Raw genomic sequence first — 60948 nt, 5'->3', positions numbered from 1 at the left:
ATGATGTGCCTTATCTGCTCTTGTGTGTGAATGCAGGAAGATAACTCCACCTCAGAGGCACAGCTTATAGAACCGCTGCCTCAAAAGCTCCAGTGATCCTGGTTCGATCCTGACCTCTGGTGCTGTCTGTATGGAGTTTGCACGTTTCCCCTGTGACCACGTGGGTTTCCCCCGGGTGCTGCGGCTTCCTCCCACGTCCCAACGATGTGCGGGGGTTGGTGGGTTAATTGGCCGCTGTGAATTGCCGGTTTGTGTGAGAGAGTGCTAGAATCTGTGGGGGGGTTAGTTGATAGGAGAGTGGAGAGAATAAAATATTATTATAAATGGGTGCTTGATGGTCAGTAAGGTGGGCTGAAGGGCCTCTTTCTATGCTCTAAAGAAATATTTCTGAAAAGGATTTTCTTATTGCTGTCTGTGGGAGCTTTCTGCCCACAACCTGGCTGTCTTGCTTTTGGCAATCGAACAGCAGAAACTCAGCACGAAAGCAGTTGGAGACACTTTGAGAAGGACAGTGTAGATCTGGGTCCTTTTCTCCCTCCGTTTTAGCTACAGAATTTGAAAGGGAGAATTCCATTCACTCACAGGGACAGGGGTTCTCAGTTACACTGGCTGCATTCACCGGAGTAGTTTCTTTCTTCCCTATTGAGACGCACAAATGAAGAGCTCTCTTGTACTGAAAGGGTTACAGATCAGATACAGTATGGGGATTTCCAAAGGAAATCAATTTTTTTTGCACGCCTTGTTGGAAAGGGCCAATTAAGAAAGGGTACTTTCCACAGCAACAAGCAGAAACTGAACAGTCGTGAGACAGAGCACCTTTGAGCGCAGCTTAACTAAGCTGTGTTCTAACTGAGCCCAGTCAATTGTGCTTGAATGGAGTTCTCCTGGATGGGATGTGCATTGACCTGGGTCACAAATGGTTTTTAGCCTGACTGTGGAGACCACTCTGGTAATGGTTCAAAGGAGTTGCTTAAGGTGAGTGTGTCCTAACTGGGATTAGTTTCAACGTCCGTCTATTGTAAGGAGAAAGACTTAGTTTACTCCTTTGGACAGGACTGTGAGTCTCATTCAGAACACTCTGTGTGCCTGAGCTTTGGGTTCAGTTGGATGCTGAGGGCACTCTGATCATTACTGACCTGCCTTTTATATCTTTCTCTGCTTTAGTGTTTTAGTGTCAAAGCTTATTGGTTAATGCTCCTATGAAGCTACTTAGGGCATTTTACCACGTTAAAGGAGCAATATAAATGCAGGTTGTTGCTTTGCATGCTTCATACATTGGTAATATCCTGTTGGTGGGGTTCTGGTGATTTCTATTGTGTCACAATGGTTGGCGACCCTTATGGATAGGTTATTAATTGTTGCTGCTGGTGGTAGTTTTATGGAAAAAGAAGACAAGACTTACTAGTAAAGATGGGCTGAATGGCCTCTTCCTGAATTATTAAGTATGAGAGTCCAAATTGGGGATTGTTTCGCTAGATAGAAAGACTTACATTCGTATAGTGCCTTTGACAACCACAAGGCAACTCAGCACACCGAGTCCTTGTAATAATGCAGGACACATGTTAGCTGATCAGTACAGCCAATGAACATAAGAAATCGAACCAGAACTAAGCCATTTATCCCCTCATGCTGCTCTGCCATTCAGCAAGATCATGCTGATTATTTCTCCCATTGCACTAACCCACATCCATTCAATCCCTTGATATCCAAGTCTATCAATCATTATCTTGAACAAACTCAATGACTGAACTTCCAAAGCTCTCTTGAGCAGAGAATTTCAAAGATTTGTCATCCTCTGACCAAAATAATTTCTTCTCATCTCTATCTGAATGATTGACCCATTGCTGAGACTCTTGATCCCAGCCAGGGGAAAAATCTAATCTGTATCCTGAAGTGTCCTGAAGAAGGGTCCTGACCCAAAACGTTGACCGCCTACTTTTCTCCACAGATGCTGCCTGGCCTGCTGAGTTCCTCCAGCACCATCGTGTTTTTCATCTCGATTCCAGCATCTAGAACACAGAACACTACAGCACAGTACAGGCCCTTCGGTCCACAATGTTGTGCCGACATCTTATCCTGCTCTAAGATCTATCTAACCCTTCCCTCCCACATAGCCCCCTATTTTTCGATCATTCACGTGTCTATCTAAGAGTCTCTTAAATGTCCCGAATGTATCTGCCCCCACAACCTCTGCAGGCAGTGCATTCCACGCACCCACCACTCTCTGTGTAAAAAACTTACCCCTGACATCCCCCTTATACCTTCCTCCAATCACCTTAAAATTATGTCCCCACGTGTTAGCCATTGTCGCACTGGGAAAAAGTCTCTGACTGTCCACTCGATCTATGCCTCTTATCATCTTGTAGACCTCTATCAAGTCTCCTCTCATCCTCCTTCTCTCCAAAGAGAAAAGCCCTGGCTCACTCAACCTACAGTCCTGCAGTCCTTTGTTTCTCTAGTCTGTATCTTTCCTTTTGTACCTTTCAATGAGATTGTCTCTCAATCTTTTAAACTGAAGAGTGTTTAGGCCCATTCTGCTTAATCTCTCCTCAGATGACAAGACTACTATCCCAGAAATCTGGTGAATCTTCATTCCACTCTTGTCTACCTTCTTAGATATGGAAACCAGATCTGTACACAACGACCAGAGAACTTCATTTTACACCAGTGTTGGTTGAGGGATTTGTGTTGGCCAGGGCATCATACCCTTTCTTGGAATAGTGACTGCTTCACCCCCCTGAGAAGATAGAGACACAAGAGACTGCAGATGCTGGAATCTGGAGCAACACACAAAAAGCTGGAGGAACTCAGCGGGTCAGGCAGCATCTGTGGAGGGGAAAGGACAGTTGACATTTGACAGATGACATCTGGACTGATGGAGGGCCTTGACCTGAAATGTTGACTGTCCATTTCCCTCCATAGATGCTGCCTGACCTGCTGAGTTCCTCCAGCATCTTTTGTGTTGTACCTGAGGAGACAGATTGGTTGAAAGGTGGCACCTCTCTGAGGGCGGGCCTATCTGAGCTGGGGGCAAGTGTGTGGCTAGCTCTGATACTCAGACGTGCATTTTACACATTCTGACCGCATTTTATTAGACAGGACTTGAACGGAGACATTAAAGTAACAAAATAATGCGTCACAGTTAAGTTAATTTCTGTAGGTTGTTGGCTCTCCTTGCTAGCTTTATTTGTCACAACCCTGGACTCATTTGGAGCTTTGGGTTTCACGACTGCAAAAGATCTCAGGAACTAGCCTCCTGCAACAGGTGTATATCCAGTGAACATTTGGATCAGTAAGATCCTCAGGAAAGCTCCCTGGTTGGTTCCTCAGTACTGTGGAAGAGGGAGTGGGGGGGGGAGAGAGTTGGGGGATAAGGTGCTCTCTATGGAGAGTATTTATGACTTTCCATTGCTTGATATTAATTTATGAATATCATTTCGAGACAGTTCCTTAACCACCAACAACTTACCTAAAACTTCAATGAGGCAATGCGCTTGATCCACACTGTGTGAGATCGAGGAGTTCAAGGTGGGCTCTGAGCTGTTTTAAATAATGTTTTAAATATTGATAAAGATGCAGTTAATCCCCCAAAAAAGAACTGTTAGACCGTGAGATACAGGAGCAGAATTAGGCCATTCGGCCCATCGAGTCTGCTCTACCATTCAATCATGGCTGATTTTTTTTCAACCCCATTCTCCTGCCTTCTCCCCATAACCCTTAATCAATCAAGAACCTATCAATCTCGAAATACACCCAATGACTTGGCCTCCACAGCCCTCTGTGGCAACGAATTCCACAGATTCACCACCCTCTGGCTGAAGAAATTCCTCCTCATCTCAGTTTTAAAGGGATGTCCCTTTATTCTGAGGCTGTGCCCTCAGATCCTAGACTCTCCCACTACTGGAAACATCCTCTCCACGTCCACTCTATCCAGGCCTTTCAGTATCCAGTAGGTTTCAATGAGATCCCCCCCTCATCCTTCTGAATTCCATCGAATACAGGTCCAGAGACATCAAACGCTCCTCATATGTTAACTGTTGGGAGAGGGAGGGGTAAACAGGGAGATATCATAGATGGGTTGAGTGACTGGCTGCTTGAGATACCAGAGTCTGCAAACTCAAGGAATTGCTGGGGCTTATGTCGATGTGAATAAACTTACAAGGACAGAAAAAAGTTGTCTAGTCTAGTGTGAATTTATTGGAGATCTGGTAGATGGGGTAGGGGAGAATTTGGAGTCAGAGACATCAAATGAAACCATTAGGCATGCATCCAATCTGTTGGCAACTCCACCAGATGTATCAATCCAGCTGTCAGGTGTGGCGTTATCTTGCTGATCACCATTTTAAAAATAGTTATAATGCACAGGAAAAGCTCAACGTGTGAGCTCAGGGCTGCCTGAGGCCATTCGGCCCATCAAGCCTGCTCTGTCATTTAATGAGACCATGGTTTATCTGACTGTAACCTCAGCTTCACATTCTAGCTTAACCTTGGTAAACTTTCACCCCCGCCCCCCTTGCTTATCAAGACTATGAACTTCTTCTGTAAAAATATTCAGACTGTTTCCGCTGCCCTTAAGAAAGAACGTTCTGAAGACTCGCTGAATTCTAAGGAAAAATCTTATCTCTATTTTAAATGGATGACCTCTTATTTTTAAACAGTGACTCCCTGTTCCAGATTCTCCCAGAAGAGGAGACATCCTCTCCACAAAGAATCACACAGCACGGAAACAGGCCCTTCGGCCCAACTCGTCCATGCCGACTGTGTTGCCCAGCGAGCTAGTCCCATCTGCCCGTGTTTGGCCCACAGCCCTCTAAACTTCTCCTATCCATGGACTTATTGAGATGGCTTTTAAATGTTGCTAATTTGCCTGCCTCAACCACTATTTCTGGCAGCTCATTCCACCTTTTGTGTTAAGAAGCTGCCCCGATGTCCCTTTTAAATCTCTCCCCTTTGATCTAAAACCTATGCCCTCTTGTTTTTAACACCCCCTCCCTGGGAAAAAGACTGTGTGCTTTCACCCTGTCTATGCCCCTCGATCTTATATACCCCTGTCAGGTCACCCCTCAATCTCCTGCGTTGCAGGCAATAAAGCCCTAGTCTCTGCAACCTCCCCTTGTAACTCAGGCCCCCAAGTCCAGGCAACATCCTGGTAAATCTTTTGTGCACCCTTTCTATTTTAATAACATCTTTCCTGTAAAAGAGCAACCACACTGTACACGATACTCCAAGTGTGGCCTCACTAACATCCCATATAACTGTAGTGTAAGTTCCCAACTCCTATATTCAATGCCCTGATTGATGAAGGCCAGTGTGTCAAACACCTTCTTCACCACCCTGTCTACATGTGACACCGCCTTCAGTGAACTATACACCTGCTCTCCTAGATCCTTCTGTTTCTTAACACTTCCCAGGGCCCTACCATTCACTGTATAAGTTCTACCCTAGTTTGATCTTCCAAAATGCAATACCTCACATTTATCTGGATTCAAAGCCATTTGCCAATCCTCAGACACATACCCAGCTGATCAACATCTCCTTGTAACTTTTCATAACCTTCTGCAACACCACTTATTTTGGTATCATCCGCAAACTTACTAACCATTCCCTGTACATCCACCCTGTCCAGACCTCTCAGAATCTATTTTCAGTCAAATCCCCTCTCACTCTTCTAAGCTTCAACGGATATGTCTATCTCTTCCTCACAAGACAAACCTCCTCAAAGACCAGGAGTAGGTCCAGTGAACCTTCTCTGAACTGTTCCCAACACATTAACATTCTTCCTTAAATAAGGAGGTCACTACTGTAAATGAGGTCCCACCAATGGTGTGAACTCCCTCCTCTCACTTTAATGGTTTTACGAAATAGAGTAGATGCAAAAGGTTAGAAAATAACATCTAGTGCTGTGGTATGTGACTGCACCACTGTGTCACCCTGTACGTTTCCTCCCACATCTCAAAGAAGTGCAGGTCGATAGGTTAATTGGCCGCTGTATCTTGCCCCCAGTGTGAGGGTGTCAGAAGAATCAGTGGAGGGTTGATGGGTGTGTGGGAGAGAACAGGTTACAGAGAACTAAGTGGAGGGAACAGGATCGCTCTGAGAGCTGGCATAGAGTCGATGGGCTGAATGTCCTAAATTTGAGAAACTATGAGGTAAAAATGGGACACTTTATGTGACAGGTGCTGTGTTTGGAAGGAAAGAAGTGAATTTTGAATCTACAGTTCACAAAGCTCTCCGTCACTGTGGGGTGTGGTTGCTTCTTGCTAGTTTTGTCCTAGATAAAGTGATAGTTGAAGTTAAGGTCGTTACAGTCAAGTTTATTGTCACATACACAAGTACACGTGCACAGGTGCAATGAAAAACTTATTTGCAGCAGCATCACAGGCACATAGCATCAGATATGCAACAGTCACAAGGAAAAGATAACTTAAATTATACAACATACACAAGGAAGAACACAATTAGAACAAAAAAAAGTCTATTGTAGAGCAACATGGTCAAAGTGGTCGTAGTGTTGCTATACTGAGGTAGTGATTAGGGTTGTGCAGGTTGGTTCAAGAACCGAATGGTTGAAGGGAAGTAGCTGTTCCTGAACCTGGTGGTGTGGGACTTCAGGCTTCTGTACCTCCTGCCCGATGGTAGCTGCGAGAAGATGGCACGGCCCGGATGGTGGGGATCCTTGATGATAGATGTTGCCTTCTTGAGGCAGCGCCTCCTGTAGATACTACCAATGGTGGGGAGGGATGTGCCCGTGATGGATTGGGCTGAGTCCATTACTCTCGGCAGCTTCTTACGTTCCTGTGCATTCGAATTGCCGTACCAGACCGTGATGCAACCAGTCAGGACACTTTCAACAGCACATCTGTAGAAGTTTTTCAGAGTGTTCGCTGGTCGGAATTGGTTGCCACAATTAGATAATGACTCCATTATCCACCATTGTACTAAAGGATGGTGGGAAACTCACAATCGCCTGGGTCGCTATCAACATACACAAGGCCCACTTGTCTGTTGAGCTGAGTTTCTGAAACCTATTGACCTAGTCTCTGGGCCCCTGTGCTCATGGATTCATGTCCCCGGTAGAGGTTAATTCACGAAAGGAAATGACTTGCATTTCTGTAAAGAACTGCAGCAGAAGGCAACGAGGCCCCTTGATTCACTCTGCCAATCAGCAAGATCACGGCTCATCTGATTTTGGCCTCAGCTCCATTTCCTGCCCGTTCCCCTGTAACCCTTGACACTCCCCCGTGGTGCAAACATCGGTCTCCCTCAGCCGTGGAGGTTTCTGTGATACCAGATCTCCTGTGCCTCACAGCCAATGCACCACGTTTGTCTGAGGTGCTGTCGATCTGTTAATGTATGAAGCTTAAGTTATGCAAAGCAAGATCCCACAGGGCAGTGAGGCTGCTGTGGTTCTGAGCGCTGGCTCTCGGTTCTGCCCCTTATCCCCATTGATGGTGCCTTGTTGTCCAGCACATGGTTTCCATGCACTACTATTTGCCTAATGACACACACCTGAGTTCCATCAGGAGACTAGTATAAGAACCCTGGTTTCACAAACACTTGTTGCCAGATTATTGGTCTATCTCTGGGTATACTTTGTCTCCTGGGTGCTTAGAGCTGGTAACTCTAGAGCAGTCCTGGTTTTGCAGTTTCTCCTAGAACACCCTGTTTCCATGTTGGGACTCAGAGTCCCAAGGCAAGACTCCTTCTGTTTGCATTCAGTACAGAGGAAGCATCCTGACTCCAGTCTCGTTCTGGTGTTCTGAATTTGGGTTCTCCACGACTTTGCTCTTCGTGTGACATTGTGACAGAGGCAATGATTTCTGATTGCCGTCACATTGATTGCTTTGGACAGGAGGGGGGAATAACTCTGCCACTGATCCTTAAAATGGTGTCCTGGGATTTTACATCTGGAAGTCAATGCCCCAATAGTCCAGTGCCCCTTCAACACTGCCCTGGGAAAGTTGGGCCCAAATTTGGTGCTTGAGTCTCTGGTGTGGCACTGGATACAGATGTGGTTTCTCTCTCAATCCCTCCCTCCCCCTCACACTGCCCTTCCTTTCATCTCTCCCTGGCTCCCTCTGTCACACTCATCCTTCCCTTCCACCCCCACACCCTCCCTGCCCCAGTGCACCCTCAGCCTTCTTGCTCCTCCCTATCTTTGGCTTTCACTCCCTCTATCCCATCTTCTCCCTGTCTCCTGCACTCCCTCCTGCCTCTCCCCTGTCCCTCAGCAGAGAGACAACCATCATCTGCCAGATGTGAGGAGAGAGCCGGCATCCTCCAGATGCGGAGAGCCACCCAGATATGAGGAGAGAGCAAGCGTCTGCCAGATGTGAGGGTGAGCCACCATCTGCCAGATGTGTGGAGAGACCACACCTGGCAGATGTTGAGAGAGCCAGCACTTGATGGTGAACCACCACCTGCCAGATGTGGGAAGAGATCCCACATCTGTAGATGTGGGGGTGAACTACCAGATGTGGAGAGGGAGCCCATGCCCGCGGGAAAGGAAGGGTGAAGCCTTTATTCTGTTGGCTTCACTTCAGCCCCTCTTTGACCCCTCTCAGGTCAGCCAAACTACATGAAGACCAAGTCTCTCACTGTGGTCCTGAGACTAACGTCTCTCTAAGAAATTTATGTCCTCCTCCAACTGAGAGAATACTGTAGAACTTATAGTGCAGAACCAGGCCATTCAGTCCCTCTACTCCATGCTGTGGTTTCTGCCTCACACGAGCCACTTTCCTCCCTCCTCTCTTCACTGCCTTCTACTCCTTCACCATCTTCTGCACCTTGTGCCTTGTTCAGTGTGACCTTAAATCCTACCCTCTGATTCATCTCAACTACTTCCTGTGGGCACAGAATCATGGTTTGGTAGACTGCAGATATTTGGCCCGTTGTGGCTGTACTAGCCCCTTAGGAGAGCTCCTCAGTCAATCCCACTTCTCTTCCCTGTCCCCATAGTAACACCTTTTCCTTCTAGAATTTATCCAGTTCCCCTTTGGAAGTTCCTGTTGAGTCTGTCCTTTCAACAGCGTGTCCCAGACCAGGACTCACTGTGAAACAAAACTTCCTCTCCTCTCCCGCCAACTCTACACCTCATGGTTTTTCAATCTGTCCCCTGTGGTTGTTGACTCACCCTCTCATGGGAGACACTTCATTCCCTTTCAAACTTAATTTTTTAACAGTAAAGTCCTTTTAAAATTAGTTTTACAAGCAACTTTAGCATGGAATTCGATTAGAATCCTTTAGAAAGAATTTTCAAAGAGAAGAGTTAGGAAAACATAAAGAGGCCTGGATGGAGGTGGTGTGTGTGCAAGTACAAGATGGCTCAATACTTGGACAATCCATAACTCTCAAAGAGCCATTCTGCACAGAATCAGGCCTTTCGGCCTACCATGTTGTCTACCTGAGCTAGTTCTGTGTTTGGCCCATATTCCTCTAAACCTCTCTCATCCACGTACCTGTCTAAATGCCTTTAAATTGTCGTAATCATACCCACCTCTATCTCTTCCTCTGGCAGCTCGTTCCGCATACCCACCACCCTCTGTGTGAAAAATTTGACCCTCAGGTCAAATCTTACCTTAAACCTATGCCTTCCAGTTTTAGACTCCCCTACCCTGGAAAATAATGACTGTGACCATTCACCTTATCTATGCCCCTCGTGGTTTGTAAACCTCTCTAGGGTTATTCACTTAGTCTCCTATGCTCCAGGGAAAACAGCCCCAACCTATACTGTCCCTAATTATAACTTGACCCCTTCAGTCCCGGTAACATCCTTGTAAATCTTTTCTGTACCCTTTCCAGCTCAATGATACCCTTCTGTAGCTGGGTGACCAGAACCGCACACGATACTCCCGGGTGTGTCTCACCAATGACTTGTACAGTTGTAGCGTGACATTGTAACAGGATAATCCATAATTTTCATACAGTCATACAGCACAAAAACAGGCCCTTCATCGACCACCCAGTTACACTGATCCCATTTTATTCTCCCCACATTCCCATCAACTCTCCCCAGGTTCTACCACTTACCTTCACACTAGGGGCAATATACAGTGGCCAATTAAACTACCAGCCCGCATGTCTTTGGGAAGGTGGAGCATCCTGGGGAAACGCACACCATCAGAGGGAGAATGTGCAAGCTCCACACAGACAGCACCGGAGGTCGGCATCGAACTCATGTCGCTGTGAGGCAGTGGCCTTGCTCCCTGCACCACCGTGCCTCTCTGAATATGCCAATGATGAGATTAAGGGTTGGAAGGGAGTGGAGAGGGACCCTTGCCCGTGAGAGTGATGGGGGGGGGGTGGGGGGTGGTCTGGAACTCTGTCTGAAAAGGCAGTAGACTGATAGACGCCTGTTGTATATAAATTGTACTTGGGTGTGCAGTTGGGAAATGAGATCAGGTTGAAATTCTTTTTAGTAATCCCCACCCCCCCCTTCCCCACAACCACCCCCCCACCATATGCTTCTTCTCTTCTTCCCTTTCCTAGCCTCTCTCTTCTCTTTCCTTTCTCTCCTTACCTGTGACCCATCCCCCAGTGGATCTGCTCTCCCCTCCTCCCCCACACCTGCCCATCACTATCTCTTACCTGCATCTACCTATCACCACCCTGTGCCCACCCCGCCTCCCCTCTTTTGTCCACCCATCACTGCTCTGCTCTTTCCCTCCTATATATTGGGCTTCCCCTTTTCCTATCTTAGTTCCTGAAGAAGGGTCCTGACCCTGAAACGTTGACCGCCTGCTTTTCTCCACGGGTGCTGCCTGGCCTGCTGAGTTCCTCCAGCATCATCGTGTTTTTCTGGTTGAACAGTGGGCTTGAGATACAGGATTGACCAAGGTCTCTCTGAATGGGAGGACAGGATCAAGCAGACTCATATCCTACATCTGCCTGTGTTTTCTTTATTGTGGGTGTGTAACCCTCAAGGCTATAAAATGAGATACTTAATTTGCCGACAACTGATTTCATTTGCTGGGACTCCTCCCAATTTATTTTACTGCACCCGATCTTCCCAATGCTGCCTCCTCATGCACAGGGGAAGCCAAAAGCAGTAAAAGAAAATCAAAAGAGTTGCAGGTGCAGCTGTAATAAAAACAGGAAAGTGAATCAGAACTGCAATGTAAATCAACAGAAAAAAACTGCAGATGCTGGAAATCTAAGGTCAAAACAGAAAAAGCTGGAAGTGCTCAGCGGGTCAGGCTACATGTGTGGGAAGACAAACAGAATATTTCAGATCTTTCGTCAGAACAAGGAAGGAGACCAGAGAAATTTGTTTTGGAGAGAAGTTCCCAGCAGCTTTGTCATCAGTTTTAACCATTGAGTAATTATTAAGGTGCACTGATTGAATTAATAGATCACTGGGGGCAACATTAGGGGGAACTTCTTCACTCAGAGAGTGGTGGGAGTGTGGAATGAGCCGCCATCTGATGTGGAAAGATACATGGATGGGAGCGGTCTGGAGGGTTATGGACTGGGCGCAGGTTGAAGGGTGCAGGAAAATGGGACTAGCAGAATAAAGTTTCACACGGTCTAGAAGGCCTGTTTTCTGTGCTGTAGTGTCCTATGGTTCTATGAATGTTACACATTAGAATGCAATAGAATAAGAACGTAAGAAAATAGGAGCAGGAGTAGGCTGCTCAGCTCCTCAAGTCTGCACCGCCATTCTGTATAATCCTACCTGATCTGCCCCAGGCCTCATCTCCTCTTCTCCTCCTCTGTTCCAGTTCCCCATCCCTTTATCCCCTGATCATTCAATATTTGTCTCCCTCCACTTTAGCTACCGCCCCCCCCCCCCCTCCCCGGGTGATCCAGCCTCCACACACTCCGGGGTAGAGAATTCTAGAGATTCACCACACTCTGCAAAAGGCTTTTTGACATTAAACCTAATCTCGCGTGACCCAGTTACAACTGAATCACTTTTTGGAATGTTTGATGAAGTACGTATGAAATGACCACATCTGCTTTGTAAAAGAACTGCTGCTGTTGCAGTCCTGGGTCCCAGTGCTGTAGAAGTAGATTTAAGTTGAGCCATGTCTGACTTTATAAATGTTTGGCTGGAACGTGTTACAGGGCACCTGACACCTCAGGACTGCTTGCTGCCTGTGTTTTATTAGTGTGCGGGATGGTGTTGTACCCAGAGAATATTAAACACCTTGGACACATCAACCAGCAGGCAGGTTTAGACTGGATCACTGCCCAGTCATATTGAGTAAACCAGTTAGTTGCTGGATTTTAGAAGGCTTAAAAGCAGTGTTTAACTCATTAGATACGGGAGAATACAGGCTGCATGGTAATTTTGTTTATCTTAGTTTATTTTGTCATGTAAGTTATGTACAATTTATGTTAATTTAAGTCTATGTTAACATGTTGTCATGGCTGTAATGTTCTGGACTGTTTTTTGCAGAAAGCTAATTTTCCTGGCATTCATACCCTGGGTATGTATGCCCTGTGACAACAGATAAATTTGGTTTATAGATGTGATGTCATATTCTGGATAGCTCAGCAGGGAGCTCAGGTCTATAATTAAACCATAATGACAAAGGGCTGCTTCACTCCTGGGTTCAACCCTTGAGATGAAAGAGAAAGTCAGAGAGGGTGAAGCAGTTGTTCCTTTCCATCTCCAGCGTCCACCCTTCATTTCCAGTGTCCACCCTTCATTTCCAGCGTAACCCTTCATTTCCAGCGTCCACCCTTCATTTCCAGCGTAACCCTTCATTTCCAGCGTAACCCTCCATTTCCAGCGTCCACCCTTCATTTCCAGCGTCCACCCTTCATTTCCAGCGTAACCCTTCATTTCCAGCGTAACCCTCCATTTCCAGTGTCCACCCTTCATTTCCAGCGTCCACCCTTCATTTCCAGCGTAACCATTTCCAGCGTAACCCTTCATTTCCAGTGTCCACCCTTCATTTCCAGCGTAACCCTTCATTTCCAGCGTCCACCCTTCATTTCCAGCGTAACCCTTCATTTCCAGCGTAACCCTTCATTTCTGCATTTTGTTCCTTTTTATTTCCTTTTCTTACTCTCTTCTTTCTTCACTTGTTTTTCTTTCCTTGTTTCATTCTTTCCCCCTTTTTCTTTATTTTCTTCTACACTTTCCTTTTCTCTCTTGTTCACTTTATCCCTGCCTTTATTGTGACCTAATATCTGACCAATAGTTAGAATTAACTTATAAGATCAACGTGGTTTCTTCCTTCAACATAAAAGACCGTGTTTGTCCCAGTGTAGAGTACAATCAGCATAGATAGGCTTGGTGTTGGTTGATGTTCTGTTTGAACCTTTGCAAAATGCTACTCATTTGATCTCCGAGTGAAGCTGGTTTAATCCTCTGCCAGGGAGCTGAGTCTGTTGCCTGTGGGGTTTATTTTGGAACCAAGAAGCTACTGTTAAAGCACAGGCAGGGTAGACCACAAGCTATTAGAGCCAGTCCTGTGGTGTCTTGTTCTTCATGAATGGAAGCATTGAAAACAAAGGCAGAGAGGTTATGCTGTAGCTTTATAAAGTGGTTGGGCCACAGATGGCGTATCGCACGCAGTCCTGGTCACCAAACTTTAGGAAGGATATGAAGCTCCTTGAGAGGGTACCGGGGAAGGTGGGGGGTGGGGTGGTGTTTGTGGGGAAGGGTGGGGGAGGAAGGGGAGGGGAAGGAATTACCAAAACAATTCCAATGATGAAGGATCGTCAACCCAAGCTTAAGTTGGAGAAACTGGGAATGTTCTCCTCAGAACAAAGGAGATTTGATTGAGATTATGACTGTCATAGAGTCATAGTGTGGAAACGGGCCCTTCGGCCCACAGAATCCGTGCCAACCATCGACTAACTTCATTTACACTAATACCAGATTAATCCCTTTCCTCTTACTTTCCCCGCTCCCCCGGATTCTGCCACCCACCCACACATCAGGGACAACTTACAGCGGCCAATTAACCCATCGACCCGCACATCTTTGGGATGTGGGAGGAAACTGGAGCACCTGGGGGAAACCCACACCGTCACAGGGAGAAAGTGCAAACTCCACACAGACAGTGCCGGAGGTCAGGATTGAACCCAGGACTTTGGTGCCATGAGGCAGCGGCTCTGCCAACTGTACCACTGTGTTTAGCTAAGATAGACTTCTGCTTTTGGCCAAGGGATGTGGGGAGGTAATGTGAAGAACAGTTTCACACAGCAAGTGGTGATGACTCAGAACTCACTGCCAATGAGGGTGGTGACAGCAGAGACATGCAGAGTTATGGAGGAATTAACATTCTCCAGAGAGCAAACATGGGACTCAATGGGCCAAATCTGTAACAAATCTATGACCCATTTACATAACCTCAATCGTAGCATCATAGTGTAATACAGCACGGAAACATGCCCTTCGGCCCAACTGATCCATTCCAACCAAGATGCCCATCTAAGCTGGTCCCATTTGCCTGTGTTTGGCCCATATCCCTCCAAACCTTTCCTTATCCATAGTCAATGGTTTACTCCTATCTCCCCACCAGCCCAGCCCCCGGCATCCTCACGCCACCTGACCGTCTGGGTGAGACAAGAAGATGGAACAACTACTGACAATTTGGGGAGTAGTCTGGGGGGGGGGGGGTCTCCTCTCTTCTTTTGGCTCTTTTTAGTTTTCTTTTTAGCTCGCTCTTAACACATTGTTCCCCCTCGGGTGGATGTCAAAATTCCCAGACCATTATAATGAAGGAAGAGAGTGAGGGTTCTCTCATTGTGGGGGGAGGAGTCAATAGTTATCACCCAACCAGCAAACCATCTGGTCACTCATTTGTGTATGTGGGATCTTGCAGTGCGCACTTTTGTTCCATCAGTGACTGCTGTCCAAAGGTATGTTGAGGAATGCTTAGGGACCTCCTAGGGGCAGTGAGAGGTGAAATGTGAGACTTTCTTTCTGCCACTCCCGTCCCTGGACATCTCCATCCTTCCCCCTCTCATTTTAAATGCATGTCCACTAGTATTAGATACTTCGACCCTGGGAAGAAGATACTGGCTGTCTACTCTATCTATGCCTTTCATAATTTTAGAAACGATAGAACATCTCCTCAGCCTCCGACGCTCCAGAGAAAACAAGCCTCGTTTGTCCAACCTCTCATTGTAGCTCATGGCCTCTAATCCAGGCAGCATCCTGGTGAACCTCTTCTGCACCCTCTCCAAAGCCTCCACATCCTTCCTGTAATGAGGTGACAGGAATTGCACACAATACTCCAGATACGGCCTAATGAGAGTTTTATAAAGCTGCAACATGTCTTCCTGACTTCCTGTACACTCCTCCATCCTGCTTTTACCCAGGTCTTCCACATCTTGATGATCCGCGTCCTTCCCTCGATTGATCACTTCAGAGCAGGCCTTAGACTCAATGGTTGGAAGGCCCAGGTTTCAAGCCCCACCCCGAGCTCCGCCTTGGAATTCCAGTCAGATCCAATGGGAAATCTGTGATGAGAAAAGGTTACAGGAAAAATTAGTGGGGATTGGGAAAGCTCTGATGTGTTGTCTAAATGCTTAAGAGGCATTTAAGTAAACACATGAAGAGACATAGAACATAGAACACAGAACACTACAGCACAGGAACAGGCCCTTCGGCCCACAATGTCGTGCTGAACTAATTAAGCTAATGATGCTTAATTACTCTAATCCCTTCTGCCTGAACATGGTCCATATCCTTCCATTCTCTGCACATTCATATGCCTAGCTAAGAGCCTCTTAAATGCCTCTATTGTATCTGCCTCCACCACCACCCCTGGCAGCACATTCCAGGCACCCACCACTCTCTGTGTAAAAAACTTTCCCCCTCTCACCTTAAACGCATGTCCTCTAGTATTTGACATTTTGACGCTGGGAGAAAGATTCTGACTGTCTACCCTATCTATGCCTCTCATAATTTTATAAACTTCTATCAGGTCTCCCCTCAGCCTCTGATGCTCCAGAGAAAACAACCCAAGTTTGTCCAACCTCTCCTTATAGCTCATGCCCTCTAATCCAGGCAGCATCCTGGTGAACATCTTCTGCACCCTCTCCAAAGCCTCCACATCCTCCTGTAATGAGGTGATCAGAAATGAATGCAGATGCAACCTAACCAGAGTTTTATAAAGCTGCAACATAATTTGCTGACTCTTGAACTCAATGCCTTGACTAATAAAGGTAATAAAAGAGAAATGGCCCATGCACAGGCAGATGGAATTAGTTGGATTGACATAATGGTCAACATAGACAAGGTGGGCCGAAGGGCCTGTTCCTGTGCTGTATAGTTCTATGTTCTTTGTGATACAGCATAAACTCGATGGGCCAAATCTCCTCCTGTGTTGTAAAGAGATACAGAAGCTGCATTAATTCTATTTCCCAACTCATGAGCAATGGCTTCAGAGACCAAAGCTTACTCTGTTCATCAATAAAATGCAAAGGTTACTGCCTCCAGCACCCTTTCAGGCAGTGAGTTCCCCACCACTCATTGAGTGAAATAATTTTCTTCAATTTCCCTTTAAAGCTTTAAAAAATATCTAAGCTCCCTAATTACTAATCTCTTTCCTAAAGGAGAAAGGCCCTTTGTCTGAGCCAGTCATGATTTATACACATTTAATTTCCTCTCATTCTCCTTTTTTCCAAAGAAAACAGCCCGTCCTCATAACTGAAATGCTCCATCCTTGATCCTTGCAAGCATCCCCTGCATTCTTTCTATCCCTTGGGCTCGAAGGGTCTTGGTCTGAAGGGTTATCTGTCTACTCTCTCTGCCCACCCAATCGGAATCAAGATCTACTGTGAGGTCTCCCAGCAACCTGTCTGACAACCCTGCCTGAGCTACAGTAATATCCGGTGAACCATTCACCAATCGCCATTTCCACCATTCGCCGTAAAATAGTTGCCACATTTGCTTGTGTTACAGCAGTCACTGAACATGGGAACAGAGGAGCAGAAGGCCAATTCTCCATTCTACTGAACTGAGGCTGATCTCTGCTCCCTTAACCCACAACACCTCTAACCCCACCCCAACCACTGCCCCCATTCTGAGCTGAAATGTCTCCCTCCACAACTGCCAACTGCCCTTTTGAGTACTTCTAGCAGGTTATATTAGAAACCCATAGGAACAAAAATATGTACATCGGACATTTGAATTTAATACTATGGGAGTTTGTGGGTGTCCGTACATTGTGCATTGTTAACCTGGGGACAATCTATAAAGAACATTGATCCTCAACCCCTTTCAAAAGCCATTTTGAATCAAAACTATGCTTTGCAGACTAATGGACCTTAGCTCTATTTGGCTTGTGGGTAGCCTTTGGTTTATTTTGCAAGAATGAAACTGGGTTGATAAATGTCACATTCATACAGCTGCTAAACAAGCAAAAGTGAAATAATAGGGTTTGACATTAAGTTCTCTGATTCCCAAAATAAATTGCAGTTTGAATTGTTCCTTAAAAAGGACACGTTTGCAAAAGATCCTTTTTCTATTTTCTGCTTGCTATTCTTTGAAGGATGACTCAGGAAAGACTCATTTCAGCGTGAATTTGTGAAAATAAGATGCAAGTGAAAATCACATTCAGCTCTTGCAGGACAAGGAAGTTGTAAAAGATTCACAAGCTCATCAACAATAATAAAGCTGGTGTTATTATACTATCACAGCTATCCTTTGCAGACCATTGGGTGGGATTGGAGGTCAATTGGCTCCAACAGCAGCTCCCGAACCAGAGACCCCTACTGCCAAGGAGGTCAAAGCATTTCAGGTACATGGGAATACCCTCTGTCTTGAACAATTCTGACTTGGAAATATGTCAGCATTCCTGCAACGGTACTGGGCCTCAGTCCTGGAATTCCCATCTCAACAGCGCTGTGGGAACACCTTCACCACTGGTTCAAGAAGGTGGACCACCAAACTTTCTCAAGGAGGGGATAGGCAATAAATTCTGGCCTTGTCAGCAACACCCAGGTCATGAAACGTGGAATAAATAAAACCCGTGGTCATAATCATTTCTTGCGTGGCCTCAAGCAACCTTCTATCAGAATGGAGCACAAAGCAAACTGTTGGAGGAACTCAGCGGGTCAGGCAGCATCTGCGGAGGGAGGTGGACAGTCGATGTTTCAGGTGGAGACCATCTGCAGTCTCTTGTGTCTCCAGTCTCTCAGAACGGGTTCAGCAATATATGGCAGGAAGTTTCCTGGATGCATGGGGCGAGGGAGTCGCCATGAGGCAGCAGCTCTGCTGGCCACACCATACAAGGTCCATAGCATGGACACGATGGGGCGAATAGCCTTCAACGCTATAGACTTCCATGATTCAACGATGCCACTGAATCCATGGAGATAGGAGTTGGACTCAAACAGCTACTCTCCCTCCTGGGGAAGTGGGAATCCTGACAGAAGAAATTTTCCTCTAATAGGGAAGCCAGTCACGGGTATAAACATCAGGGCTTGTCAGGTTTAGCTGAGGAACTTCTGGAGCAGGGAGGTGAACCGAGGATCACGCTCAGAGACTTAACCTGATAATAACATCAACCTGCATTTAAGTAGTGCCTTTAACATAGCAAAATATCACAAGGTTCTTCACAGACCGAACTTCAGGCCAAAGTACTGAAGATGACAGAAAGGTAGATGGCAGAGCACTTTAAGGAACATATTAAAGTGGGAAAGAGAGCACCAGAGAAAGCACGAGAAGCTGAGTGGTTTTGGGAGAGAATTCAGATCCGATGGGAGCTGTGAAGATGGGAGGTCAGAAAGTGAGGAGCCCAGAATTCTCAGAAGGTTGTTGGGCTTGGAAGTGATTGGGGAGGTTGGGAGAAGGTCAAAGTCAAGTTTATTGTCCCGTGTACAAGTCCATGTGTGCACAGGTGCAATGAAAAACTTGCTTGCAGCAGCATCACAGGCACAAGGCATCATATCAGCAACATTCAGAAGAAAAACATAAACATAAATTATGTACAATTTTACAAGAAAACACAATTAGAACAAAAAAACAAGGTCCATTTTAGTTCCACTAGCTGCAGCATGCATGGATTTTAAGAGGTGAAATTTTAAATATTTTAGTATCTGGAATGTCACACATCTGGCGTGAGCACAGCTGGAGATGGACAGTCAGATGCAGGGATGATGTAGCTGGTGAGCAGGTTCAAGACCTCTCGCCACTACCACATGGGTCCCTCCCGGTGTAAGACGTTGGAAGACTAACTCTTGTCTCTCTCTCTCTCTCTCTCTCTCTCTCTCTTCTTTCAGTGTGAGTGCAAAGTGCCAATGGCGACAGGTTGTCCGTCAGACAGGTTAAAACCGTGCTTATACCAGTCTCCAAAAGAATCTCCTCCCAACAGTGTCTGTCGGCCCCCTGGGCTGGAGGTTGAGGTGCCGGAAGGGGGTTACACCGAGGAGTTTGTGGAGCCAGTTGACAACAAGTACAGGTGTGAGCAATGCCGTCGGGTACTGTGCAATGCCAAACAGACTGAGTGCGGACACCGGTTCTGTGAGAGCTGCATCACTGCTCTGCTCAGGTAAGAACAGTGTTCACCAGCATGGTACTGAGAGAGTGTGCCAGTGTGCCAAAGTGTGCCAGAGTGTGCCAGGGTGTGCCAGAATGTGCCAGAGTGTGCCAGGGTGTGCCAGAGTGTGCCAGGGTGTGCCAGAATGTGCCAGAGTGTGCCAGTGTGTGGCAGAGTGTGCCAGTGTGTGCCAGAATGTGCCAGAGTGTGCCAGGGTGTGGCAGAGTGTGCCAGAGTGTGCCAGGGTGTGCCAGAATGTGCCAGAGTGTGCCAGGGTGTGGCAGAGTGTGCCAGAGTGTGCCAGAATGTGCCAGAGTGTGCCAGGGTGTGGCAGAGTGTGCCAGTGTGTGGCAGAGTGTGCCAGTGTGTGCCAGAATGTGCCAGAGTGTGCCAGTGTGTGGCAGAGTGTGCCAGAGTGTGCCAGAATGTGCCAGAGTGTGCCAGGGTGTGCCAGAGTGTGCCAGAGTGTGCCAGAGTGTGCCAGTGTGCCAGAGTGTGCCAGAGCTGCATCAGTGCTCTGCTCAGGTAAGCACAATGTTGGTCAGCACGGTGCTGTGCCGGTTTTTGCTTAAGTTTGTAGACATTGTATCTCACATTTCCAATATTCACAAATTCCAGGCAATGACTGTCTCTAACAAGAGAGGGCCTAACCCAACAAGAGAGCAGACTCGACAGGCCAAATGGTCTAATTCTGCTCTTATACCTTATGGTCTATGGGTATTCAATCTTATTACCAGGATACCCACCATCTAGATGGATATGAGTTATAGGGGGAAGTTGGACAGGCTAGGAATTTATTCCTTGGAGTGTAGGAGACTGAGGGGTAACCTTACAGAGGTGTATAACATCATAAGGGGCATAGGGTGAATGCACACTTTCTTTTTCCCAGGGAAAGGGAGTCAAAAACCAGAGAGCAGAGGTTTATGATGAGGGGGGAAAGATTTAAAAGAGACCTGAGGGGCAACTTCTTCACGCAGATGGTGGTGCGTGGATGGAAAGAGCTGTTAGAGGAAGTATTTGAGGCAGGTACAAGAATGATATTTACGAGACATTTGGGTAAGTAAGGTAAGATACCTTTTATTAGTCACGTACATCGAAACACACAGTGAAATGCATCTTTTGCGTAGAGTGTTCTGGGGGCGGCCCACAAATGTCGCCATGCTTCTAGTGTCAACATAGCATGCCCACAACTTCCTAACTCGTATGTTTTTGGAATGTGAGAGGAAACCGGAGCACCTGGAGGAAACCCACACAGACACAGGGAGAACGTACAAACTCCTTATAGACAGTGGCTGGAATTGAACCTGGGTCGATGGCGCTGTAATAGTGTTACACTAACCGCCACACTACCGTGCCTAAGTATATGGATAGGAAAGGTTCGAGGGATGCAGATCAAACGCAGGAAAATAAGACTAGATTAGGTGGGGACCTTGGTCAGTATGGGCAAGTTGGGCTGAAGGACCTGTTTCTGTGCTGTGTTTCTCTATGGCTCTATTGACATCCTAAAGGTTGCCCTTGGCCAGAAACTCTGTTGGACCAACCACATAAATACAAACACAAAATGCTGAAAACATTCAGCAGGTCAGTCAGCATCTGTGGAGAGAGAAACAAGAGTAGACAGCCAGCGCCTCTTTCCTAGGGCACCAATGCTCAATACAAGAGGGCATGGCCTTAAAGTACTGGGTGGGAAGTTCAAGGGAGATATCAGAGGAAGGTTTTTTACCCAGAGAGTGGTTGGGGCATGGAATGTGCTGCCTGGGGCGGTGGTGGAGGCAGGTACATTGGTCAAATTCAAGAGATTGCTAGATAAGCATATGGAGGAATTTAAAATCGAGGGATATGTGGGAGGAAGGGGTTAGATAGTTTTAGGGGAGGTTTAAAGGTCGGCACAACATTGTGGGCCGAAGGGCCTGTATTGTGCCGTACTGTTCTGTGCTTCTATGATTAACATTTCAGGTCAGTGACTCAGTACTGGAATAGAAAGAATTGGAATTGGTTTATTATTGTCACATGTACAGTGAAAAACTTAGTTTGGCAAGCCATCCATACAGATCATTTCAAAACATAAGAAAATTGAGGAAAGCACTACAGACACAGTTACAGAGAAAGTGCAATGCAGGTAGACAATAAGGTGCAAGGGCCCCGACGAGGTAGATTGGGAGAGCAAGAGTTCATCTTTTAGCAGTGCCAGGTCATCAGAATACCTGGGATGAATTTTCTGGCAAATGTGTCCTTGACCTGAGAAAGGCACCAAACCTATCTGACTCCTGTATGTAAATTCTCCATTTCCACACAACTTTTCCTGGCTTCCAAGAGGGAGACTTCCAGCTGGGAGTAACCACATGCAATGGACTCAGTACCCTCTCTAAATAAATCTACACACCAGTATTTCAAGCTGGCAAAAGATTGGCTTCTTGAACCATCAATGAACGCAGGAATTCAGCAGATGGGAGAAGGTGATCCATTGTGCTTCAACCATCGTCTTAGGTGGTGGTATTGGTATATGATTGTCACATGTATGGCAGCACATGGTAGTGTAGTGTTTATTACAGCACCAGTGACCCGGGTTCAATTCCCACCGCTGTCTGTAAGGAGTTTGTACGTTCTCCCCGTGTCTGCGTGGATTCCTCCGGGTGCTCCGGTTTCCTCCCACATTCCAAAGATGTACAGGTCAGGAAGTTGTGGGCATGCTATGTTGACAATAGAAGTGCGGCGACACTTGCGGGCTGCCCCCAGAACACTCTACGCAAAAGGTGCATTTCACTGTGTTTTGATGTACATGTGACTAATAAACGAATCTTATCTTATCAAGGTACAGTGAAAAGCTTTTGTTTTTCATGCCCTCCAGACAGATTGTGCCGTACATAAGTACAGTGCATTGATGTAGTACAGGTAAAAACAATAACTTTACTCTGTACTGTTATTGTTTATACCTGTACTACCTCAAAGCGCTCTGTACTAACTCAATGTAACTGCACTGTGTAATGAATTGACCTGTACGATTGGTATGCAGGACAAGTTTTTCACTGTACCTCGGTACAAGTGACAAGGATAAACCAATACCAATACCAATACAGCAAGGTAGTAAACAGAATGCAGACCTGCAACATCCAACCCTCTAAATGTTTATTGTTTCTACTACTGTCACCCAGTAGCTGCAGTGGATACCATCCACAGAATGCACGAAAGTTACTCGCCCTGTCTACTCCGATATCACCTCCCAAACTCGCCATCTCTACCACCGAGTTGCACTCTGTGGCGTTTGCTGTAACTGGACGCTGGAGTAAATACAGATGTCGCTGGAAGCATTTGGCCGAGTAGGATAACTGTTAGACAGCACAATCACACACCATCCTGATTTGCGCGTATAGCACCAAGCTTTGAAACAAGTGTGAGTACAGCTTCTTAATTCCTGTTACTCATTTGTAACATGGTTTATTTTCAGGAATCCAGGTCAGGTTTGCCCAGCTGATCAGGAGCTCCTGTATGGCACCGAGGTAATGGATGAATCAATCTTTGGTCTTTTCCCTCCTCTGTGTGGCCTCTGCCCAGTGTTGACTCTAAGTTGGCACCAGCAGTGCCCATGTTCCGCTCCCTTCATTCTCCTGCCCTCCGCACCTACCCACACCCACTCTTTGTACCCAAATGCAGACTTAAACCCTTCCAAGGTCTTTGTTCTCCGTCATTTTGAGGTCCTGGAGGACTGCTGTGTAGCTAATGTTGTTCCGTTGTTCAAGAAGAGAAATAGGGATAATCCTGGAGACTGTAGATTGGTGAATCTCACATCTGTGGTAGGGAAGCTCTTATGGATGAGGGTTATGAGCACATGGAAAACCATGTCATAGTTAGGGACAGTCACTTGGTGATCCCTGAATTTAATCCCTCCAGCATTGGCAGATGTGCCTTCAGCTGAATGGGGCCCAATCTCTAGAATTCTCCTTCCCGATCTCCTCCATCTCTTCCTCCTCCCCAAGACATTCCTACACAATCTATCTCTTTGCCCAAGCTTTTAATCATGGGACATAGGAGCAGGAGTTGCCAATGTAATCGTTAAGGCTGCTTTACCATTCAATGAGAATGGCCCCATTCATCCAATTTATTTTCCAAAGTTACTATTGAAGCTGCTTTAACCATCGCCTCAGGCAGTGTGTTTCAGACCAGCACCATACACAACCTTATTGCTTCTACCACCGGTGCCCAGTAGCTACTGTGTGTCCCATCTACAGAATGCACCATAGTTACTCACCCAGACTACTCCAATAGCACCTCCCAAACCCACCACCTCTACCACCAAGGGCAGCAAGGACAGGGGAACACTACCTCCCACAGGTTCCCCTTCCAAGTTGTATTCCATCCTGATTTGGAAAAATATCACTGGCCCTTCATCCTTGCTAGATCTAAATCCTGGAACTCCCTCCCTGACAGCATCGTGTGAGCATACTTCACCACACAGACTGCAGTGGTTCAAGAAGGTGGCTCACTAACACCTTCTCAAGTGCAATTAGTTATGGACAGTAAAGGTTGGGCCTTGTCCAGATTCTGAAAAATGATTCTAAACATTTATCATCATCTCTCTGTGACTGGCACTGAGAGGGGTTTCTTCTCTGCATTCTTCTTCACCAAGCCCAGACATGTGAAGTGGGAGGAGTTTTCCCTTGTTACCGAAGCCTCTGGTGATGACGTGACTCAGCTCAGCTGTAACGCCAAGCAGACTTGCTTTCAGACAATCCAGTTGTTAAGACAATCTCATTGTCTTTCTCCAGGTGTTCAATGACAATTGTTGCAGGAAGGAAATATTGGGGCTGATGGTCTATTGCAGGAACCATAAAACTGGCTGCAAGGAGCAGATACCACTGGGTGCGTTGGAGGTGAGTAATGGCTTACATTTACAAAACTGGACTTAAAGGGTTAAAGTTACTGGTGAACCAACATGGACTGGACTAGAATGAGCCCACATTCATTGGAGTTTAGAAGAAAAGAAGTAGATTTTGTGGAAAGATATAACATTTTTCGCAGGCTTGACAGGGTGCAGTAAATATCTTTTAACATGGCATGAACATAGAACAGTACAGCACAGGAACAGGCCCTTTGGCCCACAATGTCTGTGCTGACCATGATGCCAAATTAAACTAAATCCATCTATTTGCACATGGTCTCTGCCTCTCCATTCTCTGCATGTTCATGTGCCTGTCTAACAGCCTCTTAAATGTCACTATCACCTCTGCTCCCACTATCACCCCTGTCAGCACCACCACTCTCTGCGGAACAAACGTGCCCCGCACATCTCCTTTAAACTTTCCCCCTCTCACCTTAAATGCACAATATTTCCACCCTGGGAGAAAGACTCTGACTTTTCATTTCTGGTTGCCTCATTATAGGAAGGATGTGGAAGCTTTAGAAAGGGTGCAGAGGAGATTTACCAGGATGTTGCCTGGATTGGAGAGCATGTCTTACGAGGATAGGTTGAGCGAGCTAGGGCTTTTCTCTTTGGAGCGACGGAGGATGAGAGGTGACTTGATAGAGGTTTCATGTGTCCCTCCATTCTCTTGTTTTTAGCACCCCCTCCCTGGGAAAAAGACGATGCGCTTTCACCCTGTCTACGTCCCTCATGATCTTACACACCTCTATCAGGTCACCCCTCAATCTCCTACGTTCCAGGGAATAAAGTCCTAGTCTATGAATGTGAATTGGGCCTTGGCATGAACAGTGATTTTACTGAATGAGCAAGCTCAATTGGCCATGTGACCTACTCCTGACCCGTGATGTATTCATACATAACGGGGTTTTAAGTGATTGAATGCACCAAAAATCTCTCGTGTCTCAACGGATCAAGTTTACGTGCCCAGGGTTAGTGTCTTCCTCTGGAGGGCTGCTAAATCTCAGAGAATATATGAGGTTGGCCCACTGCCATTGGTCTTCGAGCTGCTGCCTTCCAGGGACCCAGGTTCGATCCTGACCCTTGATTCTATTTGTGTGGAGATTGCATGTTATCCCTGTGACCACATCCCAAAGACGTGTGGGTTGATGGATTCCTCGCCATTGTAAATTGCCCTACTTAGAAAGAGTTGTGGGGAGAATAAAATTGTAGGATTAATGAATAAAATTAGTGTAAATGGGTACTCAAATGGACGGTGTGGATTTAGGGGGCCTGTTTCCATGCTGTGTGATTCAATGAGAAGATGTCAGAATGTTAGGTCTAAAATGTAAGGTTAACAGAGTTTTAGAAGATGCTTTTCAGAAAGGATGTTTATTTGAAGGGTACAAGAGATATGTTCCTGGTGACAAGATTGGGGAAGGGGCTTTGGGTTGTGAACTACTGATCGATGAAGCCCGTGAGCTCGATGGACTCATGGACTATTCTTTCCAAGGGATTTGTCAGCACATGCTTCTTATTTACACAAACCACACAACACAATCCTGGCACAAGGGGACATAATATTAAGGTGATTGGAGGAAGGTATAAGGGGGATGTCAGAGGTAAGTTTTTTACACAGAGAGTGGTGGGTGTGTGGAACGCAGTGCCAGCAGAGGTTGTGGGGGCAGATACATTATGGGCATTTAAGAGACTCTTAGATAGACACATGAATGATAGAGAAATGGGTGGCTATGTGGGAGGGAAGGGTTAGATAGATCTTAGAGCAGGATAAAATGTCGGCACAACATTGTGGGCTGAAGGGCCTGTACTGTGCTGTAATATTCTATGTCCTATGTAAGTCCAACCTTTACTGGCCTTCCCTCACTGCCCCCTGAACTAAGAGGCCTATTCTGTTCTGTTCTACTCAGGGTCCCTGGTCATTTGTTATTATTTGCCAGGGGTTCTCTGCTAAATTAAGATTGATCTAAGTTTCTCACTTTCCCTTACCAGTCAGGGTTCCACTAATGCATTTTCTCTCAATTTTCTAGCCTCAAATGCATGATGTCGCTCTCTACATATCACACACACACACATACACACACTACAAAACTTTTACATTCTTCCAATTTGTCTCTTTTTCTTCTTTTTCTTGCCTACACTATCCTCCTGCACTGTAGCTCTCGCACAGTTAGTGAAGAGTAAAATATATTGAAGAAAAACTATGCAGAGTTAAATTTTTATTGTTCTTCACTGATGTGACCCAGGGATGAGAACTAAGATTAATCACTGTGCCTATCAAATAGTACCTGATGTTTGTCATTCTCCTGAAGGCTTATGAATTAATTAAGATTGTACTTTAACGAATAATCTACATTGAGTTTGGTCAATGTTTTGGCTTGGAATTGATTTAGTCAACTTTGTATTTATGTTAGTGTCTTGGATTTGGAATTTACTTTGGTTGGGTTGGGGTCAGTGTGGTGGGTGGGGTTGGGGTCAGTGTGGTGGGTGGGGTTGAGGGTCTGTGCGGTGGGTGGGGTTGGGATCTGTGCGGTGGGAGGGGTTGGGGTCATTTGGGTCAGGTTGGGGTCAGTTGGTGGATAGGGTTGGGGGTCAGTGGGGTTGAGGGTCTGTGGTGGGTGGGGTTGGGGTCTGTGTGGTGGGAGGGGTTGGGGTCAGAGTGGTGGGTGGGGTTGGGTTCAGTGTGGAGGGGTTTGGTGGGGTCAGTGTGGAGGGGTTTGGTGGATTCACTGTATTGTGATTGGGGTCAGTGTGGTGGGTGGGGTTGGGGTCAGTGTGGTGGGAGGGATTGGGGTCAGAGTGGTGGGTGGGGTTGGGTTCAGTGTGGAGGGGTTTGGTGGGGTCAGTGTGGAGGGGTTTGGTGGATTCACTGTATTGTGATTGGGGTCAGTGTGGTGGGTGGGGTTGGGGTCAGTGTGGTGGGAGGGGTTGGGGTCAGAGTGGTGGGTGGGGTTGGGTTCAGTGTGGAGGGGTTTGGTGGGGTCAGTGTGGAGGGGTTTGGTGGATTCACTGTATTGTGATTGGGGTCAGTGTGGTGGGTGGGGTTGGGGTCAGTGTGGTGGGTGGGGTTGGGGTCCATATGGTGGGAGGGGTTGTGTTGGCGTCCATTTCCTGGACCGGCCTTGGTTTCCCTGATGCTGGTTGTGTTGGGATGGACTGGTTGGGATTGAATGACCTCTGGTTATTAGACACTCACCATGTTTTATGCCTTCATTTCCTCCCCAGGGCCATTTGAAGACTTGTTCCTTCCAGAGAGTGCCGTGCTCACGGCCAGGTTGTTCTGAGCTGGTTCTGCAGCAAGATCTGAGGGAACATCTGATGTTCAAATGTAAACAGCGGGAAGTGAAGTGTGAACACTGCCAAAAGGAAACAACTGTGGCTGAGTTGAAGGTAAAAAGCTAAAGCACAATTCCGAGGTCCTGATCCCGGACACAATAACACTCCCTGATGTAAATCAACATGGCCTTTTTATCGTCCACCTTGTCTGTGTGGATTTAAGGTGATAACAAGGCATCATCTCCATCTTCTTACGGCAAGTAAAATAAATATAAGGTGAGGCTATTCGGCCCTGTGAGCCTATCCTATCACTCATGGCTAATCTGTATCTTTCCTCTTGTTTTCCCTTGGTTCTGCCTCATTTAACAAAGCTCCCTCAGTCCTGGTTAGATTGAGGAACTTTAGCTCTGAGATTGTAGCATTTGACCTAGAAAATGGTCTATAAATTGGATCTATTTTCCACTTTGATGTCCACTCCACAGATGCTGCCTGACCTGCTAAGCAGTTTGGCAAAGTTGTTTTTATTTTAAATGCTCCAGCAAAGAGCAGTGATGGTGTTGACCGAGGTATTTCACTGGGTGGAATTGTCAGGAAACTGGCCGCAACACTTCTGTGGGCAGAGAAGCTACAAAAGCTTGAAAGCATCAGACTCACAGACAGCTTCTATCCTGCTGCTGTCAGTCTCTTAAATGGGCTAATCATGACAGTTTTGCAACACGATGACCACTTTGATCACTTTGCACTAAAATCGACTTTTTTGTTCTAATTGTGTTCTTTCTTGTAAAACGTGTATAACTTATGTTTAATTTATGTTTTTCTTGTGAATGCTGCTTATCTGATGCTATGTGCCTGTGATGCTGCTGCAAGTAAATTTTTCATTGCACCTGCGCATATGTGTACTTGCGCATATGACAACAGACTTTGACTTTGACCTCATACACTAAAAGATAGTCTCTTGATCTCCCAACCTACCTCGTCGTGGCCCTTTCACTTTATTTGTCTACCCACACTGCACTTTCTCGGTGACTGTAACACTATGTTCTATATTCGATTTTCGTTTACTACTTCAATGTAGTTATCTGTTGGGATAGCACACAAGCAAGTTTTTCACTGTATTTCAGTACATGTGACAATAACAAACCAATACTTGTAATCTGTTCATAAACCGCTATCTCCATCCATATATTTAATTCCCTTGTAAAAAGTGAGAAACAGATGTTTGCAAGTGTTAATGGGAGGGATTAATAATCAAACCTTCATACACGCTAACACTGGGTTTGTGGTAAATAGTGACACCATCAGCACTAGAGTCATGTAAATTCTCATTGTGCCTTGCAGGTCAACTAACCAATTAGTGAGGTTCATTGTGTGTGAGCTGTGTGGGTCAACTCCCCACAAATTAACACTTGCTTTCGTGAAATCAGGTGTGGTATCACACTTGCCAGTGGGTTGTGGGTTCAAGACCTTTCTCCGAGTGTCAGGCTGACACCCCATCTGAGGAAGAACCACACTGTCGAAGGTGTTGTCTTTCAAACGTTAAAGGAATGAACTTCTCCTCATGGAGAGTTTGGAATCTTAGGAATTCAGAATCAGAATCAGGTTTATTATCACTGACATATGCCGTGAAATTTGTTGTTTTGTGGCAGCAGTACAGTGCAAGACATAAAGACATAAAATTTATTATTAATTACAAAAATAAATAAATAGTGCAAAAGAGAAATAACAAGACAGTGTTCATGGGTTAATGGACCATTCAGAAATCTGATGTCGGAGGGGAAGAAGCTGTTCCTGAATCATTGTGTGTGGGACTTCAGGCTCCTGTACCTCCTCCCCAATGGCAGTAACATGAAGCAGGCATGTTCTAGGTGGTGAAGGTCCTTAATGATGGATGCCGCCTTCTTGAGGCACCACCTCTTGAAGATGTCCTCGATGGCGGGAAGGGTTGTGCCCGTGATGGAGCTGGCTGAGTCTACAACCCTCTGCAGCCTCTTGCAATCCTGCACATTGAAGCCTCCATACCAGGCAGTGGTGCAACCAGTCAGAATGCTCTCCGCCGCACATCTGTAGAAATTTGCAATAGTCTTTGGTGACATACCAAATCTCCTCAAACTCCTAATGAAACAGAGCCGCTGGCGTGCCTTCTTCGTGATTGCATCAACATGCTAGGCCCAGGATAGATCCTCCTGCGATGTTCTCTACCCAAGAGTGGGGTCATTGAATATACTCAAGGCCCAAGAGTTTTAGTCCATAGGAGAATCGAGGGTTATGAGGGGTAGGCAAGAAAATGGAGCGGATCAGCCTTGATGAAAACAGAAAAAGCTGGAAACACTCATCAGGTCAGGCAGCATCTTCAATGGCACAGTGATGCGTCTAGTGGAGGTGCTGCCTCATAACTTCAACGACCCCGGTTCGATCCCGGCCTCCGGCGCTGTCTGTGTGGAGTTTGCACGTTCTCCCTGTGACCACGTGGGTTCCCTCCGGGTGCTCCGGTTTCCTCCCACATCCCAAAGATGTGCGGGTTGGTAAGTTAATTGGACACTGCAAATTGCCCCTCGTGTACTCATGAGGGGTCAAAACTGGGGGAGCTGACGGGAATGTGGGGAGAATAAAATCGTTCAGGGTAGGATTAGTGTAAGTGGATGATTGATGGCTGGCACAGATTTGATGGGCCGAAGGGCCTGTTTCTGTGATGTATGTTTTTAAGAAAAACAGTGTTATTGTTTCTGGCATTTTCTGTTTTTATTTCAGATTTCCTGCACTTTTTTTTATCAGACCGCCTCTGATCTTATTGCTTGAGAGGCCAAGTGGCTGACTCCTGCCCCTATCTCTCATGCCTTTTATTGGAGGGCAATTGATAACTGGAGCTGTGTTCCCTGCAGAAACCTCCCACTACCTTTCTATCTCCGAATGATTAGTCTTTCGTACTTGGAATTAAAGTGAAAACACTTTCACATCTGCCTTCTGTTTCAGACACATGAAACCAGTGAATGTCCATCGTCTCTGATCAGTTGTCCGAAATACTGCGGGGCACAGATTCATCGAACTGAGGTACGTCTGAGGAGTTGGGGTGGGGTGTGGTTCGAAATTTGGTCTCACCCAGAGGAGGTGGGTTAAAGTTAGTGTCTTCTTTGGGGGAAGGAAAACAAGCTGTTTGAACGTCACAGGTAGGTTGAGCAGAGGAAGTTCACTTTCTCAGGATGGCTAATGTGACATGTGAACCAAGATACTCTTGGTCGAAACCGGAGATGAGATTATTTTCATTAATAATAACTCCTACGCATTGTTTCAAAAAAGCAATCCTGTTTTGGATGGAATGTAGAACATAGAACAGCACAGCACAGGAATAGGCCCTTCGGCCCACAATGTGGTGCCAAACTAATTTCGCTAATGACACCTAATTACACTAAACCCTCTGCCTGCACATGATCCATAATCCCTCTATTCTCTGTATATTCATGTGCCTATCTAAGAGCCCCTTAAACCTCTTTATTTGTATCTGCCTCCACCACCACACCTGGCAGCACATTCCAGGCACCTGCCACTCTCTGTGTAAAAAAACTTACCCTGCACATCTTCTTTGAACTTTCCCCCTCTCACTTTAAATCATGTCCTCTTGTATTGGACATTTCAAAAAAGATACCGGCTGTCTACTCTACACCACTCATCATCTTATAAACTTCTATCAGGTCTCCCCTCAGCTTCCGCTGCTCCAGAGAAAACAACCCTGGATGTGAAGAACTTAGTTATTTTTCTCATTTCCTTACGCCATAGGTTCAGCCCACTGAGTCCATGCTGACTCACAGAGCAACCCCGTCAATCCCATTCCCACCAATGCATTCTCTTTCAAATGCTCTTTGACTTCACCAATTCTCCTACCTCTCACCAGGGGCAATTCACAGCAGTCAGTTAACCTACCAACCCACACGTCTTTGGGATTTAGATTTGGATTTAGATTTAATTTACAGCGTGGTAACAGGCCCTTCCGGCCCAACGAGTCCACGTCGCCCATTTTAAACCCAAATTAACCTACCCGTACGTCTTTGCAATGTGGGAGGAAACTGGAGCACCCGGAGGAAACCCACGCAGACATGGGAGAACGTACAAACTCCTTATAGACGGCGACGGGAATCAAAACCTGATCGCTGGCTCTGTAATAGCGTCGTGCTAACCGCTACGCTACCGTGTGGGCGGAAACCGGAGCACCCGGAGGAAACCCATACGGTCACAGGGAGAACGTGCAAACTCCGCAGAGAGAGAGCGCCAGACGTCAGGATCGCACCTGGGTCGCTGGCACTGTGAGACAGTGGCTCTACTAACTGTGCCACTGTGGATTATAGGATGTGGATGTTCCGGATAAAGTCAATCCCTTGAGAAAGTGGTGGTGAGTGGTCAGTGTTGAACCATCATATTAATTCCCATTAAAACCACTCTGACCATGGTACAAAGGTGTGGGCTGTTTTCCATTATTGACTTGTCATAAGATTAGGAGGAACTCATTCAGGCTCTCGGGGTTGTCAGTGAGATCAAGGATGACCTGTATCTTAAATCATTTACCCACCTTGGATCCACATAAGGACATGGGACGTAGTAGCAGGTGTTTGCCTCCTCATGCCTTTAATAAGCTGAACGTCTGCCTGAGTACCATATCCTGTACTGTCCCCATGTCCCTTGATTCCCCTAATATCCAAAAATCTATCAGTCTCTACCCATGACCAAGAGCTGTCAACCTCCACTTGGAAATAGAACATAGAACAGGCCCTTCAGCCCACAATGTTGTGCCGACATAGCTAATCCCTCCCACCTACAGAATGCCCATATCTCTCTATTTTCCTCTCATTCATGTGCCCATCCAAGCCCCTCTTAAAAGCCCCCAGTGAATTTGCCTCCACCATCCTATCAGGCAACACATTCCAGGCATCCACCACTCTCTCAGTAAAAAACCTACCCCTCACATCTGTTCTGAACCTACCCTCTTTCACCTTAAATACATGCCTTAAATCTTTAATTTATTCCCCTCTCGCTCCATTCCAAATAGCTGGGGGACAAAACTCCAGAGCTCCATTATCCCTCGTTATCACTTGAACAAACTTCTACAGACGTACTGTTGAAAGTATCCTGACTGGTTGCATCATGATTTGGTATGGCAACTTGAAGCTGCAGAGAGTAGTGGACTCAGCCCAATACATCACGGGCACATCCCTCCCCACCATCGGTAGTATCTACAGGAGGCGCTGCCTCAAGGAGGCAACATCCATCATCAAAGATCCCCACCATCCGGGCCATGCCATCTTCTCGCAGCTACCATCAGGCAGAAGGTACAGAAGCCTGAAGTCCCACACCACCAGGTACAGGAACAGCTACTTCCCTTCAACCATTCGGTTCTTGAACCAACCGGCACAACCCTGATCACTACAGTATAGCAACACTATGACCACTTTGATCACTTTGCACCAAAATGAGCTTTTTTTGTTCTAATTGTGGGTAATTGTGTTCTATCTTATAAAAATTGTGTACAGTTTATGCTTAATTTATGTTTTTTTTTGTGAATGCTGCTTATCTGATGCTGTGTGCCTGTGATGCTGCTGCAAGTAAGATTTTCATTGCACCTGTGCACACATGTACTTGTGCATGTGACAATAAACTTCACCTTGATGTTAGCTGACACCTGAGATTAATCTCTCTCTGGGCCATCTGGGAAATTCAGAGGGATCTGCTGTATTAATCACAAAAAGTTAGCAGGCAGGTCCAACAAGTAGCTAAGAAGGCAAATGGCATGTTGGCTTTTATTGGGAAGGAGTTGGGAGTTTAAGAACAGGGAGGTTTTGTTGCAATTGTGCAGCATGTTGGTGAGGCCTTACCTGGAATACTGTGTACAACCTTGGTCCCTTTACCCAATAAAAAGATGTAGTAACATTGGAGGCTGTACCAAAGAGATTCTCCAGGATAATTCCAGGGAGGAGAGGGTTGTTCTACCAAGAGAGACTAAATAGTTGGGTCTGTATCCCTTGGAGTTTAGAAGAATGAGGGATGACCTTATTCAGACATATAAGATCCTAAAGAGGCTTGACAGGGTTGTTGTTGGGATGTTTTCAGCAGTGGGAGGGTCATGAACAAGGGGACATAACCACAAGACAAGGAGCTGGTTATTTAAAACTGAGGTGCCTGGAAATTCCTTCTCTCAGAGAGTGGTGAACCTCTGGAATTCCCTGTCCCCAGTGTGGTGGAAGCTGGATCACTTAAAGTGGAGGTGGATAAACATTTGATAGATCGGGGAATAGAGGGGTGTGGAGGAATGGCACAGAAGAGGTCAGCATGGATCAGCCATGATCGTATTAAATGGCAGAGCAGGCTTGAGGGGCTGAGTGGCCTCCTCTTGCTCCTACTTTCTTGTGTCCTTTCTGGAGCTCCCATGCACACTTTCCTTTGATCTTTGGCTCTCCTTCTTACGTTTACTTCAGTTGACCTGTTGTTACCCTTTGCATTTCTTTAATTCGTTTAGTGTGAGTGAACGTGGTTGGCAATGCCAGCATTTACAGTTCTTCTCTCATAGTTGACCAGTATAGAGTCAACCGCACTGGTGGGTCTGGTGTCACATGTAGACCAGACTGGATAAGGACAACTGAACTTTGAATTCTCCCACTTTAAGTAATCCCCACCCCCTTCCCCATAACACCACCCCCCCCCCCCCCACCACGCTTCTTCTCTTCTTCCCTTTCCTAGCCTCCTTTTTACTACCTTTTTCCATCTCTCTCCTTACCTTTGACCCATCCCCTGGTGAGGGGCAGGTCGTGCCTCACGAGCCTGATTGAATTCTTTGAGGATGTGACAAAGCACATTGATGAAGGTAGAGCAGTGGATGCAGTGTACGTGGATTTTAGTAAGGCATTTGATAAGGTTCCTCATTGGAAGGCTCATTCAGAAAGTCAGGAGACATAGGATCCAGGGAAGCTCGACTGTTTGGGTTCAGAATTGGCTCGCCCATAGAAGACAGAGGGTGGTGGTAGATGGAGAGTATTCTGCCTGGAGGTCGGTGACCAGTGGTGTTCCGCAGGGATCTGTTCTGGGATACCTGCCATCTCCCCGTTGCCAGTCACTTTAACTCCCCCTCCCACACCATCACTGATATGACAGTCCTCGGCCTCCTCTACTGCCAAGAGAATTCCAAGCACAAACTGGAGGAACAGCACCTCATTTTCCATCTTGGAACCTTGCAGCCTAACAGCATGAACATTGAATTCTCCCACTTTAGGTAATCCCCACCCCCCTTCCCCACAACACCCGCCCCCCCCCCCCCAACCACGCTTCTTCTCTTCTTCCCTTTCCCAGCCTCTAATTTTTCCTTTCTCTCCTTACCTTTGACCCATCCCCCGGTGGATCTGCTCTCCCCTCCTCCCCTGCACCTGCCTATCACCATCTCTTACCTGCATCTACCTATCACCACCCTGTGCCCACCCCACCTCCCCTCTTTTGTCCACCTATCACGGCTCTGCTTTGCTCTCCTATATATTGGGCTTCCCCTTTTCCTATCTTCAGTCTTGAAGAAGGGTCCTGACCCAAAACATTGACCGTCTGCTTTTCTCCACGGATGCTGCCTGGCTTGCTGAGTTCCTCCAGCATCATTGTGTTTTTCAGCAGATTTCCTTCTCTGAAGGACAGATAGATTTTATGATAGTACTTTAGTGTATTGGTCACTGTGACTCAGAGTGGCTTTGATGCCAGATTTAGTTAATGAATTAAAATTCCTCAGATGCTGTGGCGGGATTTGAACCTCTTGTGTCTGGATCAATGGTCCGGTATCAATGGCCCAATATAGTTGACAAAACACTGGTTCGGCTTCTGTTGAAGTGTTGTACGTGGTTCTAGTCACAACACCAAAGGAAGGATGTGGTTGTGCTGGAGAGAGTGCGGAGGAGATTCACCAAGACGTTGCCTGGATTGGAAGACTTTCATCGGGGGAGAGATTGGACAGGCTGGGCTTGTTTTCCCTGGAGTGAAGGATGCCGAGGGGTGACCTGATTGAGGTACATAAGATTATGAGAGGGTATTTTTAATGCCACGGTAGAGGGCATAGTTTAAGGTGAGAGAAAGTAGTTTTAAAGGAGATCTGAGGGGTAAGTTTTTTTACACAGAGAGTGGTTGATATCTGGAACGTGCAGCCAAAGGACGTGGAGTCAGATACAATTAAGAGGCACTTAGACAGGAACTTAAAGAGGCAAGGCCTGGCAGGATATGGACCTAATGCAGGCAAATGGGATTGGTGGAGATGGGTAAAAAGGTCAGGATGGATGAGATGGGCCGAATATGACCTTCTGTCTCCATGGATCTACTCTGACTGATGGTCCCGTAAGTTAATCACCACACTGCCATACCCAACACATTGGTGCATTCAAAAGGCCAATGAGCATAACTGAGAGGTGTGTGAGAGGTGGGTTGTTGGAGGATTCCCTGCAGCATCGAACAACCTGCGGGAGGATTGGTCCCACTTCCTGCATCCAGGCAGAACTCACGATTTTCATTGCCGTCGTCACTAACTTTCACTCTGCTTGTGTGGAGTCCTCTGGCAGATTGTTTGTTGCTCCAGGTTCCAGTGTCTGCAGCCTCCTGCATCTCTGAGGTTCCCCGCAAACTGGTAACTGTTTGCAAACCTCCATTCCATCCTTATATTTCTGGCGTGAAGTGAGAAACAGATGTTTGCAAGTGTTAGTACCGGTGAGAGGGATTAATAATCAAACCTTTATACAAACTAACACTTGGTTTGTGGCATGTGGTGATATTCTTGTCACTGTCCCTACCATTGTTATATCATTTCTTTTTGTATCTTTCAAGCTAACCAACCAATTGCTTAGGTTCATTGTGAATGAGCAATGTTACTTGACTCCCACAAATTTCATGATGTCAGGGATGGGTCGGTTGTTATCGCACTTGTCGGTCAGTTATGGCTTCACGACTGAGGGGGTGGTGGAGGCAGATACTTTCACAACACTTGAGAAGTATCAGGACCAGCACTTGAATCACCAAGGCATAGAAGACCAGAGACCAAGAGGTGGGAAGTGGGATTAATATGGATACCTGATGGTGGATGTGGTGGGCTTGCTTCTATCTTGTTTGATTCTATGACCCCTCCCCCTCCAGAGTCTTACGCTGACACTGAGGGTGTGCCACAATGTCGACATTTCTGTCCTTCAGACATTGAACTGAGGCCCTGTCTGTTCTCTTCGGATCTTTAATGTCTCATAGAAGAGCAGGGAAATAACATTGACTGATATCTATCCCTCAACCCCATCAAGGTGATTGGACAACCTTCCAAAGCACACTACTCTTTGTGGGACCTTGTTGCACACAAGTTATCATAACTCCCACGTTACAGCACTTTAAAAGTATTTAGCTGGACAAAAGCATGTTGGGGCATCTTAAGATGGTAAAATGTGCTGAAGAAATGTGAGATCTTTATTTCAAGGGCTGTTGCAAGTGGAGGCAATGAGAGGGTCCCTTTTAAGACGGGTCCTAACTCGAACCTGTTGTTCAGAACCAAGTAAAAACTGCACATTTGTGGAAACTCTTACAGCTTTTTTCTCATTTCTCACTTTCGAATTCAACTTGGTACATTTTACACATTCTAGTTATTGACATTTCTACAGGGATTTCCCCTCGTTGAGATCTTTATACCATCTGAATAAAAGCATACTCGTCAGTGCCCAAGAGACAAACTTGTTTTAAGAACACATGCACAAGGAGCAGGTGTAGACCACTCGGCCCCTCGATCCTGCCCCACCATTCAGTCAGGTTGTTGTTCCTCTGATCTTGGCCTGTTTTCCTGCCTCTTCCCTATAACCCTTGATACCCCTGTGGACCAAAAATCTGCCTATCTCGGCCTATATAAATGCAATGATTCAGTCTCAAGATCTCTTAGGTACAGAATTCCTAAGAACAACCCTCAAAGAAGAAATTCCTCCTCATTTCCATCTTATTCCATCAATTCCTCCTCATTCTAAAGCGAGTTCTGGTTCCCCATAAGGGAAAACATTCTCTCAGTATCCAATCTGCCAACCCCCTCAGAATCTGTTCAGTAAGATCTTTACACAGAGATATTTTACACAGAGAGCGGTATGTGCCTGGAATGGGCTGCCAGGAGTAGTGGTGGAGACAGATACGATAGTGGCATTGAAGAGGCTGTTAGGTAGACCCATGAATACGCAGGGACTGGAGAGATATGGATCATGTGCAGGCAGAAGAGATTTCACTTAATTCAGCATTGTGTTCGGTTCAGACATTGTGGACCGAAGGGCCTGTTCCTGTGCTGTACTGTTGTGTGTTCTATTTCCTCTCATTATTCTAGACTCCCACGAGCATAGGCTCAAACCTTCCTCATAAGGCAACCTCTCCTTCCTAGGAATCAACCCAACGAACCTTCTCTGCACTGCCTCCAATGTGAGTATATCCCTCCTCAAATAAGGAGACCAAAACTGTACACAGTACTCCTGGTGCAGTCTCACCAACATTCTGTAAAATTGGAGTAAGATTTCTCTACTAATATCTTTGCAATAAGGACCAACGTTACATTTACTTTCCTCATTACTTGCTGCACCTATATGCTAATTTTTTTGTGTCTGAGGACTCTCCAATCCCTCTTACTCAATATTCCGAAGACCCTTTCCATTTAGTTAGTGTTCCGCTTTCCCTGTCAAAGTGGACCACCTCACATTATAACCCATCTGCCTAATTCTTGCCCAATCACTTATCCTATCCATATCCCTTTACTGGCTTTTTACATCCTCCTCACAACTTACATGAATGATAGAGAAATGGAGGGCTATGTGGGAGGGAAGAGTTAGATAGATCTTAGAGCAGGATAAAATGTCGACACAACATTGTGGGCTGATAGGCCTGTACTGTGCTGTAGTGTGGTTACAGGGAGAACGTGCAAACTCCACACAGACAGTACTGGGTGTCAGGTTCGGACTCAGATCCCTGGAATTATGAGGCAGCGGCTCTACTGGTTCTGCCACCATCCTTTCACAGTCTTGTCTAATAATTTGGAAGCAAATGTCAGACGTTTTCAATCGTTGCCCCTACCTGCAACCCTCTGAGTGAACAAGTGGCTCCCACCATCTTTCTTAATTGACCTAACCCTAACTTTAAGATTAAGTCTCCTTCAAGTGATCGTCACTGAGAGTTCAAAGAAGGTGAACTAATTATTTTCTTTTCATTTACAGCTCAAAGACCACATATCCGAGTGTCCTAAGGCTGAGAGGTGTTGTAATTTTAGTAGCTATGGATGCACTTTCAAGGTGAGTGTGGGTTCTGGAGTCCCGGCAGTGAGTGGCACTTTGGACTGATGTTGTCTGGATGTGTCGGGGTGCTGAGCAATTCCAAAATTACCAATGGGGTAGGCAGGGAGAAAGGTTTTCCTCTCTTGGTAATTGGTAATTGGTCTAGAACTGTCACATGTACCGAGGCACAGCGAAAAACTTAATTGACGTGCCATCCAGACAGATCACTCCAAACATAAGTACATTGAGGTAGTACAAAGGGAAAAGCAATAACAGAATGCAGAATATAGTGTTCCTGTTACAGGGAATGTGCAGTGCATGTAGATAAATAAAGTGCAAGGGCCATGATGAGGTAGATTGTGAGGTCAAGAGTTTATCTTTAACCTGCAAGAGGTCCTTTCAAGAGTCTTATAACAGCAGGATAGAAGCTGTCCTTGAGCTTGGTGGTACGTGCTTTCAGGTTTTTGTATCCTCTGCCAGATGGGAGGGAGGAGAAGAGAGAATGTTCGGGAATCCAAACCTCGAGGGACAATAATACAAGATGTCCAAAGTCCAGCTGTCCAAACACAGGACACTTCTGGAAGTTTGGTTGGTTCTTTGACTTCACCACTCCTTCTGCAGTCAGTTGTTAGTCTCACTCCAGGGCTCAGAGTCAACCCGATCTGGTCCAAAGCTCCCTGCCAGTACTTGGAAGACGATAACAGGAAGAGTAATATGTCCGAAAACAAAATAGCAGGAATCAAGTTTGATAAAAGAAAGCTTGTCCAAAATCCAGGAAAATGCAAAATCCAGCAAGGTCTCAATCCCAAAGAAGTTGGGTTTTGCACATCAGACGTTGGAACTGAGGAAGAATCTCTTGACTCAGATACCGAGGGATAAGGGACTTTGGTTGTCTGAATAGAACAGAAAAATCTCATGTTGTTCTTCTTGAGGTAGATGTAGTTGAGAGGGGATCTGATACAGGTTATTAAGAACACACAATAGAAACAGGAGGAGGACATTCTGTCCCTCTAGTTTACTCGACTATCAATAAGGGTGTGGCTGATCTCATCTTGGTCTCAGCTCCACTTCCTCTCTTTCCCACATAAACTCTGACTCCTCTCTAATCTGAAAGCCTGTCCAACCTGAATCTACCTGGAAAATTAGTTTATTATTGTCACATGTATTGAGGTACAGCAAAAAGTTTTGTTTTGCATGCCATCCATACAGATCATTTCATCACCAGTACATCAATGTACCACCATACAAGGGAAAAGCAATAACAGAGTGCAGAATATGGTGTTACAGTTACAGAGAAAGTGCGGTGCAGACAGACAATAAGGTGCAAGGCCATGACGAGGTAGATTGTGAGGTCATGAGTCCATCTTATCATACAAGAGGTCTTATACCAGCGGGATAGACGCTGTCTTTGAGCCTGGTGGTACGTGCTTTCAGGCTTTTGTATCTTCTGCCCCATGGGAGGGGGGAGAAGAGGGAATGTCCAGGTGTCCTTGTACAACTCAACCTAAATTCCCTACAGTGCTACAAAAGCAAAGTTTCCAAGGAAACAACACCATCTCACCAATGCTTAAATCAAATCCACGGTCCAAGGGTTGGGGTGGGAGAAGTCTTTGATTATGTTGGCTGCTTTACCAAGGCTTATCTTATGCTCATGGCATTTATACCCTGGGTATGTATGCCCATGACAACATTAAACTTGAACTTGACTTGATTCGGTCTGTGCTGCTGTTTATACAGAGTTTCCAGAGGTCAAACAGGTTGGGAGCCCTGACCTGCAAAGACACTGAGGTGTTCCAGTTGGGGAGGATGAGGTTATGATGTGGGCACGTTCCCACAAACTGTGGGCACCAGGGAACAGCGAAGTGGGCAGGGGCAATACATCTCCAAAGATTTGGGACAATATCGACGGAAGGAGATGTCCAAACTTTGAATCTGTTGCAAATATTCACCCAAAACACGTAAACGGAATCCCATTTAAGACTGCCATTTCTTCAGGAGGTTTTGGATTGGGAATTCTTGGCTCAAAGGCCTGTGGATGCTCAGTTGTTGACTCATAGAGGCCCTTCAGCCCACCATATCCATGCTGGCCATCAAACACCCACCTATACTAATTCCATTTATAGTTAGTCCGTAACCTTCTATTCAAGTGCTTATCGAAATAATTGTCAGATGCTGTGAGAGTCTCTGTCTCCATCACCCCCTCAGGCAGTGTGGTCCAGATTGCAACCACCCTCTGGGTCAATAACTTCCTCCTCAGACCTCCCCTCCATTGCCTGTCCCATAATCCAAACCTCTAGCCTTAGACATCTCTGCTGTGGGGAAAAGTTCCTTGCTATCTTTTTCTGGACCTGAATTATTCGCTGTTTGTCTCTCTCCACAGATGCTGCCTGACCTGCTGAGCATTTCCAACAGTTTCTGTCTTGATTTCAGATTTCCAGCATCTACAGTTTTTTTAAATTTTCTTGCTATCAACCCTATTTATGACCCTCATAATATAGTCTACCTCCATCAGAGATAGCTCTGCAGACACCGTGGGAACTATGAGACATGAGGATCAGTTGACAGAGGGAATGCACTGCAGTGTTGTCCAGGATATTTACCCTCTGGCCAGAGAGGGGCTTTTGTGAACGTTCCTGCTTCTATTTCAAATGATATGCTCTTGCTACAAGTACCAAAGCCAAGTCTCACATAACCCACATGATAGGATTAGCATCGACTGATGTTTGCCATCATGTCGTGGGCTGAAGAGCCTTTATCCATCCTTCATGACTCTATGGTTCCATGAGTCAGTGACTGAGAATCCACAGGCCTTTGAGCCAAGAACTCCCTATCCATAACCTTCTGACAAAATGTCAGTCTTAAATGGGATTCTGTTTGTGCGCTTTGGTGAATATTTGTAACAGATTTGGACATCTCTTTCCATCAATATTCTCCGAACTTTTTGACAATCTGTTGACCTTATCCATCCTACCCTTCCCTGGTGACGACAGTTGGTGTGAACATGTCCACAACGTAACCTGATCTCTCCATTTGGAGCAAGGCACTTTGACCTCTTGACACTTTGTAAACATTACGGAATCACACAGAATACAGAAGCCAGCTTAACAACAGGGAAACCTGCCAGTCCCCAACATTAAAATGTGTTTTTTACTTCCACAGGGAACCAATCCTCGATTAAAAGAGCATGAGGCACAGTCCACCCATCAACATTTGTTGCTGGTGCTGTTAAAAAACAAGGCACTGGAGGAGAAGGTAAAGGATCCGGACTGAGGGATGTGCAGTGAGGTATCTCTGGTTTAGCACTGGTGTGAGCCTTCCTACTTATAAATTAAGGGATTTTCAGGTCACCGTAGCTGGTAAACTTCCTGGCAGCTGCTAAACTGCCAACTGTGAGTTGGAAAATATCTGGAATTTTCATTGGAACTTTACGTTGTACAAGTACCTTGCATGTAACCTTATTACCTTGGAAAAGGAAGAATAAGAGAGAGTTGGAGGGAGAGTGGATGAAAGGGGAAGGGACACTGAGGGCTAGAGGGAGGAGAGGAAAGCAGAGTAAGGGTCCAGAGAGAGTTCTATCCATGGACATTATTGATGAGGTTTCCCTGTACTAAAACAAACTTCCGAGGTCCTGGAGATAGTTTGAGGAATAAAGTTTAACAGCTGAGGTGCAAACCAGTTGTAGGACAAGAAGTGTATCTGGAAAATTCCCGTAACGCTGTTTTCATGGAGGAGAGGGACAAGGGGCGAGTACGTTGTATTTCCGCCGTGGTGGCCAGAGGATGGTGTGAAGTGAACAGTCCAAGGGTTGAAAGGATAGAGGTTGTATTGTCCGTATCAGTGGAATTACCGGTTCCCACCAACCCTTCAACATTCCCAGGTTCCTCCATCTCAGCCCCATTCCCAGGTCCCTCCATCTCTGCCCCATTCCTAGATCCCACCAATCCTTCAACACTCCTGGATTCCACCGATCCTTCACCATTCCCAAATCCCATCATCACAGCCCCATTCCCAGATCCCACCGACGCTTCAACATTCCCAGGTTCCACCAACCTTTCACAGATCTTACTGATCCTTCTCCATTCCCAGGTCTCACCAACCCTCCTCCATTCCTAGATCCCATCATCCCAGCCCCATTCCCAGATCCCACCAGCTTCTCCTCCCCAAAATCAATAATTGCCAGATTTCTGAATTTTATACAATGCAGCAAGGTGAAGGACTTGCCTACCACCTGAACTCACCTCTCCCCTGCCTGCGTGTGCCTCTCCCCCTCCCCCCCACCTTTTTATTCTGGCTTCTGCCCTCTTCCCAGTCCTGATGAAGGGTCTCAGCCCAAAACGTTGACTGTTTATTCCCCTCCATGGATGCTGCCTGACCTGCTGAGTTCCTCCAGCACTTTTTGTGTATTGCTCCAGATTCCAGCATCTGCAGAATCTCTTGTGTCTCTATAATAAGAAGGGAAACGAGAATGTAAAACTCAACAATGGTTCACAATTTGCATCTCTACTAGAAGGCAACCTAAATTTGATTGATTTAATTTGAAATAGGTCAAAATCAAAACCTCAGTATGGTTCATGAAAATGTAAAAAAATAACTGCAGACGCTGGAAATCTGAAATATAAATAGAAAATGCTGGAAACACTCAGCAGGTCAGGCAGCATCTGTAGGAAGAGAAAGGTACAGATAACGTTTCAGTTCAACAGTTTGACCTGAAACATTTTCTCTATAACTCTTTCCACAGATGCTGCCTGACCCACTGTGAATATCCAGCATTTCCTGCTTTTATTTTAACTCTGATTTGATCAATTTGGTTAGAACCAATGTCTTTCCATACTGAACCATATCCGGGTGTTAATATTCCATCCTCCAAAGCTTTTCCAATTAGGAAAATCGTCACTCTGGGCAGGTGGCTATGGGTCACTGCATCTGTTCCAAGGTGTGATTTAACTTTGTGAAAATGTCTGAGAATCCTCCAAAGATTGGAATTCTTAAACAATTGCATTGTTTTATCTCCCAGGTCTCGGAGCTTGAGAGTGAGATAGCAAAAAAGCAAACGGTCTTACAAAGGTTGTCAAGTAAAATTCAGAAAATGGAGAAGGAAATATCTTCAAGAAGCCAATCGGTCAACAAAAGTGACGTCGACATGAACTCATTACAGGTCAGTTCTGTAAAAATTGGGTTCAATTCGACCAATCAAAGGTCAATTCTAAGAAGCATATTTAACCAACCAGAGGTTAACTCTACGTAGTAAAGTTAGCTCATTGGAAGCACAATGTCACATGGAAATCCTGACCAATTGTGAGTCAGCTTTACTGAACAACCTTTGCAAATTCAACCAAGCACAGGTCAGCCACTGATTGCAAATTGAACTAATCACAGGTCGGTGCTCCGGAGCAAACCAAACCAATTGTGGGAAGGGGCTGCTCTGCTAATTCAGCCAATCGTAAGAAGGGTCTTTGGAGCAAGGTCAACCAATCACTGTTCAACCTGCATGGCAAACTCAACCAATCATAGGTCAGATGGTCATTGTGAACCAACCAGTCAGAAGTCATTTACACCAAACCAATTGAAACTATTGTAGGATCAGACCATGTAGTTCAGTTGGACACACAAGAGATTCTGTAGATGCTGGAATCTGAAGAAACATACAAAGTGCTGGAGGAACTCAGCAGGTCAGGCAGCCTCTGTGGAGGGGAACGGACAGCCGATGTTTCGGGCTGACCACTTCACCTGGACTCTAGATGAGTCCAAATGAAGGGTCTTGACCTGAAACATCAGCTGTCCGTTTCCCTCCACAGATGCTGCCTAACCCGCTGATTTCCTCCGACACGTTGTGTGTTGAATGTCGATCAGATGGTGTCTGCAAACTCAACAAAAATGGTACATGTTCTGAGCTCAACCAATCACAGGCCAGTTTTCCACACTGCCAATTTGGCCAAATTAGCAAACGTAACCAATCAGAAGCACTATCTTTGTCTGGTCACCACCACGGCAATTAAAAAAAGGGCAAAATCTATTGTTCTCTTGCAGAAGATATTGGCCGCAAATGCTGAGAAACTGCGTAAAGTTGAGAGTGACCTGCTGGAGAGGCACAATTTGGATGACATTTTAAAGCAGGACATCCTGTGGATTAAATATAAGACAGAAAACTTGAGCAGCAGAGTTTCAAATATCGAAAACAGCCAAATCTCACCCTGCCTGTACAGAGGCAGCAGTATGCCAGGTGAGTGCAATGCTATTTAAGGAGCAAACGAAGAAATGCTTTGATTTGTAGGCAATTTCAGTTATCTTGACTGAAACTGTATTTCTTACCCGGTCCAGTTTATTGAGGGTTCACATTTTGTGCTGGATTTTGTGCGTTGCCATTGATTGCAGTGTTTCAAGGCTGGCCCCTTGCCAGAAATCTTTTGTTAACCCTGGCCATTCCGGGGCCCAGTTCTAAAGCGTCTCTCCCAAGCATTCCCCATAGGGATGTAGGATGTCAATGCTCCTGTAAATTAAAGAGTTCAGAATGGATGTGGGAAGATGCTGCTTGGTATGTTAATTGGCTGCCAGAGATCACCCCTAGTGTATGTGGGTGGCAGGAATCAGAGTGGAGCGATGGGTGTGTGGGAGAGAATGACATACAGGAATATTGAGGGGAATAGGTTATAGGGAAATCAATGGGATTGATCGGAAAGCCAGCACAGACTCAGTTGGCCTCCTATGTTGTGAGACTAACAATGTTGAGTTACCAGGCAGTGTGGTGAGGGATTGGCCTAGTTTAGACTCAGGGTTCACAAGGGATGAGGGTAAACAGTGGATGGAGACCTTTCCACAAGTGAGGGCAGGTGGTAACCCTCTTTGGATGATGATTCTTATCATACCTACACAGGCAAACCTGACTCCCATAACGAGTGCAACCATCGGTTAAACCCTAATTTTATTCTCTTTTTCTCTCTTGGTTTATTATTGTCACATGTACTGAGATACAGTGAAAAACCTTGTTTTGCATGCCATCCAGACAGATCATTCCAAAACATCAGTACATCGATGTAGTACAAAGGGAAAAGCAATACAAAATACAGAATATAATGTTACAGTTACAGAGAAAATGCAGTGCAGATATGCAGATAAGGTGCAAGGGCCATGACGGGGTAGATTGTGAGATCAAAAGTTCATCTTTATCATATGAGAAGTCTGTTCAAGAGTCTTATAACAGCGGGATAGAAGCTGTCCTTGAGCCTGGTAGTACGTGTTCTCAGGCTCTTGTACCTTCTACCCTATGGAAGGGTGGGTGGGGGAGAGAATGACCAGAATGGGAGGGGTCTTTGATTATGTTGGCTGCTTTCCTGAGGCAGCAGGACGTGTAGACACAATCTATGGAAGGGAGGCTGGTTTTCGTGATAGACTGGACTGTGTCCATGACTCTGCAATTCTTTGTGGTTTTGCTATAACCTTTATATTCATTAAATCCTATAACCTATCTGCTAACTCCATCACTTCCTTGCGAACTATGAAAAAGTACAGCTACATTGATATAGTATCTCTCCATGACAACCTAAAATTCTTCACAGCCAGTGTTATAATTCAGCCAGGGATACAGGATCATGAGGCAGCATCAGTTCTGATCCTACCTAAATTATGATTGAACCCGTATCTTCTTTTCTCCATGTCCCTTAACACATTCAGCTTACAATCAAACTATCAGTTTCAGAGCTGGAATTGTCCCAACGTCCAGGTAGAGGTGTCCAAAGTGTACTACAGTGTCCCATAAGCAACAGAGCCTGTCATCTGCTTTCGAGGTGTTAATTGGTTTGCAATTAATGCTGGCTGACCCGCTGAGTTCCTCCAGCATTTTGTGTGTTGCACTTGCAGGGCAGCTGGTGGAAGCAGACTTAGTGGCAATTTTCAAAGAGGGATCTTGGTTGAATTCTTGGAAAAGGGTATTGTTGGATGAGCATTGGGACAGAATAGGGAAATGGGACGTACTAGACAGATCACAGAACCAAGGGGCCAAATGGACGATAAGGTTCTATCAATCAGCTGCCTGTCTTTCAATTCTCTTCAATTGGTTTATTATTGTCACATGTACCGAGACAAAGTGAAAAGCTTTTGTGTGCCCTCCAGACAGATCATTCCATACATAAGTACACCGAGGTGGTACAAAAGGAAATCAGAATGCAGAATATAGTGTTACAGTTAGAGAACGTGCAGTGCATGGGCCATGACGAGGTAGATTGGGAGATCAGGAGTTCTTTATTGTGCAAGAGATCCATTCAAGAGTCTTATCACAGTGGGATGTCTGACTCTGAGAACAGCTCCCCATCCCACTCTCAAAACAGTGCCTTGGGGGTAGTTTAAACAATCTGGAACTTGATGCAGGTCAAAGGCTTTGGTTCAATGTGTTGTCTGAAAGGTGGCTCGTCTGACAGCACAGTACTCCCTCAGTGCGTTGCCCTGAATTTTCCCTCTGTTCTGGAGTGGGGTGTGAACCCACAACCCTCTGACGTGAGATGAGAGAGCTGGCCAACTGCAAAGGGGTGGAGAAGGTGAGGAGGTTGGCTGAGTGACGGTACAAGCTTGGGTTGTAGTGATATAGCCCCGACTCGAGGGACTGAATGGCCTCCCCTGTGCTACAGTGGTTGTGATGATCTCGGTTTCTCCTGCAGCGTCGATTGAGCATCAAGTGGCACAGCATGACGAAATGCTGGGCGTCCACGAGGTCCGGCTGGCGGACATCGACCTGCGGTTCCAGATGTTGGAGACGGCGAGCTACAACGGGAGGCTGATCTGGAAAATCCAGGACTACGAACGGCGGAAGCGGGAAGCCATCTCCGGGAAGACCCTGTCACTCTACAGCCAGCCCTTCTACACCAGCTCCTTCGGGTACAAGATGTGCGCCCGGGTGTACCTCAACGGGGACGGAATGGGTAAGGGCACGCACCTGTCGGTCTTCTTCGTGGTGATGCGCGGCGAGTACGACTCGCTGCTGCCTTGGCCCTTCAGGCAGAAGGTGACCCTCACCTTGCTCGACCAAGGACTGAACAAGGGCCACGTGTCGGACACTTTCAAGCCGGACCCCAACAGCAGCAGCTTCGGAAGACCCCAGGGGGAGATGAACGTGGCTTCCGGTTGCCCCCTGTTTGTCGCCCAGACGGTACTGGAAAACAAAAACCACCAATACATCAAGGACGACACCATTTTCATCAAGATTACAGTGGATGTATCGGACCCCCTAGAACCCTGAAGCCTGTTGATTGGTCCACCGGAATTGTGCAATAGTCCCATGATCAAGAGCTGATTGCCTTGAGAGCATTCAGGACTGTGTCTGACACTGTTCAACTGAGTTGAAGATCTGGGGCCAGACAGTAAATTATAAAACTATGTTAACTTCTTATAACTGCTTATATTATATAGTATTATTAGTCTCTGATATGCTGTTGTATTATTATTCAGTGACTATTTACTCCTCTCCCATCTTAAGAGGGAAATATGTCTTTGTTTCAGATGTGTTTTTATGGAAAGAATAATTAAATCTTAAATTGTTATCACAAGAGTGTAGGATGTAGTTCATTCTCTCCGCTATGGGTAGGGCAAGGTCCAAGTGTGTCTGGAACAGCAGGGATGAAGGTCGATGTGAATGAGTGGAGGCTAGAGGCAATGAATGGACTCCCCAGCAGCCTGAAGCTTTGACTTGGCCTTCTTGACGATAAGAACATAAGAAATAGAAGCAGAAGGAGACCATTCAGCCCCTCATGCTGCTCTGTTATCACCACTGATTTTTTTTTTGCACAGCATACTAACACCACATCACTTAATTCCCTTAATATCCAAGCATAGAACATACAACAGTACAGGAACAGGACCTTCGGCCCACGATGTTGTGCTGAACTAATTAAGCTAGTGACACCTAATTACACTATGCCTTCTGCCTGCTCATGGTCCACATCCCTCCACTCCCTGCACATCCATGTGCCTGTCTAAGAGCCTCTTAAACACCGTTATCGTATCTGCCTCCACCACCACCCCTGGCAGCGCATTCCAGGCACCCACCAGTGTGTGTGTGTAAAAAAAAACTTGCCCTGCACATCTCCTTTAAACTTGCCCCCTCTCACCTTAAGTGCATGCCCTCTAGTATTCAACATTTTGACCCCGGGAAGAAGATACTGGCTGTCTACTCCATCTATGCCTCTCAAAATTTTGTAAACTTCTATCAGGTCTCCTCTCAGCCTCCACCGGGCCAGAGAAAACAAACCAAATTTGTCCAGCCTCTCCTTATAAAACCTGCCCTCGAATCCAGGCAACATCCTGAATGTCCTGAATATAGTCAGTGACATCCTCCACAAGCCCCTTGGGAAGAGAATTCCAAACAATAAAACTCTGATAATCTTCCATATGACTACTCAGAATTCCCAATATTTCAGCATCTGGCTCATCAGATGGTGTTTCCTGTGCTCCGTCAACTGACCAGGGCCCAGATTCCGGTGCTCCCTTGAAACTCCCATTCACTGGAATATTCACTATAATGCTGTGTAACATCTATTGAAAACAAAATGAATTGAAAGTGTGCTGGGGTACTAACATGAGTGATATCCAATAATCTGAAAAATCTCAAAGTCCCGAGCAGGCCGGATTAAAGGTTTGCTGTTTCTTGCTACTCTCCATGTTAATACATTTCTTCTTGGCCAATTAGGATAGAACACCTCACATTGTTCTAAACTCAAGGGTATAGACAGGTCTACTCGATCTCTCCTCGCAGTCCATCTGGTGAATGTCTGCTGCATTCAATCTATCACAAGTACACGCTAGCTTGGATAGGGAGACCAAACTTTTAGACTCTATTTGATAATGGTATCGAGATACAGTGAAAACCTTTTGTTTTTCATCTGGACAGACCATGCCATCATGTCATACATAATTACATCCAGGCAGTAACAGAATACAGAATATAGTGTTACATTTGCAGTGAAAGTGTAGTGCAGGTAGACAAGTAAAGTGCAAGAGCCACGATGAGGTAGATTAGGAGAGTTCATCTTTAGAGTGTATGAGGTCCATTCAAGAGTCTGATAACAGTGGGACAGAAGCTACCCTTGAGCCTGGTGGTACGTGCTCTCAGGCTTTTGTACCTTGTGCCTGACGGGAGAGGGGAGAAGAGAGAATGTCCGGGATGGGAGGGGTCCTTGATTATGTTGGCTGCTTTCCCAAGGCAGCTGAAAGTGTAAGGATGTATTCCAGGTATGGACTCGCCAAAGCCATATGCAATTGCTATAAAATGCCTTCACTCTTGTACCGAATCATCTTGCAATGAAAGCCAATGCACCATTTACCTTCCTAATTACTTGCTGTACCTGCAAGATAACCTTCAGTGACTCCTGTATGAGGACTCCTAGTCCCTCTGAACCCCAACATTGTTCAATCTCTCACCATGTAAAAAAAATAATCTGCCCTTCCATTTTTATTTCCAAAGTTGAAAAAAGTACTACCCACCAACGTAGATACCAGTCCCTTCCCTCCCATCCCTCTTCCAATGCCCCAATCCCAGGAATCAAAATCCTTTGGCCTTCTGGTACCTGTTATGGGTTTCAGTGAAAGGCAGATGACTCTGGAGCACAAGGGACAAGGGGAAAAAGAAGCGAAGGGGAGAGTGAGGGGGAAATGTCTCTGAAATGAACGAATGTTCCTGAGGTGTGGGTAATAATGCCAAGGCCGCACTTCTTGGCTGTCGCCTCATGTTGCGTGACTCCTGCTGGGCGACGTTCCCCTGGAAATGGAGGAGAGGAAGTTCAGGATTTTAATAGGCAGGAAGGTGAACAATAAAGGGGAAAAGGGAGATGGGTGAGGAAGAGGGAGAGGGGTGAGGAAGGGAGATGGATGAGTAAGAGAGAGAATGAGACAGAAGGGAAAGAGAGAAAATAATGGGAGAGAATAAAGAGAGAGAGGAAGAACTGGGAGAAAGAAACAGGGAAAGCGAGAGTATTGGGAGAGTATTAGAAGCAGAGGATTGAGACGAGTATTGGGAGGAAGTTAGAAGGCAGCTCACCACCACCCTCTCAAGGGCCACTAGGGATGGACAATGAAATGCTGGCTCAGCCTGCGAAGCCCACATCCCTTGAATGAATATATAAAAGAAAAATGAACAAAATATAGAAAAACAGATTGATGATTTGTGTTTTAGGGCTCTTAAATTCATTAAGCAGAGGATATGTTCATTTACATTTGATTTTCCCTATTGGTCCATTTCCGTTCTCGCTCCCCTTTTCGTCCTACACAAAGTCCTTCACACGTAACCTGTAGACTGAGGTTCCAGCTGCATGCCTCAAGCTGTATAAAATTCCCAGCTGTTGAGACATGTCGTACTGAACCACCTCAGTGCCCCCATCGTGTTCTAATCCAAGGGGCGATCCCACAGCTTAGATTTATTTGCATGTTTTCACTTTCATTTTTAGCCACTTCAGTAGCCTGCTGACATCATGGGTATAAAGATAAAAAGGAAGGTACATGTATACTTGGGAACAGGGAGGTGCGGAGGAAGTTACGGAGACAGAGAGGGGTTCGGGACACAACTGGGTGGAGGTATTTAAATTTACTAGACTAGGAGCCAGTGTGGGTCAGTGAGGGGGGTGGACACGAGGGAAGGGGGTCTCTGCAAGTTAAGACACAGGGCAGTAGAGTTTAGGATCTCAGATTTACAGGTGGAAGGCCCAGGAGGGAACATGTTTGATGTTACAATCCTTTCTGAAGCTCATGGAGGCTTTATCCAGGCGTAAGCATTGACAGCCATGTTCGGCCAATCAATGAACCAGTTGGGCTTCCTCCTGAGGACCCCATCATCTTTGAAGCCCGTCTTCATCCGATTGGATTCACTCTGTGATATTCAGAAACAACTAGTAGCACAAGATATAGAGCAAAAAAACTGCTGGACGATCTCAGCGGGTCAGGCAGCATCTGTGGAGGGAGATGGGCAGTCAATGTTTCAGGTCAAGACCCTTCATCTGGACTGATAGATAGAGGGAAGGCGGCCAGGTTAAAGGGGAAGGGGCGGAGCAAGAGCTGGCAAGTGACAGGCAGATCCAGGTGAGGAGGGGTGATTGGAGGAGGGGAGAGTGGAAACAGTGACAGAGGCTGCGAGGTGATAGGTGGAGGCAGCAATAGGGCTGCACATGATGGAATCTGATAGGAGAGGAAGGTGCAGCGTGGAACCAGATGAGGATGGTGCCGTTGCAGTCTGGCGGACAGACCTTGCAGAAGCCAGGCAACAGCTCCTCATACCTACGACACTCCAGCACCAAACAAAGCAAAGTCCATGAGACTGGACACATCCTGGTTACAGTGCTGAAAGCCTGTGCTCCCGAACTAGTCACAACTCTAGTCAAGATATTCAGGTGTAGTGACAACGCTGGCATCTACCCAACAACATGGCAAATTGCCTCGGCATGTCCTGTTGTCAAAAAGCAGGGCAAATCCAATGGGGTTAATTGTTGGCCGATCTGTCTACTCTCAGTCATCGACAGGGCAATGGAAAGTGTCATCAGCTGTGCTCCCAGTTACTCACAAGTAACGGCTTCACAAATGTCCCATTTAGAACCATCTGTCTCAGACCTCATTGCAGCCTTGGTCCAAACATGGAGCAAAGAGTCACTTCTATGAATGAGGTGAGAGAGACCGCTTTCAACAACAAAGTGTTGACCAAGTACGGCATCAAAGAGCCCCAGTCAACCTGAGATCAATGGACAAGAAGGGGCTGTAATCATTCTTTGCCGTAGAGGAAGATGTTTGCGTTTGCTGGAGTCAATCGTTGCAGCCCCAGGACATCAGTGCAGAGGTTCCTCAGGGCGATGTCCTGGGCCCAATCACCTTTAGCTGTTTCGTCAATGACTTTTCTTCCAATATAAGGTCAGAAGTGGGAAGGTTAGCTGGCAATTGGGGTTCAATTCCACTTGCAACTCCTCAGCAACTGAAGCAGCCCATAGCTGCATGCAGCAAGACCTATACAACATTTAGCGTGGTGACTGAGTCCTGGGTAACATGCACACCAAGAAGTGCCAGGCGATGACCATCTCCCACAAGGGAGGGTCCAACCACCTGCCCTTGATATTCATTAGCATTACCATCGTCATGTCCTCCAGCATCAGCTTCCTGGTCACCAGTGGTTGGAGACTCAACCGGGGCAGCTTCATAACTACCATGGCCACAAGAGCAGGTAGGAGGCTAGGTATCCTGCAGTGAGTGAGTGACTCTCATACAGGGCATGTCAGAGGCGTGATGGAGTTGAGATGATCGCAGTTTCGACGATACTCAAGTAGTTTGATGCCATCTAGGACAAAGCAGTTTACCTGATTGGCAGCCATTCACCACTGATGCACTGTGTCTGCAGAGCATACACCTCAGAATCAGAATCAGGTTTATTATCACTGACATATGATGAGAAATTTGTTGTTTTGCAGCAGCAGTACAGTGCAAGACATAAAAATCTTTCAATTACAAAAATAAATAAATATTGCAAAAGAAAAGGAATAGTGGGGCAGTGTTCATGGGTTCATGGACTGTTCAGAAATCTGATGGCGGAGGGGAAGAAGCTGTTCCTGAATCTTTGAGTGTGGGTCTTCAGGCTCCTGTACCTCCTCCCTGATGGTAGTAATGAAAAGAGGACACGTCCCAGGTGGTGAGGGTCCTTAATGATAGATGCTGCCTTCTTGAGGCACCACCTCTCAAAGATGCCCTCAGTGGTGGGGAGGGTTGTGCCCATGATGGAGCTGGCTGAGTCTATAACCAATAAAATACACTCCAGTTACTTGCCCAGACTACTACAACAGCACCTCCCAAACCCTTGACTTCTTGTCAAAGTCAAACTCGAGTTTATTGTCATATGCTCAAGTACATGTGTGCACAGGTGCAATGAAAAACTTACTTGCAGCAGCATCACAGGCGCATAGCATCAGATAAGCAGCATTCACAAGAAAAACATAAATTAAACATAAATTAAACATAAATTAACACAATTTTTACAAGAAAGAACATAATTACAACAAACAAAAAGCCCATTTTGGTGCAAAGTTATTGGTACCGCAACTGCTCTGCCTGTGGCCGCAAGAAACCGCAGAGTTGTGGACACAGCTCAGTACATCACAGAAACCAGCCTCCCCTCCATGGACTCTTGTCTACACTTCTTGCTGCCTCGGTAAAGTAACCAACATAATCAAAGACCCCATCCACCCTGGACATTCTCTCTTCTTCCCTCTCCCATTAGGCAGAAGATACAGAAGCCTGAAAGCACATACCACCAGGCTGAAGGACAGCTTCTGTCCTACAGTTATAAGACTATTGAACGATCCCTAGTACCATAAGATGAACTCTTGACCACACAATCTAACTCATTATGACCTTGCATCAGTTATGCAGAGTATCTAATGTAATAGGTTGACATAATTTAAGAAAAGATATTAATGCATTGGAGAGGTGGTTTACTAGACTAATACTTGGGGTGTGCAGGCTGTCCTATGAGGAAAGGTTGGACAGGATAGGTTTGTATCTATTGGTATTGGTATTGGTATTGGTTTATTATTGTCACTTGTACCGAGGTACAGTGAAAAACTTGTCTTGCATACCGATCGTACAGGTCAATTCATTACACAGTGCAGTTACATTGAGTTAGTACAGAGTGCATTGAGGTAGTACAGGTAAAAACAATAACAGTACAGAGTAAAGTGTCACAGCTACAGAGAAAGTGCAGTGCAATAAGGTGCAAGGTCACAACAAGGTAGATCATGAGGTCAGAGTCCATCTCATCATATAAGGAAACCACTCAATAGTCTTATCACAGTGGGATAAAAGCTGTCCTTAAGTCTGGTGGTACGTGCCCTCAGGCTCCTGTATCTTCTGACTGATGGAAGAGGGGAAAAGAGAGAATGACCCGGGTGGGTGGGGTCTTTGATTATGCTGGCTGCTTCGCCAAGGCAGCGTGAGGTAAAGTCTAAGGAGGGAAGGCTGGTTTCCATGACGCACTGGGCTGTGTAGAAGAATGAGAGGTAACTTGATTGAAACATATACAGTTCTGAGGCAGCATTGATAGGGTGGACCGCGGGCTGTTCTATGTTCTATATGCTTCCTCTTGTGGAAGAATCTAGAAATAGAGCTCTCCGTTTAAAAATAAGGGGCTACCCATTCAACTTAGAGATGAGAAGTGTTTTCTTTCTCTCTGAGGCTTGAAAGGCCTTAGGACTCTCTTCCTCAGAGGGCATTGGAAGCAGAGTCATTGAATATACTGATGGCAGAGAGAGAGAGAGATCTTGGTGAGTCAAGGGGAGAGAGGTTACTGGGGTAGACAGTCAAAGTCAAGTTTATTGTCACACGCACAAGTCCATGTGTGCACAAGTGCAATGAAAAACTTACTTGCAGCAGCCTCACAGGCACATAGCATCATATAAGCAGCATTCACAAGAAAAACGTGAATTAAACACAATTTTTACAAGAAAGAACACAATTAGAACAAAAAAAAAGTCCATTTCAGTGCAAATTGATCAAAGTGGTCGTGGTGTTGCTAAACCGTAGTGATTAGGGTTGTGCCGGTTGGTTCAAGAACCAAATGGTTGAAGGGAAGTAGTTGTTCCTGAACCTGGTGGTGTGGGACTTCAGGCTTCTGTACCGCCTGCCCGATGGTAGCTGTGAGAAGATGAAGTGGCCCTCTTCTTGCAGCTACCAGACATAAGCTAGGAATGTGGAGCTGAGATTACAGTGAGATCAGCTGTGATATTTGAAGGGTACAGCGGTTTGGAGCAACCAATTGTCCATTCCTGATCTGAATTTGTACTTTCGTATAAACCAAGATCTAAGACAAAGCTGTTATGAAAAGGTTTCATTTCGATGGTATTGCAGATACTTCCACTGGCTCAAGTTCAAGAGAGTTCAAGTTCAATTATTTAACCAGGTCCCTGCAAACATCCAATTATGCAGAAATGAAGTCAGTTTACTTAGAAAACTGAGGCTGAGAAACTCAACCATATTGTGGTGTTAATTTTCAACATTACACAGCTGAAAGTCCTTTGAATCACAAGTAATTTCCAATTGCTTTGCTCCCCTCTGGTCAAATACTCCCTGGTGTGAGTCACACCTTGCACTGCAGATATGACTTAAACATCGGTGAGACGGCATTGTTTCCTTGGAAACACTCCTTTTGCAGCACTGTAGGGAATGTAGGTTGGGTTGTACAGGGACGCCTGGATATTTTCTCTTCTCCCCTCTCCCATCGGGCAGAAGATACAGAAGCCTGAAAGCACGTACCACCAGGCTCAAGCACAGCTTCTCTCCTGTTGTTATAAGACTCTTGAACAGACCTCTTGCACGATAAGATGGACTCAACCTCACAATCTACTTCATTGAGGCGTTGCACCTTATAGTCTACCTGCACTGCATTTTCTCTGTAACTGTAACACTATAATCTGGATTCTGTCATTGCTTTTGCCTTGTACTACCTCAATGGACTGATGTTGTGAAATGATCTGTATGGATGGCATGCACAACAACGTTTTTCACTGCACCTCAGTACATGTGACAATAATAAACTAATTACCAGTTGTTGGGTGACCATACTGTATTAGGGCCATGCTGAATATTGACTCTACCCCCAACCCCAGAAAGGTATGTCCTCACTTTGATTCAGTTCTGATGAAGGGTCATCCACGTGTAATGTTAACTCTGTTCCTCCTTCCACAGTATTCCCACCAACTGATGTTGTTATTTCAGATTTTCTGCGGATTTTTGCTTTCCTTGCTTTGATCGCTCTCCACATTGCCCCCAGCACACAAATCAATCCCTGCCAACACCACGCTGCAAAGCCTAAGCCCCAAACCACTGGCATGGTCCTGATTCCTAGAGCTTCTGGGCCCCCCCTGTTGCTCGGAGGCCACAATTACCCCTCTGCTAACTGTTGCACCTCCACCCCTTGAAACAATGATCTCCACTGGCTCCTGGTGCTGGCTGTAACCTCCCTGGATAACTGCCCGATCTCTGGCCCCGACCCTCAGCTTCAATTCTTCCTAAAGGACCCTTCTCCAATCTCCGACCTTCCTGAGAAACCAGTTCCTCATCCTCTAGCCGCTGGTCTTCTCTCACCCTAACTCTTCAGTCCAGCTTTGGTCCTGCGTGGCAAATTTTCCATCGCAGAATGCTGCAATACCCTTTCAGTGGTGCTGGAGGAGGGGAGGGGCTATAAGCAAAGAACCTCTATCCAGCATCCCATTAGGTCAACATCTGTTTAAACAGGAGAGGAAACTGTAACAACTTCTCCCATAAATAGCAGGATGATAGGATGGTCACCCAGAGATATATCACCCCGCCCCCCACTCCTCTCTCTCTCACCCCTTGCTCTCTCACCCCTCGCTCTCTCACGCTTCACTCTCTTTCACCCCCTCTCTCTCCCATCCCTCTCTCACCTCTCTCTCACCCCTCTTTCTCTCTCACCCTCTCTCTCCTCTCTCTTTCTCTCACCCCATCTCTTGCCCCCTTTCTCAACCTCTCTGGTACTCTCTCACCCCCTCTCACTTTCTCCATCTCTCTCTCTCACTCTCTCCCTCACCGCCTCTCTCCATCTCACTCCCTCTCTCTCTCACATACACTCTCACCAACCCCCCTCTCTCACCCACCGTCCCACTCACTCTCTCTTTCTCTCTTTTCCCTCACTCTCTCACCCTCTTTATTTTGCCCTCACACTATCACCCCAACCCTAACCCCCCCCCCTTAATTTGAATACGAGACAGTGAATCAATTCCCCGTAAAGCAGACGCTGTGATAATGGTACGAACTCTGGGCAGGTTATCTTTGATCTTTTCATCAAACCACACAATTGAAACCTCCTTATGACTCGTGGCACAAGCAGTTCAGAGAAACATCTGCTCAGGTGGTTCTGTAATAGTTACAACTGTGTGAAAAAAAACATTTTGGTTATGTGTGGATTTTGACTCCATCCAGTCATGGCCTAGACAAACCCAACCCCAACATGGACATTACAAGTCCAATCCCAACCTGCGCCACACAACCACTGCCAATCCCAGCCCCATCTAACCTGACCATGGTCTCCTCTGACAAAGATTATCACCCCATAGCCTCTGAACATCTAGATGGGTGAGGGAGACATGCCCAGCCAACAATAGACTTTATGTTTCTCAAAGAACACATTCAAATTAACCTCATTCCTGAGGCAGAAGAAAATGGCTTGCATGAGCTCATTTTGCTAGGGTCTGAAAAGATTCTCCATCAAATCAGGAGGTGGCGTATGTCATGTGGCAAAGATTAGGTTCTCAGTCTTGTGTGAAAGTGTGTGTGTGTTAGTGTGTGTGTGCGTGTGTGTGCGTTTGTGTGTGTGAGAGAGACAGAGAGGAAAGTCAGAATCAGCAAGATGATGGGACATGTTGCCATCCAGTCTGGTAAATAAAAAGACTCTTCATCTTTACAATGCAGCAAGTGATTAAATACAAATCCTGATCATGAGGATGAGGGTTTATGTTCCCAGTTGTTGAAGCAGAGTAAATCAATATTTAGGAGCTTAAATTCACATGTTCTAAATTTCATGCTGGAGAAAGGGGGAGGGGCGAGGGTGAATTCCCACCTGTTGTCTCCCCAGAGAATCCCAACCTGTCTTGGCCTCGACCAATCCAAACCCAGCCCTATCCTCGGCAAATCCAAACCTGACACAACCAAACCCATCCATGGCCAATCCAAGCCCGACCAGACCACGACCAATCCAAACCCAGCACAAGCACAGCCACCCTGAAACCGATCCAATCACAGCCAACCCAAACCAGCCCAAACAACCTAATCCCAGCCAATCCAAATCTGACCTGACCACTTCCCATCCAAACCCATCCCAAACATGGCTGCTCCACACCCACCCTGACTGCAGTCAACCTGAATGAATTATGCCACAGCCAACCAGAAACTGACCAAATTATGGCCAATACAGACCATACCACAGCCAACCTGATCCAACCCAACCCACCACAGACAACCTAAACCCAACACAACCCACCATAGCCAACCTAAACCCAACACAACCCACCACAGCCAACCTAAACCCAACCCAACACATCACAGCCAACCTAAACCCAACACAACCCACCACAGCCAACCTAAACCCAACCCAACACACCACAGCCAACCTAAACCCAACACAACCCACCACAGCCAACCTAAACCCAACCCGACCCACCACAGCCAATTTAATCCAATCTTACCTGACCCACCCAACCTAAACACAACCCAACTCACCACAGCCAACCTAAACCCAATCCAACCCACCACGGCCAACCTAAAGCCAACACAACCCACCACGGCCAACCTAACCCAACCCAACCCACCACAGCCAACCTAAACCCAACCCAACCCACCACAGCCAATCTAAACCCAACCCAACCCACCACAGCCAACCTAAACCCAATGCACCACAGCCAATCTAAACCCAACCCAACCCACCACAGTCAACCTAAGCCCAACCCACCACAGTCAACCTAAGCCCAACACATCACAGCAAATCTAAACCTAACCCACCACAGCGAACCTAAACCCAACCCCACCCACCACAGTCAACCTAAGCCCAACCCACCACAGCCAACCTAAACCCAACACAACCCACCACAGCCAACCTAAACCCAACACAACCCACTACGGAAAACCTCAGCCCAACCCAACCCGCCACGGCTAACCTAAGCCCAACCCAATCCACAACAGTCAACCTAAGCCCAACCCACCACAGCCAACCTAAACCCAACACAACCCATCACAGCCAACCTAAACCCAACACAACCCACCACAGCCAACCTAAACCCAACACAGCCCATCACAGCCAACCTAAACCCAACACAACCCACCACGGCCAACCTAAGCCCAACCTAACTCAAACTGACTACAACCAACCTAAACCCAACCCAATTTAACCCAACCACAGCCAACCTAAACCCATCTCAATCCAATCAAATACCAGCCAGACGGCTCATAATTTTTTGACACCCAATCTGACCTGGCACATACCAGGTCTGGTCAGGACTAGCTGGAGAGCCAGGTTCTCCCTCTGGTTACCTGAACCTGTGCTCTGGAATCTCTCCCCAAACCTCCCTCCTCCTCTTTGCATGAGCTTTTAGTCACTTGCCGTGACACCTCATTATGTGGCTTTGTGTCAGATACTACTTCAATGACATTCCCATGAAACTCCTTGGTAGCCGTGCCTATGTTCAAGGTCGATTATTATAGGAGACTGACAAATGTCTTTCCCACTGTCTTCTGGTTGCCTGTGTTCCATTAGCTGCCAGTGAGTCAACTATTGAGCAACTTTGTCTACAGTCGAAAGTTTGGGGAAACCACCAATTTCCTTTTAAAAGTTCAGGGGCAAATGTTTAACTGGGTGTCTGGGATATAAGTAAGCCACAGACATCTGACATTAGTAGATAACAAGCAACTGTTAGACTGCAATGAGTAACCACCCGATGAAATACAACCTGAACTGACAAACATTTGCATCTTACATGACAATCTCCCTGCTCGTGGGGATATTATGTGATTTAGGCACTTGTTTCTACCAGAGATGCTCGTGTGGGTGGGTGTCAGCTGTGAGTCAGTGGGTGGCTCTGTTGCCTCTGAGTCAGGATGCTTGTGGGTTCGTGTACCGCTCCTGGGCTGTGACTTGGAGCACTCAGGGAGAGTGCTGCCCATCATCGGTACCCTCAACAGAGTTATGAATAATCCTGTCACATTAACTCAAAGATCAGGGTTGTGTAAGCTAATATTCATCCAGTAACTTCCCTTTTCTAAAACTAAATTAAAATCTGGTTCATTGTTATGAACATAAAACAGAAGTTTCAGATTTCCAACATCTGTAGTTTGTTTTTGATTTTCACTGTGGTTCACCATTACATTGCATTTTGTGGGATCTTGCTGTGCACAGTTCCCCACACTGTAAAAATAACTCCAAGACTTCCACTGCCCTTTGTGTGAGGAGGTGCCTGGTTACATCGCCCTGATGGATTTCAGTTGCTGGCTCCAAAATGTTCCACTGGAGAAAACATTACCTTCCTTCTGATTTTGAATTCCTATTAATCAGCACAAATATTCGCCATTA

General features: G+C 46.2%; 1 protein-coding gene across 2 annotated transcripts; it reads left to right on the top strand.

Moving 5' to 3' along the window:
- The first annotated feature begins 829 nt into the window (after nt 1-829).
- LOC127586389 (TNF receptor-associated factor 3-like) lies at nt 830-48343 on the top strand. 2 transcript variants are annotated; one of them, XM_052044313.1, is made up of 11 exons: nt 830-975; nt 19192-19460; nt 22894-22945; nt 24212-24316; nt 27547-27711; nt 30568-30645; nt 38811-38885; nt 42027-42119; nt 43882-44022; nt 44895-45087; nt 47516-48343. In XM_052044313.1, exons 2-11 carry the CDS (start codon nt 19210-19212, stop codon nt 48091-48093), a joined length of 1731 nt encoding a protein of 576 aa, XP_051900273.1. In that variant the 5' UTR covers nt 830-975; nt 19192-19209; the 3' UTR covers nt 48094-48343. The 2 variants fall into 2 exon arrangements, with proteins under 2 accessions (XP_051900273.1, XP_051900274.1); XM_052044314.1 differs by lacking the exons at nt 830-975; nt 19192-19460; nt 22894-22945 and adding an exon at nt 22768-22839.
- Nucleotides 48344-60948: the final 12605 nt, after the last annotated feature.

Source organism: Pristis pectinata, chromosome 35 (assembly GCF_009764475.1).
Source record: "Pristis pectinata isolate sPriPec2 chromosome 35, sPriPec2.1.pri, whole genome shotgun sequence".
Classification (NCBI taxonomy): Eukaryota; Metazoa; Chordata; class Chondrichthyes; order Rhinopristiformes; family Pristidae; genus Pristis; species Pristis pectinata.
Note: the sequence above shows the minus strand (reverse complement) of the source record. Positions and strands in the feature narration are given on the sequence as shown.

Excerpts from the sequence above, each read along its gene's own strand:
- LOC127586389 (XM_052044313.1), top strand. The coding sequence starts at position 19,210 with ATGGCGACAGGTTGTCCGTCAGACAGGTTAAAACCGTGCTTATACCAG. Across the intron at positions 22,946-24,211 it reads AGCTCCTGTATGGCACCGAG|GTGTTCAATGACAATTGTTG; the intron begins GTAATGGATGAA and ends GTCTTTCTCCAG. Across the intron at positions 45,088-47,515 it reads CAGAGGCAGCAGTATGCCAG|CGTCGATTGAGCATCAAGTG; the intron begins GTGAGTGCAATG and ends TTTCTCCTGCAG.